The sequence below is a fragment of the Nicotiana tabacum genome, chromosome 9, assembly GCF_000715075.1.
Source record: "Nicotiana tabacum cultivar K326 chromosome 9, ASM71507v2, whole genome shotgun sequence".
Classification (NCBI taxonomy): Eukaryota; Viridiplantae; Streptophyta; class Magnoliopsida; order Solanales; family Solanaceae; genus Nicotiana; species Nicotiana tabacum.
The window spans coordinates 74513514-74585602 of NC_134088.1; the positions used below are offsets into that span (position 1 = coordinate 74513514).

The window sequence follows — 72089 nt, forward strand, 5'->3', positions numbered from 1 at the left end:
GATATGGAAAAATTGGGGTTGTTAATGAAATCCCCTTAGTGTTTAATTAATGAGATGTATTTTCTCTTTATTCATAGATGAGTTTGGGTAGAAGGAAATCTAACAGGCTTTCTCGGTCGGGTTCACTCAGTTGAGCGCCGGTTGCGCTCCCTGAGTTTGGGGCATGATTAACTTGGAATCAGAGCCTAAGGTTTTAAAGTGTCCTAGGATGTCTCGGAGCCGTGTCTAGTAGAGTCCTTCTTATCGGTGTGTTGTCGACTACATCTATAATAAGGAGGCTACTTGGACATTTAGGAATTTCTCACTTCTTTGATACTCCTGATTGTGCGATAGAGCTCAAGATAGAAAGCTAATTTGCTCGTCATGTCTCATTTTCCATATGAGTAACCCACGGGTTTGAGTCAGCAAGGAAGGAATGAAAGAACCAGTTGTTAAGGGAAGTGTCCTTGTCCCTATTAATGTTATCGTTCCGCCGGATCATGTGGTAAGAGCACCTAAGAAACGAAAGAGGGTCATTTGTACCAATAAGCTGGAATGTTTGATTTGTAAGAAACGCCACTTGTGGACGTGTTGAATGACTCTTGAAATACATTGTGGTTGTGGAGTCGAGGGGGATCAAGTAAGGTACTGCTCTATCAATCTAAAGTGACCAAGTAAGTCATTCCTTACTGTATCGTTATGAACACCACATGATTTTCCTTGTTGTATATGTGCACTCATATTGAAGAGATCTCATAAATATGGTCTTAACAAGATGTTGGATCACAAAACAATGCATGTAACTACTCTTTAAACGAGAAGCATTATTCATGAAGCCACTCTATCACAAATTCTCTTATTTACAACCTCTTGTGGAATTGAGCTCTATAATTATTTTATTGAATTGAGTTATAACCCAAGGCTAATACTTCCCACCTGCTTCCCTAAATTCTCAACAAGGTACTATAACTAATAAATTTTTCATAGAACCTTTTGATTCGAATGGATATCATCTACTCACTTGTGCTTATGCATGCACCATCATAAAGTTTGCCTATGTGGTATCAAATCCAATATAAATAAGCCAATTGTTGAGATCCTTCTTGAGCCACTCTTTCTCTCTCTGGTGTATGTGGCTCCTTTGGTTGGAACAGTCACTTTACTCCTTTGTGAATATTATCATGAATCTATTTCATTGTCTAGTAACATGAGAGCATATCTCAGAACCTACCATATATTTACCTATCAGTTGAAAGGGGTCATTTGTCCGCATAAATATTTTGGGAAATTTGAGATTTTCATAAATTCATCACAGGAAGATCTTTTTATTCGCCCATATCAATATGACTCTCATGTCCACCTAGATCATGCCTCAGTGAGTAACTCCCTTTGTTCCTAGTATTGTAGTTGCCCATAAAGTGGCCTGGTATTGCAGCTTGAGAGTTGTATTGGTAGAAACATGTCTAGCTCATAGCAAAGTGTTCATTCTCTCTAACCAATACATGATTTCACCCCAATATTAAGATTTCCTAGCTATGTGGTTTCACTCATGAAAGGTTGAAATTAGATGCATTCATATTTTGGCACATATCATGAGCATATTGATTTGAAAGACAAGTTCATTGTATCTCTAGTCCTCTCATATAGGATCACCTATTGGCAAGGGTTAAGCTGTCAGAACGATAATAATCTCACAAGAGTTCAACTTCTTTTTTCAACCTCATGGGCTTGTGGCATATCTATTATTTGTGTCAGTTAATGTTAAGAGCGTAATGCAATTTCATGCATTTCGAAACACATATCACATTCGGGGTGCCAAAACATTCTCATTTCGAGTTAAACTAATTTTTCCTACACTCCAGAAGGCGACTAGTGTCATGTACTTGGCCATTTCTCTTTAAGGCTTACTATTGCCGAACAAGGCACATATGGAATAAAACAATTGTTGTTGTCCTTTTCATGACTCATAGTCTTCCAAGAATAATTGACACTAATATCTTTATCCTTCCGATTGTTCCTCCCATATGTCACATGTCAAAGAAGAAGCGTCATCCCGTGATCAAATATATTGGATAGGAAAATTTATGTTCATATTCAAGCTAGCACATCTTAGACTAATTGTTGGAGGTCGCCAAAGGTCTAGTTTGAGTGTTCGGCGTAGAGATTAAGAATTGAAGAAAGTGAACGGGTTATTCTCAATATTTTCTCCATGAGGATGCTAGGTGAATTGTTAATAAAGGTAAAGTATGTGTAGTCACATTAGGCCGTATGATATCTTGAAGGAAATAGGCCAAACTATGAATATGATGTTTCCCTATTATTGTACTTTGTGTACCCAGTGTTTCATGTGTCTATATCTAACAAGGTAGTTGGAAATCCTTTGTCTATCATTCCGGTGGAAGCTAGCTGTTATTTCCCATATTTTCATACGTGAAAGTACGCCATAAGTAAACTGATTGAACTTCGGGAATGAGATTATTTTGAGATTATAAGCATTATGCTATTTCAAACAAGTGATGAATAAATTCGTGAAGGTGAGAGGGTGAGCAAATCGAAGAACATAAATTCCGTCGAAGTTTGGAAATTTGGGGATAAAATACGGTCCAAGCTATAATACCCCGTATTCAAGGACTAATGCCATACAAGATACCACATGGCCATGATATTGAGGTGTATAAGGTATACTAAATGTGAGTAGTATTTTAAGTAATTTGAGATAATTCTTAATTATGTGAATAATTGGGTAATTAATAAATTTTTAGTGGAAGATTAACTAATTAATACAAATAATTGGATAACGTTTACTGACCCTAAACGTGACATCAAGATTGATCAAGTAAATGACTCTTAAATTCCCATAAAATGTGGCAAGATTTGGAGAAGGTTTTGGCCAACTAAGCCACTAAGTGGGGGCACTCCCAAGGGTTAAAGAGAACCTCTCTAATGCATTTTTGAATCTTTACACATCAAAGAAGGTTTCAGCAAATATTAAAGACTTTGGTCCCTACTTTCTTTGGTTTCTTAAAAGCTTCAAACATGAGAGACTCTTAAAAATTCACAAAAGGAATTGCTCACATTTACTAAGTTAAGAAATAAAGTTTCGGCAAAGATGATTTTGCAGTAGTAACGTGATGTTCTTGAAACAAAAATTCAAAACAGGATCTCCTAATCATCTTAGCAACGTGAGGTGTTGAAACTTTAAGGGAGTACGGTGCAATCTTTTTTCAAGAATATTATACGGATATTTTTCTACTTCGATCTGCCGTTATGCGTTGTCGCAATCAACGGTGTTAAAGAGATTGTCAAGAGAATCGGTTCAGGTATGTTAAGACTAAGCCCTTCCTTCATTTTGGCATGATCTCATTATTACATGAGTTTGAATACGAGGCATAAAGAGAAGTTCATACTCCCGAATTTATATATATTATCCTAGTCTCATAAGTTACAGTATTCTCCCTTATCGGGACTTTATATTCAATTGAGTATTGTCTTTTTCCAGTCAAGAGAGTAGAGGGTCTATATATATACACAGTATTACAGTATTTTTACCACCATGGAGCTATAATCGATGGGCAGGCCCTTATTGGGCAACCTCTGATCAGATGGTAAGTTATATACCGAGCCTATTATGGCCGAGCACTTATGAACTAGCCCAGTTGGCCGAGATACAGAGCCTAGTATGGCCGAGCGCCTATGAGCGAGCCTACTACGGCAGAGCAGTTATATATATACCGAGTCTTATAGGGCCGGACAACTATTTTACTTATTATATTGAGAGAGTTGAGTCAATATCAGCAGGTAAGCATATCTTTAGGTTATCTTTGACTCCTAGTTACTTTCAGTTATTGTATTATCAGTTCAGTTTTAGCTTTCAGTTAATTTGTTTCCTTATATACTCAGTACATTATTTGTACTGACGTCCCTTTTGCCTGGGGACGCTGTGTTTCATGCCCGCAGGTCCCGATAGACAGGTTGAGAGTCCTTCAAGTAGGCTATCAGCTTAGCGGAAGGTATTGGTGCACTTTAGTTACTCCGGAGTTACTTATTTGGTCAGTATGATTTAGATGTGTATTGTTTGGTATGGCGGGGCTCTGTCCCGACCTTTATGACAATTATGTATTCTTAGAGGCTTGTAGACAGACGTCATGTACGTAAAAGGTATGGCCTTGTCGGCCTATGTTTAGTGTACGAGAGGTTATCTTGGTCTTATAGGCCGTATGTCTTATGTATAAGTTGATATTTCATGTTGTATTCTACTTATCTCACGTCTACCTCTACGGTTCTGTTATCTATGATAGTATGATACAAAAAGATATGTTATGTTGGTACTCAGTTGAGTAAGGTACCGGGTGCCTATTGCGGTCCATCGGTTTGGGTCGTGACAAAAGTGGTATCAGAGCAGTTCTGTCCTAGGGAGTCTATAAGCCGTGTCTAGTAGAGTCTTGTTTATGGGTGTGTCGTGCACCACACTTATAAGCAGGAGGCTATAGGGCATTTAGGACTGTCACTCTTTCTTCTTACTTTAGATCGTATGGTAGAGCTCACTAGTAAGAATTCAGACTCCTAAATTCTATTTTATTCATAATAAGATGATACCTACATCCGGAAAGACGGTTGGTAAGGGATTGAATGCGACCGTGGAAGAGTTGAGTCAGAGGAACTCGATTTTGCATCATGTTTATGATCAGTAAATGTAAGGTCTCCAGTAGATCGTGTGTGTACTAAGACGTGTAAGCTTTTGGTAAAAGGAGCCCTAAGGCATGAATATCTATCCACCCATATGGTAAAACAAAAAGCAATGAGAGAATCATAAGGTAGATACAAGTTTTAACAAGCAAAAGAAGCAGATGGTACAGAAGGGTACGAGGTACCCAGCTAGTGAAGATTATCATTATTTACCATTCAGGAAGGGAGATATAAGCATTTTGAGTTACCTTCAACAGTAGTAGAGGTATGTACAATCAGCCACACCCATCTCATTTATACCCTATGGGGGCTAACATGTGTAGTTAAGAAAAGGACGGGAAGTCAGTATCCGGCTGGGTTTAAAGTAACCCAAAATGGTGGATGGATTGTTTGCGTTAGTTGACATTTTAGAAGGATATTGCAAACGTGCTAATAGATCTCTCTGTGAGACACCCAGATGGTGCACTCTAGAATATTACAATTAGATGTGAATACTAGAATGATCAAGAATTCAGAAGATAGGCACTGAAAGCCTGGAATGGATAAATATTACCTTAGTGCGGCTCCCGTCCCTAGTAGAGCAAGAACGTTGAGCAACCTGAAGAGTCACTGGACGGAGCAAAGGGGAGCTAAAAGCAAAAGAATGTCTTGTTGAAGTTTTCAGAATAAAGTGATAGACATAAATGTTAGCGGGAAATAAGAAGAGAGTCAATAAAGCATTATGAGTAATATATGATACATGGATGATAATGGTAGATCAAAAAGATGACAGTATTATAGAGTCTATGGTCAAGTGAAGGAAAAAATGAGAGGTGGCAGGCCTTAAGACAACAAAAGAGTATAAGCCATAAAGTCATATCTTCATTTCGAGAAATAAGTTTGTGACTCCAACGCAACTACCAGAAGGAAAAGTTAGACCCCAGATTAATAGAAATCGGTATGGACTGATGAACAAGATAAACTAAACATGAATTAGGGACTGAGAGATTTGATAATGGTCGACATCAGGAGAATTTTAGATTTTGATTCGGCGATAATAGAATGGACAACAGAAGAAGATTCATGAGATATTCAGAGAATGGTCATTCAGGATGACTCTTCCCTAAAGTAAGACAGTTAAGCAAAGTTAAGCTTAAGGGACTATATGTGCTAGTTATACTAAGTGTCACCCTTGCGAGTAAGGAATTTGTTTATCCTTGGTAGATAAGGATTACCGCAAGGCGAGTAAGGGTCATCGATGATGTGAAAAGACGCCAAAGATGAAGAGGTAAAACATCTATAGCTAGATCGTCGTAGCTCTAACTCTTAGTACTTCCCTAAAGGGGAATACACAGTGATGTGGTATTAAATCAGAATTAAGTGGCTCTAGTAGCTACGGAATGGTAAAGGAAGAATGCAATAAAAATAATAAAGGGATGAGGTTGCACTTATTCAAATCCTACAGATATGCTACGATTCCAGAACATTATGCAAGCACAACATCAAGGAGAGGAAGTGAGGATTCATGCCCGAGATGTTATTGATAAATAAGGAGCCAGAATGAGACGTAAGTTAAGACAAAGGAAATAACCCAAGAAAGATTACGCGGAATATTGATATGAGAGTGGGCCAGCGATTAGTCAGTAGTTGATTCAGGAAAAACCTAGTTATGGCTAGATAAGAGGATACAGACAAATCAACAGATCGTGAAAGATAAACATAGTGAACCCCAACATGAGGCATTCAGTCTCGCAGATATGACATCGTAACCTTGAGAAATATAGGAGTTGGGTAGTAAAGGTACCGTATGAGTGTTACGGAGATAAAGAGAGTGCCATTGGGAAGACAATCAAAATATCAGCTCAGAAGCAATCCTATGAGCACATGGGCATGAAGGTAAGTAAGTAAGGTTAATTACAAGTAAGAAAGAACATAAAAATTTTCGCCGGATAAACGATGTAATAAGCTCGCAGCTTTGCAAAAATCAGAGGGTCCTCCCTAAGTACTACAATGAAAGACTAGCTGAGAAAATAAGTAAGAAGGCTTCAACCTAAGCACAGTAACCTAAAGAGGAAATGGTCATGTAACAACAAACTCATAACAACATTGTATGCACTCCATAAGAAGGTGAAACCTACCATGGCTAATGAACGGGGAGAAAAATCAGAAAGTGATATTCAAGATCGTATGAGTTGTATGGAATTTCAATATGTGTGGGCACTAAGATAAGCTAAGTATGTACGCAACAAGGGGACAGAAAGACCAGGAAAAGTAATAGCTTACGTTTAAAGAAAGTTGAGAAGGAACAAAAGGAATTATTCGATCAATGATCCAAAGTTGGTTATGTTATAAACGCACTTAAGATTTCGGAATATTATCCATGCAGCATATATGTTGACAATCATACAGCCGTAGAAGGTTCCAGTATAAATTAAAAGGAAGAATTGAGCCTGGTTCATGGACAAAGGATTGAATTATTAAAGGATTGTATCATGGATATTCCATAGCGCCTATGAAAGGCTAAAAGTAATAACTAATAACATGAGCCGCAGATCGGAATATAGCTTAAGCCTACATGAAGGTTGATCAGAAGGAAGAGGAAACTAAAGAGTTATATCAACTCAGTAAATCAGGAGTCTGATTATTGGACCAAGAAAATTTTAAATCTTGTGATTGAGAGCATTGTAGGATCACTCTTAAATACAAGAGAGATAGTACAATAGGCATATTCTATAATGGCTCTACGATAACGCTAGTTAGAAGAGTACCAGCCTCATAAGAAGTCAGTATGAAGCTCTCACCGGATTATGTATACACCAGAGCTGCAAGTATTACAATAGAGCTTCAAGTTGTCGATATGAATTATAACTTTATGGAAGAGAAGTCATGAAATAGATAAAAGATGTGATGCGAGATTTTAAGGTAAGTAAGTTAAAGAGGAACAACGTACGATATACTCAAATGCAGAAGGTGGTGAATAGTCCATACCTCAGATAGAAGGCTAGAAGCGTTGGGATTCAGTATCCAGGAAGGATAGCGGTATCATTAGCGTCCTATCTTCCAGCCTATGGTCTCTAGGTATCGAGAGGTCTAGTTAAAAGAGTAAAGAAGAGTTTGAGACGATGTTATATCTCGCTTGATATTCCAGAATAACATATGGAAATCTATGGTGCAAGCAAGTTGAAGGAAGGTTGCGAGAAATATAAATAAATATGTGTAGGTCGCAAGCTAAAGTATGGTAAAGCGACAAGGTTTTAGGAAGACATGAGTAAGGATAAGAAAAGGCGAGTGAGGAGGTGACAAAAATGGATAAGTCCTCAGGATTAAGCCCATGGAAACAAGAAGAGCTAATGGTTTCTCTAAGTTATAGAAAGCTCAGTATAGCCTGAATGAACTCAAAGAAGTCTGAGACTAATAGCATATAGAAGAGATGGAATGTTGTCCTAGTAGTACAATAAGGGTATAATTGTAATAGATAAAGGATGACGTTTGGACCTTCGATTGAGAAACGATTTGAAGAGAAACAAAAAGGGGGATTTCATGAGTTGTATAGGATTAAAATACCCCCATAAGATGAACCATGTAAGGATACCATGAAATACGGCTATTGAAGTACAGTATTGCCCCTAAATGGTTCAGAAAATTCACTTCAAATATTCCTCGATGCAACGTAAGCCTTAATGCCAATGTATTACGTAAGACGTTTCAAGTTATCAGTGGTAGATTGTAGATCAACATTGAGGTGAATTAAAAACAGATGGATAACTGGGTCTATGAAGTAAGATATAGCAATATTCGTAAGTTGAACAAAGTATCGAGCAAAGAACTTCAGTATACCTATAGATGCCTAGAGGGATATCTTGTCAAGCTCTGTATATATTTACAAAGTAAGGCCTAGAGATTGGCTAAAAGCTAGAGAGAAAAGGAAAGAAGAGTCGCATAAGCGCATTTACAAGGTCAAAGTCATATAAGCTGCATGATGGAAGGTAGCAACAGTTACGAGATTGGAAGGATTCCGACCATAAGTCGGGGTGTGGGAAAGAGGCCTAAAGGGGGAACGCCCTGGCCTTTAAAATTATTCACAGAACAGTTGCCGAGATGGTAAGGAGAGTATTACAGTATTCGGAAGATATAAGTTATGAAAATGATAAGTGCATCAGTCAACATTCGAGGACGAATGTTCCAAAGGGGGGAATGATGTTACTCCCTATGTTTTCGTACGTGAAAGTACGCCATAAGTAAACTTATGGAAGTTCGGAAATGAAATTATTTTTAGATTATAAGCATTATGCTATTTCAAACAAGAGATGAATAAATTCATGAAGGTGAGAGGGTGAGCAAATCGAAGAACATGAATTCCGTTGAAGTTTGGCAATTTGGGGATAAAATACGGTCCAAGCTATAATACCATGTATTCAAGGTCTAATGTCATACAAGGTACCACATGACCATGATAGCGAGGTGTATAAGGTATGTTAAAAATGAGTAGTATTTTAAGTAATTTGAGATAATTCTTAATTATGTGGATAATTGGATAATTAATAATATTTTTTAGTAGGAGATTAACTAATTAATACAAATAATTGGATAACGTTTAATGACCCTTAACGTGGTATCGATATTGATCAAGTAAATGACTCTTAAATTCCCATAAAATGTGGCACGATTTGGAGAAGTCTTTGGCCAACTAAGCCATTAAGTGGGGCCCACTCCCAAGGGTTAAAGAGAACCTCTCTAACTCATTTTTGAATCTTTACACATCAAAGAAGGTTTCAGCAAATATTAAAGACTTTGGTCCCTACTTTCTTTAGTTTCTTAATAGCTTCAAACGTGAGACACTCTTAAAAATTCACAAAAGGAATTGCTCACATTTACTAAGTTAAGAAATAAAGTTTCGGCAAAGATGATTTTACAGTAGTAACGTGATGCTCTTGAAACAAAAATTCGAAACAACATCTCTTAATCATCTTAGCAACGTGAGGTGTTGAAACTTTAAGGGAGTACGATGCAATCTTTTTCAAGAATATCATACGGATTTTTTCCTACTTCGATATGCCGTTACGCGTTGTCGCAATCAACGGTGTTAAAGGGATTGTCAAGAGAATCGATTCAAGTATGTTAAGGCTAAACCCTTCCTTCATTTTGGCATGATCTTGTAATTACATATGTTTGATAACGAGGCATAAAGAGAAGTTCATACTCCCGAATTTTTATATATTATCCTAATCTCGTAAATTACAGTATTCTCCTTATCGGGACTTCATATTTAATTGAGTATTATCTTCTTCCAGACAAGAGAGTAGAGAGCTTATATATACAGTATTATAGTATTTTTATTACCATCGAGCTATAATCGATGGGCTAGCCCCTATTGGGAAACCTCTGATCAGATGGTAAGTTATATACCAAGCCTATTCTGGCCGAGCGCCTATGAGCGAGCCCAGTTGGCCGAGATACAGAGCCTAGTATGGTCGAGTACCTATGAGCGAGCTTATTACGGCAGAGCAGTTATATATATACAATTATGTATATATATAATAATTATGTATATATATATATATATATATATATATATATATATATATATATATATATATATATATATATATGACAATTATATGTTTAGTATGGCAGGACTCTGTCCCGACCTTTATGATAATTATGTATTCTTAGAGGCTTGTAGACAGACGTCATGTACGTAAAAGATTGTATGGTCTTGTTGGCCTATGTTCAGTGTACGAGAGGTTATCTTGGTCTTATAGGCCGTATGTCTTATGTATAAGTTGGTATTTCATGTTGTATTCTACTTATCTCACGTCTTCCTGTACGGCTCAGTTATCTATGATAGTATCATACGAAAAGATATGTTATGTTGGTACTCGATTGAGTAAGGTACCGGGTGCCCGTCGCGGCCCATCGGTTTGGGTCGTGACACTAGCAAATGTAAAGCTAATGGATAATTGGCTTATAAGGGGTATCCTTTTTGTCATCCTTGTTAGATAAGATTGAGAGTTGAGATTGCCTCCGTTAATGTGTTATGGAAAATTCTGTGAATCGAGAAGGTCGCCTTGAAGGCCGAAAGTGTTGTGGAAAGAAAATGTTTTTGCTTGGTTGTATAGAAAGTGGTTGTGATTTGAAAGGTACTTTCTATGTTTATGATTTAAATATTTGCAGCTCATGTCCAAATATCACTCTTGATAATATAATATTTGTAATGTTGAGATTAGTAATGTTGATATACATTGTGATGCTTTGTAAAATTATGGATGTGTTGATAGGGTGATTTTGGTAATTCTCTGATAGGTGGATAGGCCCAGTTACAGGGAAAACTCTGCCAAATTTTTTATGAATTTGTAAAGATAGCCAAATTTTAAAGGCCATAAGTAAGTTAAAATTTTGGAAAGGAAGTACGAGATCGATGTAGTCATAAGTGCATATTTATAATGGTTGGAGGTAGAAGGATAACTCTATTATTAGAAGTGACTTGTGAAACATTCGAGGACGAATGTTCTTAAGTGGAGGAGAATGTAACACCCTGGAAAATTTCGAAGTACTTAAGCGCTATTAAGAAAGTCGATGTGCGCTAATTATATTTGTTTTTGTGCACACGGGGACTATTAATATGATGGGAATCAATTGGATATGATAATAAGTGTATGCGGCATATTATAAGTGATGTGGGATCTAAGGAGAGCCCTAAGTCCTAGTCAAGTTAGAAATTTCATGATAGACTAAAGTTCCAAATGAGTACGCACAAGACTATAATTTGGACGAGCATATCTAAATATATATAAGGTTTTATATGATGGATTACCTATCAGATTAAAGGTCTTTGATTCTAGTTTCTAACGCTTTAAACCATTCGTCATTTGTACATTCTTACAAGATGTTATGACCAAATTACCAAAGGCTGGCGGAGAAGTCATCGGATGCAAAGCATCCGAGGCCGCGTCCAAAAGAAAGACTGGCAGTGAAGTGCTACCATAGCATCCAGGTCCGCATCTGAGCTTCAAAGTAGAGTGAAGTGGGGATGCGAAGCATCCAGGGCAGCATCCGAAACCCAGAAATTTGGGCCTATTAATACAATATAATTTCGGGGTTTATTTTTCCCATTTTATTTGGACGCATTTTGGAGCTCTTTTCCACTCTCTCAAGACCACAAACTCCCCTCTTCTTTAATGTAAGCAATACTTATTATTTTTGTGTGAAATTCTATCATTTCTACACTAGTATTGATGAAATCTACACATAAAATATATGGATCTTCAAGAACTCAAAGGAGGGTTTTGCAAGATTTCTTCCAAAAGGTAATACTACACCCTTAGACTTACATGTATGGATATATTATGGGAATATGAGTATGAATTAAGTATAGAAACTCATGGTATGGTGATTGGAAGCCATAAGTTTCCAATTTAAATACATAACCATTGTAGAGATTGAAAGGTGACTATTTGCTAAACTTTTGTTGGTTGGGTATGGATGGATGGTCATGTATGTGATGTTGGAAGTTATGAATTGTTTAAGAATGATGGTGGGATAAATTGTTGGTAAATGATAGTAGTTGGATAAACTAATTCTATGGTTAAGAGATGTAGAGATTCATGCTTACTAGGTGTTTGATAAAATACCTAAATTGCCTAAATTATGGAATTTGTTACTAATATTGGTCCCACTGGATGTTGTTATTATAGATTGAAGTTGATAAGAATTCCGGAACATTTTAGAGTTTAAGGAAGCTCAATTGAGGTATGTTGGCTAAACTACTCTCTTAGAATTGAATTCCATGATGTTCCCGTAAGTTTCAAATATGGTTGTCTCAAGTTCCTTATTCTATGTTCCGAGATGTTCGCAATAAATTCGATTGTCCCGAATAAGAAAAGTATCGAGAATTATGTATTCAAAACATGCTACGAATGTTCCTATCACATTATGTTATCCTTTGGGAATGTGTTCAAGAATGATATGTGTATTAAAATGCTATATTTTTTAGTCATGTTTGAAATGAAGGTTATGATGCCAAATTGTGTGAGAAAATATCAATATGCTTAAGACTCTTAATTGCTCATATGTGTACCTAAGGTCTTGATTGGAAATGTCTTATTGTTGATAATCTATAAAGATAGTTGGAAGTAAAATAAGTGAACTGGGGATATAAAGTGTGGCCAACGTGCCAAGAGTGAAAGTTATACTTGTGGCCAATGGTGCCAATGAAATGAAATGATGTGAGAAAGGTTATGAAATGAGCGTTGATTCAACTATTCCGAATTGACTTCAAAAATAGAATTGCCAAAAAGCTTATGAACTCAAGTCATTCCCATATGTAGTTGTTTTAACAAATGCTATGCTCTGTGAGTATTTTCAATGTGTTTTACGTTTTTACATATTCGCGAATGAGAATTATGTATTGCCCTTTTTGGGGAAAGGTATTTCAAGAATAAATGGTGTGTTACTTGTTAATGATTTTAACTTGCGCATCAATTGCCAATTGTTTTACTCTATTTCCCGTAAAGAAATCTATTGTGCTTAAATTGTTCATTTCTAATGAACTTAAAGTTGTGATTTCCATAATATTATATATGTTGATATTTATGACGATGATACATGAGAGGGAAGAAATGAAAGTGTGAAATATCAAATACGGCCATCGCGCCTTGATTAAAGAATCTTGTGAATGGCCAAAAGAGCCAAGGGAATATTGTTGTTGTTATTGGTTAAAATTACTAGTGGAGATTCATACAATGTGAAAAATAATGAGGTAAATACATTTGTACCTATGTTATTTTTGTGAATTATTCCCCTTATTTGGGATGAGATTGATGTGATAAAATTATTCTCCCTATTTGGGATAAGATTGATGTGATAACATTACTCTCCTTAATTGGGATAAGATTGATTGATAGAAATGGGTGATGTCGATCTACACGGCATTATGGTGAGATGGCCTAGCCGATCGGGTCGTGATCGGACACCATGCCGCACACATGGTGGTGATTGTGCTAGAAATTATAATTGAAATAGTGATTGTGGTTGATGTCTCTAATGAGATGGCCTAGCCGATCGGGTCGTGATCGGACTCCGTGCTAAGAGTATGGTGGTATTGGTATTGAGAGTGATTGTGGTTGATGTCTCTAATGAGATGGCCTAGCCGATCGGATCGTGATCGGACTCCATGCTAAGAGTACTATGGTATTGGTATTGAGAGTGATTATGGTTGATGTCTCTAATGAGATGGCCTAGCCGATTGGGTTGTGATCGGACTCCGTGCTAAGAGTACGGTGGTATTGGTATTGAGAGTGATTGTGGTTGATGTCTCTAACGAGATGGCCTAGCCGATCGGGTCGTGATCGGACTCCGTACTAAAAGTACGATGGTATTGATATTGTGAATATTGGTATTATAAAAGGTGATATTGTGTACAGTGATAAATCGGTGCTAAAGATCTCCCAACTAAAAATAATATTATTATCACATTTTAATTGTCACTTCACAGTGTTATCTTCATATTTTGGCAATTATTATGTTTTAACTTAGAACTTGAATATCATTGATTGTTGATTGTTGTTTTCATGGTTTTCCCTTTCTTACATTTGCATTCTATTTTGAAAGAGGACAGTTAGCTTTACATACTAGTACTATTCCATATATAGTAACGTCCTTTTTGCCGGGGGAGCTACATCTTTAATAAATGCAGGTGGTTCATCAGCGGGCAGCGTTGGTCCTCGTTAGCAGTCCCTCTCTATTCAGCAGGTTTTGGTGAGCCCTACTCTATTCCGGGCCTGATGGTATTCGAGCTGTACATTGTGTTTTGAGGTATAGCTGGGGCCTTATTACCGGCACTTCCATACTACTCTTGTGTTGTACTTAGAGGCTCCGTAGACAGGTTGTGGATTGTGTTTGATGTAGAAAATTGAACTAGAAATGTTGGTATTTAGAAAACATATTTTTCATTATAATTATGAACTTGTAATATTTTGAAAATCGTAAATGAATCTCTTTTGAATAATGAAAATGAAAAAATTGGGGTTGTTAATGAAATCCCCTTAGTGTTTAATTAATGAGATATATTTTCTCTTTATTCATGGATGAGTTTGGGTAAAAGAAAATCTAAGAGGCTTGCTCGACCGGGTTCACTCGGTTGAGCGCCGATCGTGCTCCGCGAGTTTGGGGCGTGACAAACACAGACATACTCGAGGCCACAAATCACACATAACGATATAGAAACGACTAATCGCATCACAATTCAAACTTAAATGAACTTTGAACTATCAACTTCCAAAACTCGTGCCAGAACATATCAATTCAATCCGGAATGAGCTCAAATTTTGCATACAAGTTTCGGATGACATAACCAAGCCAGTCCAATTCCCAGAACAACAATCTGAATCCAATATTATCAAAGTCAACTCCCGGTCAAACTTATGAACATTCCAAATCTTCAAATTTTCATCTTTCGCCAAATAGTGCCGATACGTTCTAGAAATATCCAAATGCAAATCTGGGCATACGCCCAAGTCTAAAATCACCATCCAGACCTAACGAAACTATCAAAACTCCAATACAAGGTCAAGTAGTAAAACATCAAACTTGCTGTACTCTTCTAACTTAAAGCTTCCTACTTGAGAATCATTTTTCCAAATCAATTTCGAATAACTTTAAAACCAAAGCCGACGATTCACACAAGTGATAATACATCATATGATGCTGCCCAAGACTTCAAATAGCTGAACGGAATGCAAATACTCAAAACGAATGGCTGGGTTGTTATAGTTATAAGTCGATGAATCAATTTAATAAGTATTCAAATAAATATATTTGATGATGATCAATTATATATACTAATTAGATTATTGCTTCTTCACAAGCCTATCGCCCCAAAAATAAATGACCCTGTAGTCCTAGCGCTTCGCGTTCTTAGATATTATCATAGTATGTGTTAGTGCATTCATTATTTGTATTACAAAATAAAGTGGTACATGGATTATATTTATATTATTTATACAGTAAATTGTAATGTGATTTAAAAGTTTGACCATGTTTGACCTATGAACTGCTTCCAGAAATTACAGTTTGGTCGGTAAAATATTATCCTGTAATAACCGACCGACTTTGGTCGGTAACTAGAACATAAATTTTATATAACATTTTAAATAATAATATAATTATTATAATTTAAATATGTGGGTCCATATAACCGACCGATGTTGGTCGGTAACTAAAAGAATACTTTGACTAAGCAAGTCTGACCATTGCAGTCAAATGTTTGACCAATATACCGACCGATGTTGATCGATAATGTTTTTCCTAGTAATTGCGCCAATTTTTACAAATCATCCTTGGTCAATATGGCGTTTAAAAAAAATGTAAAATAATTTTTAATAGTTTTCATCCGTGCTGGACGGTTTTTTGGTTGCTATTTTGGACCGACTAATGTTGGTCGGTAGACGTCGGTCGGAATTTACCAGATTTCTAGTAGTGATTACAAATCTTTTTCTTAACGTTTTCTATCAGATTTCTTATAAAGAGTAAGATAATGTTTTGATGGTTTTTTCTCCACTAAACGAAACATTATGAACTTGTCAAATTAATGAGTATATAAGGTCTTAATTTGTTACGTTTTGTAACTTTAATTTGAAATTGTCGATGATCAATAATGGAATGCAATATCCAACCAATGACAAATTTAGTACATTAGGAACTGGTGTATCCGTCTCCACTGCTTAGTTTAAGACAGAAGAAAAACAATTGAAATTGTCCTCTTGGCTTTACATCATAAATGGATTTATGATTTCTAGTACCTGAGTTGCACTATTAATAAAAGGAAGAAAAAATATATTAAGTGGGAGTTGATCCCTATTTCTCTTGGTAATTAATTCAACATTCAACCAAGTACATCATTCTACCTTCTTGGAGTATGTGTGTCAACAGCTAATATTATACCAATTGTAGAAAATATGTACATAAAATATCTAATTTTACGGAAAGATCATGAATTCACGTGCCCCATATTTTTGCCTATAAATCCCCCCTGCTTTACATTCCCTAAGAGGCTCAGACCACAAAGTAAATATCTGACCGGAATCAAGAAACGGCCGGGGTCTAAAATCAGTCTCATGATTGCTTGAACGATAAAACAAACTACCTATTGCTAGAGTGCACAATGTCTTAACAATCAAAGTGATAATACCGGAGAAAAAGTTGTAATTTGTTTCTTTCTTGGGTAAGGTATCACGAGGGTAATCAAATTCGAAAGCTCTTCACCAAGATTTCAAAATCTTGAAATCTCCATTGGAGAAATAAGAGCCTGGAAAAGTTCCAAGTCACCAGCAAAGGTGTCCAAGTGTGGCAATGAAAAGAACATTTGCATAAGAAAAAGCTAAGCCAATGTAAAGAGAAATCAAGATTCATTCGGTTCCCTTCTTAAGAAAAGTTCAAAATAGGACTTTTTGGAAGAGTGGGGATTGGATTCATTAATTAGGCCTGCTAACTAACACAAAGGAGCTATGAACATCAATCATTGTCTAAGTATTAAAAGTTAAAAGTGAAGATAAAAATGAGTGGTTTGGTAATGCCTAACTAGGGGTTTGGGGATAAAATGTACAAATCAGTGTGCCCTAAAAATATTGGCCTGACGGTTCATGACCAAATGGTCGGCGATTGGCCTCGACCCTATTTTGTCCATAACATATTGCTCTTCTGGAGATTTTGGACATCCTACATTTAATGGTGAAATTGCAACTTGTTATTGGACATTTTCAATCGGTTTTCTTCGGATGGTAGATATTATCTCACGATTTTTCACTTCACCGAATAATCTTTTTCAAACTATGACATTCCTAATGAACTTAAATGACGATCCGATAGGTCGTTTTGAGTACTAGTCTTTATTTCCGTGTTTCGAGACTTTTATTAGCTCCATTTGATATCTCTCGATGTGTGTGCACAGTCTGTGTCTTTTTCCGAAAAGGCTTTACGTAAAAATTGAATAAAACATAATATTTAGCTTTAAAAACAACTCGAGTTGACTACGGTCAATATTTTATGTAAACGACCCCGGATCGGTATTTTAAAGATTCCGATAGGTCCGTATTGTGATTTTAGACTTGGGCGTACGCCCGGAATTAAAATCGGAGGTCTTTAGGTTGATTTGATTTGTTTTGCCAAAAGCTAGTAATTTGAAGGTTTCGATATTTCCTAGGTTTGACCGTAGGTTGACTTTATGGTTATCGGTTTCGGATGGTCTGTTTTGCTATTTGAAACTTGTCTGAAAATTTTGGTGCAAATCGGAGTTGGTTTGATAGGATTCGGACTCTTGGTTCTCATTTTAGAAGTTCTTGAGTATTCTTTGAAATTTCATACATTTTGATGTCTGATTCGTAGTTCTAAGTGTTATTTTGGTATTTTGATCGCGCGAGCGATTCATATGATGTTTTATACTTGTGTGCATGCTTGGTTTGGAGCCCGAGGGTCTCGGGTGACTTTTGGGTAGGCTACAGACCATTTTTGGAGTTAGGAGATAGCTGGTTTCGGCTGTTTCTTGTGTCTGATGCACTGCGCTTCGCGGTCGTAAATGGAAAATTGGGGCTGGGGCGGATTTGTTCTTCGCGAAAGCGGGGGCTTGGTCGCGAACGCGCCCCAATTTTTCCTTGGCGATCGCGAAGCACACTGCATCAGACACCAGAAACAGCTAAAAGCAGCAATCTCCTAATAAGTCCAAAAATGGTCAGTAGCCTACCATAACTCACCCGAGCCCCGAGGGATCCAAACCAAACATGCACACGAATATAAAACATCATATGAACTCGCTCGCGCGATCAAAATGCCAAAATAATACTTAGAACTACGAATCGGACGTCAAAATGCATGAAATTTCAAATAAAACTCAAGAACTTCTAAAATCACAACCAAGCTTCAGAATCCTATCAAACCAATTCTGATTTGCACCAAATTTTTCAGACAAGTTTCATATAGCAAAACGGACCTATACCAAAATTCGAACCCGATAGCCATAAAGTCAATCTACGGTCAAACCTAGGAAATTTCGAAACCATCAAATTACTAGCTTTCGGCAAAATAAGTCAAATCAACCTAGGTACCTCTTATTTCAAATTTGGGCATACGCCCAAATCCAAAATCACAATACGGACCTACCGGAATCGTCAAAATACCGATCTAGGATCGTTTACAAAAAATATTGACCGTAGTGAACTCGAGTTATTTTTAAAGCCAAAAATCATGTTTTATTCAAATTTTTACGTAAAATATTTTCGGAAAAAGACACAGACTGTGCACACACATCGAGAAACATCAAATGGAGCTAATAGTAGTGTCTGAACACGGAAAAACTATTACTCAAAACGACCTATCGGATCGTCACAACTTAGTTGATTTTCGCCGGAAGAAATGATTTTTAATGACTAATTACAAATTAATAAATAGAAGAAAATGATACTATAAAGATCTCTTGCATGGTATTTACTGATATCTTGTGATGTTTTTTAAGGATCTCCCGTAAAAGAAATGTTTAACTAAAAAAATATTTATAATAAATCATAAAATCGATCTCGACCCGTTTTTGTTATACTGTATATTGACGTATATATATAGTTTCTAACAAAACTTTCGATGACTGATAGTCGAAGTCAATATGCTACCAGTGGTGGACCGTGAACTGGTGGTTATATTGTATTGGCAACTGGCACGTTTGCACTCATTGAATCAATTTTATCTATGCAAGTGCATGCACCTTATTTTATAGCACAAAACTATTTTAACAACAATAAAATGGATTAGTCAATAAGGTAACAGAAAAATCTATTATCTTAGCAATTAAATAAAAGATCAAAGTCTAAAAAATGAATGGATCCTTGCAGTCCCCCGTTAATTCTTGTTAGAAAAAAAAAAGGAAATACAAAGTAAATCATATTTCAAAGAAAGTTAAACATTACATTTTTGGGATAATTTATAGTGTAATGGAAGCAAATATTTCAGCTGGAATGCCAAGAACCTTACGCCGCCACTTTAATACGCATATATCTGCTGGACGCAGAAGTAAATTGTTTCCATGTCATGACGATTGGTAAATGATAGAAAGAAAGGGTTGACACCGCCAAAATGGTCCAGGCCACGAGATTCTTGTGTGGGATAAAACACACACCACCCTACCCCACCCCAGACTATACCTCACCCTCGTCAAATAATTTGTGGCCCCCTATTTAGGTATGGCCCGATTTCCGCAGGCCTAAATGGAGCAGCTACACTCATGTAAGTTTCTTCTAGCACAGAATTTTATTTCTGAATTTAGGATACTTTTACTGGGAGGACAACCTTATTGATATTTTTAGCAGAAGACGAGGTCGCTAAACCAAATGCCCCAATTTTCCGTCTGGTAAGGGATACACCAATTATTTTTGTCTTTTCTTTTTAACATAGTTGATGAGAAAGTATATGAAATTTAACAGCAAAAAATCTTTTTTTTTTGATAAAAAGAAAAAAATTATTAATCACCACAAAACAAAGCAGAAGTAAATGACATTAATCCAGTACTTGCTTACTCCAGGGACACGAGCAAGCCTCTACACTCCCCTCTATACAATAATTGCTTATCTATATAGTTTACCATCCATTTACTATCTCTGCTACTTTGCCTACACCTCTACTACTTTGCCTAATTAGTGGGTGCAAATCTTGAATATTAGAATTCATCTCTCAACTGGGACAAAAAATGCTTAGTGTTTTTTTTTTCATAATCTAAATACATGTGTTGGTAAAGGGAGATGCCCGATAAAACAGTAGAGGTGCACGCTAGTTGACACAGATACTACCCTTATTAAATTTAAAAAATTAAGTTATATGAACTGGCAATATATAATTTTTTTACACTATCAGTGAATTATATTAATAAAGAATTTATCTATAAATCTAATAAATGATCTGATTGCATAAATATTAACTAGACAATAAGTGCATATAACTTACACTAAATTTTGAAGCTCGAAGTGTCATTGTACGAGATCGCGTCTATTTAGATATTGCAGCTCTTTAAAACATAAAAACATCATGGATCGCTTTACGTGAAGATTGAGAGACAATGATCACCAAAAATATAATTATGAAGTATTGATTATACATTTGTCATCCGAGTATGACGCCATTAAACTAACCAAATGTTGATATTTCTTCACTCAAAATTGAATTTAATTAATAGATTAATCGTGTATGCGACAAAAGGAAATGATACTTTACCTATCCATAAATAATAGATCAATCAAGAATGCAAAATAAGGAAATTAAATGATACTTTCCTTATGGATACTTCTTCTATTAGATAAGTACATCATGTTCCAACGTATAATCAACTAGTTCAATAAAGTGGAACTCATAAATTTAGTATTATAAGATACTGTTGAAATAGATCATAGCAGTAATTGTTGAACATAGGCAGGTGTAGTTGTACGGAGTTAGTTGTAAAGATAGTTAATTGGTTAGTTAATTAATTATATAAGTTGAGGTGTAGTAGTAGTATTATAAATAGTTGAAGGGGTACAAATGTAATAACTGATTACTTCATTTTTATACTTTCAGTCAATGTAATACAAAGATAGTTTTCTCTCTCTATCTTCGATTGTTCTTCTTTCCTCTCAAATTCAGAGTCAACATCCCTTTCAACATGGTATCAGAGCTATGGATCCATGGCATTTTTTGAGCTGAGAATTTGAGAAATGGAGGATAGTTGGTAGTGTCAGAGAATCAATTTCGAGCAAATTAAACCCTAATTTTCACAATTCCTATAATTGAGGTTGTTCTGCCATAAATCTCACCAGTGACGGCGACCTGAAAAGGCTCTTCTTTCTAATCGTGTCCATTTCTAAGAGATTCAATTCGAAGATGACGCAAGGAATCACAGAAGTGGAGAGAAGCACTTCAAGGAAATTCACTGACATTCATCCTCGTTATCCTCTCTATCTACGCATGCTAGATACACTAGGTAGCATTTTAATTCTATAACAATTAACTGGAACTGATAATTTTCACCGCATGGAGTAATTCAATGAGAGTCGCACTATTGGAGAAAAATAAATTAGGATTTATAGATGGCAAATGTCTCAAAGAACATTACAAAAGTGACTTAGAACATGAGTGGGAAAGCTGCAATGCATTCGTGTTGTTCTGGATTACTGATTCTATATCGAAAGAACTAGCCAATGGATTAATGTACTCAATCAACGCACATAATGTTTGGGTGGAGTTGAAAGAGCATTTTGATAAGAAGAATCTGACTAGGGTGTATCAATTACTACGTGAGATTTGCAACATGAGCCAAGGGGCTGCTTCAGTTTCACAGTACTATTCAAAACTAAAAAATGCTTGGGATGAGTATTGGTCAATGGTACCTCTACCTTGTGATTGTGAAAAATGTAAGAATTATGCAGAGCATATGGAGCAACATAAGTTAGTACAATTCTTGATGGGATTAAATGAAACATATGAACAAGCAAAGAGCCAAGTGTTATTGACTGTACCAGTACCTATACTTAATCAAGCTGACAACATGATCATGCAAGATGAGAGCCAAAGATCATAATCTAGCATGATTTCACAGCTTAGCCCAGCATTGCGGCAGATGAATATGACTAATCCAACAACTTTTGCTTTTACTCAGGATACTAGGTTCAAGAAGAATAATAAAATGTACTGTGACTATTATCATTTGAGGGGGCATATGAAGGAAAACTGCTACAAGCTAGTGAAGCATCAACAAATAATGTCAACTATGTGGAGAAACCAGAAGCAAGTAGTACATAAGCACATGATACATTTCCAATATTTATTGCAGATCAATATCAAAAACGTTTGAAGTTAATCAACCAAGAGCCTACTGTTACAGAGGCATGAGCTAATATGGAAGGTATAAAAAGAATTCTTGATAATTGTTTGCTTGCAGGTTCTGAACCTAATTCTTGGGTGATTGACACTGGAGCCCAAACCATATGGTTTCTAGCCTGAATCTTTTAACTGAATCTACTCATATTAAATCTAATTTTAATAAAGTGCATCGGCCGAATGGGCACACTGCCTCAGTAACACACACAAGAACCGTAACATTACCAAATGACCTTTTATTATATAATTTGTTGCATGTTCCAAACTTTAAATACAATCTAATATCAGTCTCTAAACTCACCAAGGAATTGAAATGTTGTGCCTTATTCTTCCATGAGTTTTGCATCTTTCAGGACCTTTGCACTGGCAAGCTGAAGGGGATTTGTAAGGAGAAAGATGGTCTCTACATACTTCAACCTACCAAGAAACCATTACCAATCAAAGGACCTTAACAGTCTTTTCTTTCAGTACTCCATACACCTTCTCTAGCTAACAGTTCTACTCCAGTTCTTCACACACCAATTTCAGATTCACCTTACTCTTCATCACAGCAATCCAGTCATTGTAGTAATTGGCATCAAAGACTTGGACATGGCCCAATAATAATTCATACAAAAAATACCTTCCTTGAAGAACCAATTGTTGAATAAAGACATTATGTCTTGTATTGTTTGTCCTTTAGCTAGTCAAACTAGATTTTCCTTTCCTACTAGTGTTAAAAAAATGGTATCCCTTTTTGAGATTGTACATATGGATGTGTGGGGTCCATATAGATAATGTACTTATAATGGATATAAATACTTTCTTACTATTGTGGATGATTACTCTAGAATGACATGGCTTTATCTGATGAGAATGAAAAAGTGATGCCTTTTTTTATCAAGTCTTTTCTTACCTTAGTTAAAACATAATTTTTTGCCACCATTAAAGTCACTAGAACTGATAATGGTCTTGAATTATTTAATTCACTAAGTTCAACACTCTTTACCTCTCCTAGAATTTTTTATCAGATTTCTTGTGTACACACTCCCCAATAAAATAGAGTGGCTAAAGAAAACATAGACATTTACTTGAAATGGCTAGAGCTCATAGATTCCAAGCTCATACACCTTTAAAGTTTTGTGGGGAATGTGTTCTCACAACAACTTTTCTTATCAATAGGCTGTCATCTTCGGTGCTTTCGGGGAAATCATATTTTGAGTTGTTTCATGGTTATTCATCCTCTCTTACTTACATCAAAGTGTTTGGTTATCTATGTTATGCCATTACTCCTCATCTCCTTGACAAATTTGTTTCTAGAGCCATTCCTGCCATTTTCATGAGATACTCATAGACACAGAAAGGTTACAACTTTTATAACATTTCCAAGGGCACTTTCTTTGTCGGTAGGGATGTATCTTTCAAAGAGAATGTGTTTCCCTTCAAACATCCTAAATCAACTTTTCTGTGTTATCTTCCTACTGATTCCACTCATATTCTTTCTCCTAAATCTGTTCTTCCTCCCACTGATGATAGATTTTCTGCAGTTCAAATGCCAGGCTCAGATACTCCTACATCTTCCACTCCTCAAGCATTCCCTTTCTCATCCTCTCATTTTGTCATTCCTTCTAGTCTTATCTCTCACTCTTCCCCTTTACCTCCTACTCATGTTGCCTCTCCTTCTCAATCCTGTCCATCCATTTTGCCTCACTTTTCTCCTTCATCAACTGCTAGTATTAGGAGATCTCTCAGAACTTCTAAACCTCCTATTTGGATTATAGATTATGTCCCTACCACTAAGCCTTCCATTGCTCCTTTTCCACATTTTTCTTCTCTCTGTTATTTTGCCTTATCTTTTTTCTTACAGGGCATGTCTTACTGTTTTTTCTTCTATTGATGAGCCCTAATCCTTTGAACAAGATGTTAGTGATAGTAATTGGGTTCATGCTATGGACCTTGAACTTCAGGGTCTAATTGACAATCACATCTGTGAGTTAGTGGATTTTCATGTAGGCAAAACTCCAATTGGTTATAAGTAGGTTTTTAAAGTGAAGTATAAAGCAGATGGAACTGTGAAAAGGTATAAGGCAAGACTTGTTTCCAAGGGATTTTCCCAGCAAGAGGGTCTTGATTACCATGAGACCTTCTCCCATGTAGTTAAGATGGTTATTGCAGCTCAGTATAATTGAACTTTGTTCCAGATGGATGTCTACAATGCTTTCCTCCAAGGGGATCTTTCCGAAGAGGTCTATATGTCTTTGCCTAGGGGATTTGGTTGTCAGGGGGAGACTAAAGTATGCAGACTTCTCAAATCTCTTTATGGTCTCAAACAGTCTAGCAGATAGTGGAATTTGAAGCTTACCTCACCTCTTATACAGTCTGGCTTCATAAAAAAAAAACTAGATTACTCTATATTTACGAAAAAGCAGGACAATGACATAGTCATCATCTTGGTCTATATTGATGATTTATTAATTATAGGGAGTGGCCTGAAGCTGATTCAAGAGGCAAAAACTATATTGAATGACAACTTCAAAATGAATGACTTGGGAGAGTTGAGATTTTTTCTAGGAATTGAATTTGCAAGGACAAGCAGGGAATCTTATGAACCAAAGAAAGTATACATTGGATCTTATCTTAGAGGGTGAATTGGGTGGGGGGGGGGAGGGCAAAGCCAACTACTTCACCACTAGATCAGAATTTGAAGCTAACCAGTGTAGAATATGATAAGCATTTTGGAGGGCAATCGACTAATTGAGAGCTGGAGGACAGAAGAGTATATCAAAGTTTAATTGGGAGACTCTTATATCTGGCAACCACAAGACCAGATATATCTTTTGTAGTTCAGGTTTTGAGTGAGTTCATGAATGCTCAAAAACAGTCTAATTATGAAGAAACTTAAGAGTAGTAAAATATTTGAAAAGATCACCAAGATTGGGACTGTTAATGAGCAGTAAAACAAGTGGAAAAGTGGTTGTATTTTGTGATGTAGACTGAGCATCATGTTTAATAACCAGGAAGTCAGTCACATGATATTGTATAATACTAGGAGATTCTATTATCTCGTGGAAATCCAAGAAACAGAGTACTGTGTCAAGGAGCTCAGCAGAGGCTGAGTATAGAATTATGGCCACTACTGTAGCAGAGTTAGTGTGGGTACATGGGCTCTTAGAAGAGTTGGAAATAAAGGTTGACTTACCTATGGAGCTTTATTTTGACAACAAAGCAGCCTTAAAAATTGCATCTAACCCAATGTATCATGAGTGCACGAAACATATAGAAATTGATTGCTGCTTTATTAGAGAAAATTTGCAACAAGGGTTGATTAAAACAGCATATGTCCCAAGCAGGAACCAAATCGCAGACATATTGACTAAGGCACTTGGAAAGTAGTTGCACAGTGAAATGGTTTGCAAGTTGGGGATGATAAATATTTTCTTACCACCCAACTTGAGGGGGAGTGTTGTAATAGATCATAATAATAGTTGTTGTACATAGGCAAGTATATTTGTACAGAGTTGGTTGTAAAGTTAGTTGATTGGTTAATTAATTGATTGTATAAGTTGAGGTGTAGTAGTAGTATTATATATAGATGAAGGGGTACAAGTGTAATAACTTATTACTTTATTTTTATACTTTCAGTCAAATTAATACAAAGATAGTTTTCTCTCTCTATCTTCGACTGCTCTTCTTTCCTCTCAAACTCAGAGTCAGCATCCCTTTCAACAGATACATTCGTTTAATAAACCGACTCTATCTTAATTACTCTCGTCGTCTCGAATTAGTTGTCATGTTTCGCTTTTCGAGAGTCAATTTATGTAAACTTTGACCAATACTTTAAAAAATATATTTTCACTGTATTGACATGAGTAGAATTGCAACTTGTAATACTTTTTGTATAGTTTTTAATATTTAAATTTTAAGTTTAAAATACTGAGTAGATCTTATCTAATTTAGCTTTGAAAATTAGTCAAATTGATTCTCAAGAATCGAAACATGACAACTAATTCGGGATAGAGACATTAATTGGTAAGCAATGACATGAGTTGGTTGTCTAAATGATGTCCTTCATTAGTACCTATAGACCACCCGATGAACCCAATAGAGTTGCTTACATAATTAAGGAGAAGTAGAGAAAGGATTTAAGATATTCATTTTTATATATATATATCATCATCATCATCATATTGTTTATACATAAAATACACTTTAGATGCTTATGTTCCAAAAGGAGAAAAAAAGTCTTTGGGGCTTTTTCATCTACATATTAACTAGGAAAACTAATACGTTGATCTATAAAATAAAAAGTAGGCTTACTTAAAATCATCAATATATAGCATGGGGCATATATAAAAGGGCACGAATAAAAAGGCAAAAAAAAAAAAAGGAGTACATACAGAACCAAAAATTAAAATGAATAATAAGAAACCAAAGACAAGCAACAAATGAAACAAAAGAAAATTTGAAGTCAACCATCTCAAGTTTTTGGAAGCTACTCTCACGAGAGAGAAACACAACTTTCCACTAAAGGAAAACTGGCGTTGGTCATTGATGAATATTTGATCTGAATGATTCTAGATGGGAGGCAACTGGTTAGTCCAACAAAATGGGGTCCAATGAAAATGATTGAGGTGAGGAGGCAATATTATTTCAGTCTCCAATTCAGGATGCTTAATTTCTCAAAACCAAGAGCAAGTATTACTCTAAGTCAATTTTTATTAGCTGGTCTACATTTATTTTTATATGAAGTTGGTGGAAATAATTAGCCTAACTTTTTCATCGTTCTAGCTAAAGGTCGTTACCTAGTTGCAATCGAACCAAATAAAATCTCCATTTGCTTTCATGTGCGATTTTATTAGCTTGGCCAGCGCTATCTTTCTCCCCATACAAGATATAAAAAAAATGTTACTGTAATATCTTGTTTATGGATAAATATCTATTATACAATCTTGAACTCGCATGCTCTCATAGGGTTCCGATAGAATTCATAGAAAGTAGCTTTGCCTTTATCTTGATTCATACTACAGTACTAATTTATAGTATTTTATTTATAGGTTAGCTGCATCAAGTATAAATTTCTGGAACTTCTGTTTCTTATCTTTTCCTCCATATATGTTCGTCTAGATCAAGAAAGAGAGATAAAAAGGGTGACCTCATTTTCTTTAACTAAAGAACAGTTTCTTATAAGGGGATTCAAAAAGAAAAAGAGAGGAATAATAGGCTTGTGGTCCACAATCACAAATTGAGCAAACATTTCAAATAAGACGATTCAGAAATATATATGAGAATATAAAATATAAAGGTTAAAGCAATCTTTTAAGCCATCTTTGGCACTACATTAAATGTTTCCAGGAAATTCAACAATTCTATATATACACATAAAAGTTTATGTTTATCCTATTTAAACAATATAGTTTTCCAATTAAGGAATTCAATACAACCTCTTCGAACCATATAGCACTGCTCAGCTTGTGGAAGAACGGTATATTATCATATATGAGTATATGACTTTAGGATTCCAACTAGAGATCCCTTGTCAGTGTTTTGATTTCTCTAGAAAAAGACACGGTATGGCTTTTCCCTTCCAAAGCATTACATCATGACCGAATCATGCGTATTGGTTTTGAGAAGGAGCTAAGCCTAGGGTAGGGGTTTGGGGAATGATGGGCAATATGATATACATTGCGTGATATAATATACTTTATCCGTCTCAAATTATTTGATGCAATTCGAATTTTGAGAGTCAGACTTTATAATTTTAATTGTAACATAAAATCTTTATATTTTTAAAGTTATAATTATATTTTTGAAAACTATATAAAATAGGACGGAGTGAGCACTACTTTTCTTTGGATAATAATGCAAGAAAGTTGTCTCCAGAAGATTGATTGTACGTATGCACCGTAAAGGATACAGAACACAATCATTAATATTAACAAAGAGTAATCTGTGTCTTGATATATGAAATATGGAGAGAATTAAAGGGGAAATAAAAACAAAGTTACTGTTATTTTCATAGTCATGCTGAAGGGAGAGAGTGGTCACGGGGATCACTTGACTATGGCAGCAGTGTCTCCCCCACGCATACACTCCCAAAGTAGACTCCAACGCGTCCCAAGCTATAGCCTACCTCTCTATAATTGCATGCTCTTATTTTCTCTCCGTCAATTTGCTTCTAAAATCATCCCCCACTCTACTTTTTTATATCCCTATTCATCTATCATAATCCTTGCGCTCATGTTTTACTTGACATCAAATTTTAAAACCAAAATGACAATTTTTCGACACAAATTAAATATTAATTAGTACGTATAAAAAACGATCCTTAATCAAACGAGAGGCGGTGAATGATGAGACTTTTACAAGTCCGTTCGTATTCTCTTTTCATAAGAAGTGAGTTTTTATAAGAATCCTAACAAGTCATGTCATTAATAGTAACCTAGAGATGATAAGATTAACTAATTTTTAAATAGATAATATATAGAATCATTTGACAATGTTTTGGAGATAGATTAAAAAGGAAAGTCTATCACATAAAATGGAATAAAGAAAGTATTATTTATACAAATGCCTATGACTTCTATTTCAGAAAAGGTGATTAAACTCAATAAGTAAATGATAATCTTTTCCCAGAGTTTTTTTTAAGGGTTTGCTATTGATCGTACCGGTAAATTTATCTTTGTTATTTTAGATCAATTTTACTGGAAATAATCCAGAACCTAACCTTTCTGAATTTGTACGTAAAAGCAGGTATACGTGCGGTTTTGATCTTCTTTCAGATAAAGTACTATGTTATTGCAAGAATTTGCAAGAATCCATCTATTTTGTCATTGATCAGTTCTATTATAAGTAAACTTCAAGATATTTAGGTGCTATCCAGTCCCCGATCAATCCATCACTTTAAGAGATATATCAATGGCTAATTAATTAGTGTCAATTTTCCTAGATAAAGGAGGTTAATTAGGATGAGTATTTATCCTACCAATTCAGTAGATTGCAACAATTTTGTAGTCGATTTTGTCTTTCCGTATGTTAATAGGAAAGGGACAGTGCTAGTTGTGTACCTTAAAATGAATAACAATTGAATTTATACGCGATTTTAAAGGTACGTGGATTGATTTAATACAAATGATCATGAATGTTAGATAAATGAATTAAAGGTACTGTGGATATCCAAACCGGTTGTGATGTTGAATCCGGGCTCGGATTTAAGCTTAGCAATAGTTCTGCCCTCGGCCGGACCCTCGATTTGGAGCCAAATGTATATGAAGAGCTATGGTTAAAATTAGAACTTTTCAATAACTAAGAAGCAGAAATGAAACTTCCCCTTTATATAGTAGGGGAGTTTTATCCCTAGTACAATTCTAAAAAGGGTAAAAATCTCCCTTTTTAGTCAATGACTGATTTGCTGCCGATGTCGGGGAGATTTGTGCCGTGATATCCGGTGGGGTGCGGATATCGCGCCCTCTGTTAGTCGTGTGTAATCGCTACTGTGCTTTCCGAGGTCTCGAAGCTCGTTCTGGGATCGGGGAAGTATTGTCTTATCGAGTTCGGTTACAAACACTCCGTGCGGACCTTAGTACGAGACATTCATGTTACCTCGGTTTTACCCGTATATACTAGTAATTTGATTTTAGGTTCCCGGTGGAGTGAAGATTTAATCTTTCCAGTAACTTTGTCAATTGACGTTCCATGCTGATTTGATTTTTATTGCCCAAAATTTACTCTAAATTTTTAGAATCGCGATTATAGGATTTAGTGTTAACTACACTCACAAAGTTCTTTGCTGCAACGTTACACATCTAAATACACAGTACGTCCATATAAACTGATCTCTAAAAAATACCCAAACTCTGCAAATGAATATTTTCGATACTCATGAAATGTACGTACTTTAATTTTACTAAACTATTAAATAATGATTGATAGGTTCTCTTACTCAGTGCAGTTCTTTTGGTTAAGGAAGATAACTATGTTAATAATAACTAAATAGCGTCATTACACGTATTAGTGTTCCGAATAATATAGTAGTTCCCGGTTGGGATAATTCATTATAAGTATTAGTCGAAATAGATAATGTAATCCTTAATCCATTCGCTAAGAAGAATGACAAAATAAAACCCGGTGGTGATGACCCATGAACAAAAACATTGAAATTTCCATGTTTGATTCCTTTCTTTACTAGCTCTTTCATTATGAGTCTGGAAAGAGTTATGTTATAATTGAATGGCTTAATACATAGTTTACCTTCGAGCTTCTAGCGAAATCCCTTTACACACCCCTTTTTCCCCTTTATACACCCTTTTTTTTTACGGGAAACTTTACTTTACATATTAGACTTTTTTCAACTCTATCTAATACGCTCCTCTTTTGTGCTTGACCATTTCCTTTTGAAGATTGCACTCATGCGCCATGTGTCATAAGTAAGAAAATATTCTACCTTATTAATAGCTATTATATTGCTCTTTCATAATACTCCCTATGTCCTAATTTTATGTACCATACTTGCAGTTTTAGTTTGTCCCAAAAAATATATAGCATACTTTCTTATTTAGAAATAATTTAACTTTAATTTTTTTTTAATGAGATAATTGTTATAGTCATATAAATTTTTATGTTTTATTTTAGACCACAAGTTTTTAGAAGAAAGGAGTATTTGATATTGGGTTGGTAAGGTGAAAAAATTTACTTAAAATAATATGTGAACCGGGAAAGAAATATTACTAAGCAAAACAAAAAAGCTTTTATGGTAGAAATTAAGAAAGTTCCAAACCCACCGCTAGTCACCCTGTCCCCCTTTTGGGATGTCCCTTTCTCTTTTTAAACATCTTCAATGTAGAGGCTGAAAGCTATGTTGATCTTTCTATTTACTCCTATCCCCACCCCACCATTCCTCCAAATGAAAAATATTAAAAGAAAAAAATATTCCTTTATTTTGTTCTAACCCGTTAAAATGAGAGAAGACTAAGACTTCTTAAACTTGTGGGGGGTGGAGTAGGACAATTTTAAAGAGCCATATTTATCTATCCCTGTGCAATTATCGTACAATTTCTCTATGTAATATAAAGGGAGGAAGAAAGGAACTTTAGCCAAAAGATAGGGAGTTGGATTCCCTTGATAAAAAGTTACTGGTATTAAAGAATAAAGCTTAGAGGTAGTAGTAGTAGTGGTAGAAAGGGAAGCTAGCTATTACTACTACTACTAGTATATTATTTATTTTATGGCAATTGCCCCATTTACAAGCATGAGCCAAAGCCAACAACAGCAAGATGACAACAGCAGCAACAAGAGAGATCATGATCATGATGCTGATGATGAGCATGAACATGACATGGTCATGCCTGGTTTTCGATTCCACCCTACTGAAGAGGAACTTGTAGAGTTTTACCTTCGCCGTAAGGTTGAGGGCAAACGTTTCAATGTTGAACTCATCACTTTTCTTGATCTTTATCGCTATGACCCTTGGGAACTTCCTGGTATAAATAATGTTTTTTTCTCCTTTTTTGCTCCAATCTCTTATTTTCCTCTAAGTACTTGGTTTATTATTTCTTGTGATTAATTCCCCTACTTGGTTTTAATTTCTTGTTTTAGCCATGGCAGCGATCGGAGAGAAGGAATGGTTTTTCTATGTGCCAAGAGATAGGAAGTATAGAAATGGGGATAGGCCTAACAGAGTGACAACTTCAGGCTATTGGAAGGCTACTGGAGCTGACAGAATGATTCGAAGTGAAAGTTCTCGGCCGATTGGCTTGAAAAAGACTTTAGTTTTTTACTCTGGGAAAGCTCCCAAAGGCATCCGATCCAGTTGGATCATGAATGAATATCGCCTCCCTCACCATGAGACTGAACGCTTACAAAAGGTAAATGATGTAAAAGAAAAAGGAAGAAATTTGACTAATCTGATCCAAATTTGAGGAACTTCACAAAATCCTTTTGTTTTTCTTCATGATTTTCGGTTGTACTCTAGACTACAAATAGGTCGATATCGAGCTTGAATCTTGTGTTTCTCGTTTGTTCCAAAATGGGATGCACAAAAAAATCAGTACTTGATATAATTGGTTGATTAAAAACCTAGTTTTTTCCCCACTAAAGAAATTAGATATGTTGCTTAATGATCTTTATCTCCTCTCTTCTTGATTATAAGGTTGTAAAAGGTGTATAGATCCAAAAAGTCTATACAGAAAGAAACTTATATTACATCTTAATGATGAAAGGGTGCAAATTTATGAAGAAGAATTTTTTTTCTTTAATTTGTATGAGGAAAAAAATAATTGAGAAAGAAATCCATGATGTCCGCAGCTAACATACCACGTTAATCACCGCTTATTCACTTTTGAAGTGTAGATGACACAAGTAATTAATATAGATAAATATCCAAGAAACTGATAAACAATTCATGATACTATGCTTATAGTAATTTGTTTTTTCAGGCTGAAATTTCACTTTGCCGTGTCTACAAAAGACCTGGAGTAGAAGACCATCCATCTCTCCCTCGTTCACTTCCCACAACAAGGGCATCATCTTCTTCTTCATCAAGAGCTCACAATTCAATTATCAAGAAACATCACCATCCACAAGTAGTGCAAGATCCATTATTACTCTCTCCCAATTATGTAGGACAATCTAATTCCCAGCAAATCGACGAAAAATTGAACGAAAATAGTACTGCAAGTAGTACTAGCACCGATCATCATCATCATCATCGTCATGTTGGTACATCTCTCGGGCTCAGTTCTCATCAAATAACAGCTCTCACAACATCCACCATAACACCATTCTCTTCTTTAATTTCACCTAATAACACCGCAGCTGTTGATGATCTCCAAAGATTAGTCAACTTCCAGAACCTTCACAATCATCAGCAGCATTTTCAAAACCTCAGTAACCATAATATTCCTGCAGCATCTATAGCAACCCATCAGTTTTCTACATTGTTGCAGCCACAATTAGCACCACAACAGCCACAACCTAATTTACTGCTTCAAGGATCTCTTCAGCCGTCGGCTTTCTCGGAAAGATTATGGGATTGGAACTCAGTTCAAACAGATGGTAGTTGCAAAGACTATCATCCCAATAACCCCTTCAAGTAATTAATCTCATCAATATTGAGCTGCACCTATATGCACATAGGGAGATAAGTCTATATAATATCTGCTGTTGTTGCTGCCACTACTTTGTTCTAAGTCTTCTTTTTCTCATCTACTAATATTTTTAATTATCCATCATAAGTTAGTTAGTGCAGCTGGTCCAGATTATTATGTGATATATTTTATTAGGGTTTTGGGTTTAACTCAACTAGTATTAATTTTAAATCACTACTGTATTAGCTCTTAACTTAGAGCTTCTTATTATGATTGTAATAATTAGCTGTACTGGTCTTGAAGTAAATAAAGTAGCAGCTAATTTTATGTTCTTAGGCTTATGGCATCAAACTTGTGTTTCTTTCTATATAGTAAAAGAGATTTCTTTGCTGATGCTAGTTATATACTTTCTACATCAGGGAGAAATTGGACCAAAGTATGAAATAAGTGTGAAGTTTAAACTTTGTATTTATAGCAAGATGAAAAACCAATAAACTGAATCTAGAGTTTCATGAAATCAAGTCGTCGTAAGGACTGCTTTCATTAGTATCTGCTAGTCAGAGGCAGATTTCAAGATTTAAACTTGGTGAAACTTTCATCCTGTACTTAGTATTGAATTCATTGTACTTCTAATATTATGAGTTTAGAATTTACATACTTATTTAAAACTTAACGATATTTGTTCTGTGTCATAAATGCGGGGTTCAGTTGAGTCCATTGAATAAAGACTCTCTCTACCTCTTCTGCTAGTCTATTGACCTTACAGAGTTAGATGATCAGCAAGAATGATTTATGTAACTTGAAAATTTTCCGAAGGTGGAGTTTTTATTAATAATTCAAAAGGGATAAACGTAGAAAGCTGTGTATCTCTTCATTACTCAAAGTGATCCATGGAATAATATGATTGGTTCACAAACGTCTACAAAAGAGTCAAAATTACCATGGAGAATGTAGGAAAGTGGTTGGACCCATTGTCACAAGCCAGGATCTAAAATTGAAGACAGAAATAAGTGGCCCTAGAAAGATTTCACGCATGGATTAAAAGAAAAAAATATGTAGAACTCATTGCTTAATTTAGTGTTGCTAAAGTTTTCCCTCATATTTGCTGATAGTAATATACTATATATACTATCTTTCAGAAGAAGTAGATAGTCCTATATCCTCTTTATTAATTTGAGCTACTATATATCAGTTAGCCTGTTTGGGAAGTTCATTAGGCGTAGCTGTAATTTTGGAATTGTGTAGCTTAATAGCTAGGCTGTTATATTTAATATTATTGAAGGAGCCAGAAAGATGGTTTTGTAACTTGATGGCATGCGTTTAGAGAGGTCCATGCCATGCCTGGTATGTCACTTTTTGTGCAACTTTCGTTCCATTCTGGATTTAGCCCGACATTGCTTTGCCTAGCTTGCCTATGTATCAATTTCGAAGAAGTATATATATGCCGTATACTCATTGTTTACCCATAAAACGATATAGTTAAATTTGTAACGTGATTTATAGACATGTGAATTATTTTGATCCAAGAATATAAAATAGCTAAAAACATAAATAAATGAACAAAATAAATTTGAAGAAAGTACAAGCCTGATTGTGGGCTTAGCTCTTCCGGTGGCAATAAAAAGAATAATATGAAGAACAAAAAAGAGAGAAAGAAGTTTTATATAGTGAGAGCAAATTTTGGCTTGGGTATACAGAATGTTTTTGTGTGAATTCTTCTATTTATAACTCAATTCAGGGAGACAAGATCCCCAAATCAAGCTCTCCTTTAATATGAATAAAACCCTTCATGATGGTTGAGAAACGGTTGAGAATTAATGAAAAGATTTTTTGTAACGGTTCCTCATTGAATGCATTATTTCCCAACTGATGTCTTCCTTTCAAATCTTCGTCCTTGATTTCGCTGTCCTCGGAACTTACCCAGCATCGGTCACATATTCGTAACTGGTGTCAGCTATTTGCTGACTCTTATCCTACTTGTCTTTACTTCCACGTTTCAACTCGTCAAGCATCCACCTGTCGTTTACCAATTTTACGAATGCTAGATGCAGAGGTGCACAATAGATCGATATGAACATCATGAGTTGCCCCGTAATAAAACCAGTTGTTGCTGATACCTTCTTCTCGGTACCTTCTTTCATAACCAGAGTTCGGAGAAGGAAGAGATAAGAGGGCCCTATGGAGAATGTGGTCAAAAATCCATAATAGAGTCCGACCACAACGACCAAATTGATTATCTTCATGCATAAGGATCCTAGATTACCTAGTAAAAAAGATTGAAAAATCATCACAAACCTCCCTTATTTCTTTTCTATTGCGATTTATGTGGATTATTATATGATGATTTTTGAACTTTCCATACATAGAAAATAAATAGAAAGAGATAGACTAGAAACGACATTTGTTATGTCAATGATACCAAAGGGATATTAAATGAATGGAATTGGGATATGGATGGAATATAATGAAATAGAGCCACTTTGAGGTTCCCTCTGAAATAAAGGATATAAGGGAGCCACTAGGAAGAAGTTCCGGGAGTTACGAAGGAAGCTTTGAGCTTATATTGGTCATAGGTTGAGAACGGTAATTGAACTCTATGAGATCAAATCTCCTGTTGTTTCTCAGTAGCTCAGTGGTAGAGCGGTCGGCTGTTAACCGATTGGTCGTGGGTTCGAATCCTACTTGGGGAGATTTGATTGATTCTAAATTAAAGAATTCAGAATAAAGGGGCTCGCTTTGCCCGTTAAGAGTAGGTAACCCATTCCCTGTCTTTGTTTTTATTGCATTCTATCTCATCGTATCACATTCTGTTCTGTGAGATTAGAAAATCACCATCAATACCTCGGTCTAGGTCAAATATAATCCTTTTTTCCATAGCCCTGAGGCTATTTATAACTAGCAAATTAAAAAGTCTTAAATGTACTAGCACTACATCTTTGATGCAGTCATTCACACTCTTTGGCTCTACCCATGAATTATCCAGTAATAGGTCTTACACAATCAGATCTACCTATACACCAACTCAAGATTTGGCTGTCAAATTACAGTAATAGTTGAGAATGAGGTAATTAATTAACTTTGTAATTAATGTGGTACTTGGTATGTGGAAAATGACCATCCTTAGGGTGTTTGCATATGCTTATAAGCAACTCAAACCAGCTTATAAGTACCTTTCGGCTTATCTTGCCATGACCTCATACCGTTATCCAGTTGAGTACTTCATAAGTTCATGTAACACTAGTCATAAAACATTCCAAAGACTTTGCCAAGTGCATACTCATCCTCGTGACAGTCGTACAAACATCCTCTAGTGATCCAAACTCTGATTGTAGCACAACTCTTCATAGAATCCCTTACAAGAAACACACAACCTCAAAATTTCTCGTAGGAGATAACCCATATGCTTAGCCTCCAACCGATATCTCTCTATGACCCTACCATGGTCATAACTACTATGCAATCAATTAATCTTTCCGAGTCTACACTCGTCAACAATATATAAGAACTATCTTCATCCAACAAATAAACAACAGAAAGATCCACCAACACCACCACATCTCAAAATGGCACAACACATCAAGACGATGATCAAGCATCCATAGCCCTTCTCATCACATCCACAAAATCACAAGTCGTCGTTGCGCACTAATACTGAGTGCTCCACATCTCATACAAATGAATGGGAAGAAATCGAAAATACAGGTTTCAAGCTGAAACAAGGTCGCACGATAAGGAGAGAAAGAAGGGAAGTTTTCTACATCCCCTGTAGCCTCTCGAAGATAGGTATGGACGTTATTATACCGATCCGCAAGACTCTACTAGATACTTGCTCATGACTTGTAGAACCTATGAACCTAGTGCTCTGATACTAACTTGTCACGACCCAAAATTCACCCAGTCGTGATGGCACCTAACCCCAGTGTTAGTTAAGTCAAACATAGAATAAGGTAATTCAAGTGAAAGATCATTAACAAGAAGTAAAATGACTGAATTCTGTATTACATCCCAAGGACTGGTAGTACAAGTCATGAGCCACTAAGATTCAGATTTACAAAACTAGTACAAAAATAAACACTTCATCTGTTTGAAGATATATAAACACAAGTACAGTCCTAAACTACCAAAAATCAAGTGTTAGCTTATATCCGGAACGCAAGTACATCTTCAATGCAAGACTTTATTTTTCACAGTTGCTTAGCTCCAGCACGCAAGGTGCAGAAGTATAGTATGACTACAACCAATCTCAAGTACTCGGTAAAAATCTTGACTAACCTCGGTAAAGTAGTGATGATATTTTAAAGTCAAAAGACACTCACTTACTATCTACATGTGCAGATGGTAAGCAGGAACACAAGGCAAGAGATATATCGAATAATAGTAAGAGCATCAACTGGAGAGCTACTTAGCAAGTTAACATACATGGAAAACAAGACATAACCTTATAAACCATTTCTACTAAGGAAACAATAATCATGAAGTACACGCATAGATCATAACCAAATAACAATAACAATACCATTGCGGCGTGCAACCCGATCCCAATATTAATTAATATTGTTGCGGCGTGCAACCCTATCCCAATATTAATTAATACTGTTACAGCGTGCAACCCAATATCATTATATTTATAACATTACAGCGTGCAACCCGATCTATATATATATATATATATATATATATATATATATATATATATATGACGGGGCAACCCGATCCATATATCAATATATATACCATTACTACGTGCAACCCGATCCAAATATATACCAATTCATATGAAATTATTCAACAACAACCAAGGACAAGAAAGTTCACAACCTAATGCCAAGAAAATGAACACGTTGAATTCAACTAAGAAATACAAACTCAAACAAAGTAAGATGGGCAACCTAGTACCCGAGAGATAGTCTCCCATATAATGACAATGCTTCCATAAAGCATAAACACACAACTAATCTAATAGTCACCCAATCCGACTAAGCATAGAAGAGTAGGACATGAAACCAGTAAAGGTGTATGGAAAGTAAAAACAAGTATCAAGTGGAGGCATTTAATAAGTGAGATCATGTAACAAGTGGGGAGCATGTAGCAAGTAATGATATATAGTAAGTGAAGGCATGTGGCAAGTAAAGTCTGGTAACAGGTAAAGGCAAGTAAAAACACGTAACAAGTAAATGCATGAAATAGGTAATTACATGTAACTGTAATAAATCAAGTAGAAAGCGTAGATGTAACGATAACAACATGGTAGGGACATAGATCTATAGTAACAGACTAAACATGAAACATAGAGGTATATTAACTAAGGAAACATAGACATGAAAGTAACACACAACATAGAAAACATAAATATAAACCAAGGTGAGTACATGCATGTGTCTAAGGAACGAGTTACCATAACATAAGGTCCAACTCCCATCCTCTCCACACGGAAACAACACACGTGCCAATCTCATTTCAGTAGCAGGGAAATACCCATGTCAACATCATATCAATCGCATGGAAATACCCATTGTGCCAAACATTGCCCTAAGGCCCAAATCGTAGTCTCTTATTACGGATAAAGAAGCTCAAGTAACATGAAAATAACAGGTACAGATGTGTGTTCATGGTATAAGAATTTCTACGACCAAGTTAAGTACCTCCACAACCTCAGAAAGGGCTCATTAAATTCGTTTAATATGTCATATGTTTTAACAGGATCTCCATCGTGGATAAATTAACTTATTTAGTCATAGAAGTAAATAAAGCATAATAGGTCAAAATACCACAAAGTTCAACAAGGCACAAAAAAGCATATAATTTACTCCGAGCATGGATAACCCTGGCACATACATATATGATCGTCACCTCGCATATGCATTACCCCTGCATGTAGAAAACAATATCATTTATTAGAAAAATTCCCTCAACAAAGTTAGGCAAGATACTTACTCAAACAAGCCAAATCAATACTTTAAAAATGCCTTCCCACGCGAATCGACCTCAAAACGACTCGAATCTAGCCAAAAACAACAATAACATAAAACAAAGCCATAACAAATAACCCCAAACAATAAAATTTTGATCTTGATACAAATACACAAAGTCGACCAAAAAGGCACCCCAAAACTCGACAAAACTGATATATTCTGAACACCCATTCCAATACGAGTTTAAATATACAAGTTTCGTCCAAAACCAACTTTAAATCGGGATTCAAATCTCCATTTTCCACTTTAGAAATGTTTTGCCATAATCCCTAAAATACACTTTCTTATATTTCAAGACAAATCCCTATTTTCTTTTTTTAAGATTCCTTGATTTAGAGCCAAAATCAATGATAGATTCATGTTATAATCATAAATTCGAGTTAGGTTTACTTACCCCAATGGAGTAGACGAAATCTGTCTCAAAAATCGCCTCTCTCTAAACTCCAAAACTTTGTGAGAAAAAGTAGCTAAATTCCGAAATAATTAAGTAAAAATAATACAGTAGTTGTCCTAGCCCAAATCAGATCCTAGATGGCCCCGAAACTCACATTTTATAATTCCAACATAATCCTTGCGAGATTACACCCAATAAATCCTTTTGAGTCACCCATTGTGGCCTTAAAATGAGGGAGATATGATATTTTGAAGGTTTAAAGGAAGTCTGAAAATTTTAGGGACATAACCAGTATTTTCGAAATTGTTGCACCAGAAAATCAGCAATCGCAAAATCTTCATTTAGCACCCAAAACTCATTCGGAACCTCCCAGACATAAACTAATGTACATTTCAATCATAATACATGCTACGAACTTGCTCGCGCACTCAAAACACCGAAAAGAGATCGTCTTGACCCGATAGTAATCATGTTCAAACTCCAAATCCTTAACTTAACTAGTCTCTCAACCAATGATCAAAAACAGACCCGAGCCCCTTGGGACCCCATCCAATTATACCACGATGTGCAAATATATTATTCAAACTTATCCAAAGTCTCAAAACACCCACATGAATATCACAACAAAGAATCAAGGCTCAAACCGAATAGAATTTCTCTTAAGTTGTTAAATCTTTATTCTTTCAAAAGAGTGTAAAAATCACACTTAGACACTTCAGATTACTTCCACACTTTGTACACAAGTTAAATTCAGTATATAGACCTATCCAAAGCTCGGAATATCAATTGGAGTCCAATAATATCAAAGTCAACTCTTGGTCAAACTTATGAACTCTTAAGTTATTCAGATTGCCAATTTTCGACATATATTATCGAATTCTTCTAGAAACCTTCAAACCGAATACAAATATATGTACAAGTTCAAAATCATCATACAAACTTGTCGGAACTATCAAAACCCGATTCCTAGTCCGTTTACCCAAGAATCAAACCCTGGTCAACTCTTCCAACTTAAAGTTTTCAAATCGAGAGTCATTCTTCCAAATCAATCCCGAACCACTCAAAAACTAAAACCGACCATACATGCAAGTCATAACACATCATATCATGCTAGTCAAAGTCTCAAACCACTGAACTGAATGCTAAAGCTCAAAACGACCGGTCCGGTCGTTACATTCTCCCGCACTTAAACATACGTCCATCCTTGAACGTACCAAAAGTCATTCCAAATTCATCAAATCACTGTTTAAGCTCACCATACACATATCTGTGGGAGATCCCACATCACCACAAATATACGTCCATTAGCCGATCCCAAATGAAGCTTCTTTCTTCAACCTTAGACAATAAACCTTAGACTATAAACCTTAGAACAAATTTCTAACATCCAGAATTCCTTGTAAGATCTGATTCTTGCATATATACACTGTGCAAGTCTCGGAAATCTGCATCAAGCCATAACTATATTCCCAAGATGTAACCACATGAGGTACCACATTACTCACGCACTAACTGCTCATAACCAAATCTAGTACCGACAATATACCTCATATCATATAAAACCTTGTTCCAAACCTTCACAATATGGGTAATGATGAAATAAACATCTAGAAACTCCTAACCACTCTCCAGATTAACAAGTCGTGAAGCTCTCTTGCCCGACAAGAACCATTTCCAAATTCTGACCTAACTAATGACATTATTCTTCCAAACATACCTTATCCCAATCCGATTACACGATTTCCAGGTCCAATAACTTCACTTACCTAGTATAAGATGCTCAATTGACAAGCCACATCTAATGCCGCCTAGATCCACACACGACGCGATCCGTACCTAACAAGAGACAACTCAGATATAACCAAAGATGGAAGGAAGACAAAATAAGAGAACTATACAACAAATGAAATTGGTATAACAACAAGAGCATAATTCCATGAACTCATCCCACAAAAGGAAAATAAAATACACAAAACAAACACAAGGAAAGGTATCCCACATAACTTTGTTGCTGCGCGCAATCCGATCCCAAGTATATCAATCCACACAGGGATATGTATCAAGCTATAATGCTCGTTCTCACTAATCACATGTTCATAAAAACAGGAACGATAGAGTGCATAAATATAACTGTAGGAAGATGAATAAGCATAATGCACTATGGGAAAGGTAAGCATGACTAAGGTGCAATAAGCAAACCAACATCACAAGAGCCATCTCGCTCATATACTGCCACAAGGGCCTAAATAGGTTCACAACATGCGTGTGAATAATCAAGTAGCCTCACAAGCCATCACAGTGTAAGAGAGGAGCACATAACACAAATTAAGGTATGAATAACATCCATTATAGCCAATGATACACTCATGGTAAACGATGCGTAATAGTAAGCAAACCCGATCTCATATAGAATACATATCCTCATTAGGCCAATTAATGGGCTCCAAATCAATTCTGATCATCCCAAAATAGGCAAATAATCTTCCAATAATCCATAACACCGTATCCATGACACATACCATTAGCCGTCTAACTCTTAACATATCTTCACATTCCACAAAGGAATAGCATACCTCTGAGAACATCCAATCTCTAAACCTCAAGAATACAAGAATCCTCATATCTGATCCTGACTCCACCTACTCAAATGACTGACATATCACTCACCATCATCTCACGGAAAATACTCACATAAAGTTTCCGTCGAGTAGCCGCCTGAACATTAATGATTATCAACCATGCGATTACTAAAATATTAGTCGAGCATTTGCGAATCAATACACAATGTGCCTTCCACAATACACACTCTTCTCAAGCGATACAAGACAATGCTAACGTCCTCTAAACATCTGAAATTTCCCATGCAATCTAAAACTCGTAACCTTCCTTTTAAGGATGAACAACAACCTTGCCCATACAATATCAATCTCATACGGCGCATCACATCTATCATGCTAACATAAGAAGGTGCGCGAATCTCATAACCAATTCCAAATCACAAGTAAGATATACACTCCATCAACCAAGAACCTTTCATTTAACTCAATTCAGGAGGACATCACAACACACAACTACCCTTCTATACCCGTAAAAGACATCAACCTCAAGCAGTGGTCAAACTTTCATGAACTCTAAGAAAACTTCTAGAACCATTCTCGAGTGTTACTCATTCTGACCAAGTCTCAAATGCATAGCCCAAACATACTAAGCGACTAGGTCTTCGCTAGCACACGAATACCCCAAAAGAAGCACGTACTACACCCACAACGAATATCAAACCCGAACCACTCCACAACCCCTATATATCCATAAGGTATAATACATCATGCATCCAGTAAGTCCCTGGAACAAATCATCCTCGATGAAACACTTCTTAAATTACATCCAATCCACAGTACACCCAAGTCCATGACTACAACAACACATGCCCAAATGACCCGATCATCGATGGTAGACTCCTCCACTTGGCTTGGAGCCACAAACACATCATCTAATAACCCACAATACTTATCTTTTCTTATCATTCCATGACCCTGTGCCATTATCCAGTTGAGTATTTTATAAGTTCATGTAACACTAGTCATAAAATACTATAAAGACTCTGCCAAGGGCATACTCATCCACGCGATAGTCGTGCAAACTTCCTCAAGCGATCCAAACTCTGATCGTAGCATATACATCCCACCAGGTAGGAGGAAAACTTTTCATAGAATCCCTTACAAGAATCACACAACCTCTAACCTTCTTGGAGGAGATAACCCACATGCTTAGCCTCCAACTGACATCTCTCCATGACCCTACCATGGTCACAACTACTATGAAATTAATTAATCTATTCGAGTCTATACTCGTCAACAAGATATAAGAAACCTCTTCATCCCACAAATAAACAACTGAAAGATCCACCAACCCCACCATATCTCAAAACTATAAAACACATAGAGATGATGATCAAGCATCTATATCCCATCGCATCCCATCCACAAAATCACAAGTCATTGGTGCACACTAATACTGAGTGCTCAACATTTCATATGAACGAATGGAAAGAAATCGAATATACAATCTTCAAGCTGAAACAAGGTCGCACGATAAGGAGTGAAAGAAAGGAAGTTTCCTAGATGCCCTGTAGCCTCTTGAAGACAGGTATGAACGTCATCATACCGATCCACAAGGCTTTACTAGACACTTGCTCATGACTCGTAGAACCTATGAACCTAGTGCTCTGATACCAACTTGTCACGATCCAAAATCCACTTAGTCGTGATGGCACCTAACCCCAGTGCCAGGTAAGCCAAACATAGACTAAGGTAACTCAAGTGAAAGATCATTAATAACAAGAAGTATGTCACAACCCCAAATCCACCTTAAGGATCGTGATGGAACCTAGCTTCTAAGACTATATAAGCCTAACACATGATGAAATTAGCAGAATAAAGTAACTTATCTATTAAATATAAAACTGGTAAATGACATAACATAGTCAAAAATTGATCGATAATCATACATCCCAAAAACCAGCAGTACGAAGTCATAAGCTCCACCGAGAGTAAACTAGAAAAAAACAACACTGTTTTAATATAATAAACAGTAGTAAGGAAAACCAATAGAATGTGACTCCAAGGCATGTGAGTGGAGCAACAGGTATACCTTGAAGTCTCCACAACTCAGCTCAAAACTCTAGCGGCCAGCATGATCTGAGGTACCTGGATCTGCAAAACAATGAGCAGAAGCGTAGTATGAGTACACCACAATCGGCACCCAATAACTATCAAGACTAACCTCGGTGGAGTAGTGGCGAGGTTCTAGTCGAGACACTCACTAGAAAAATAACCTGTGCAGAATATCAATATTAAAACAAACAATGGAAAGCATAACTAAATATATAGCATAATCCCCCTTATCTCGCCGCATGAGCACCAATAACTCCACCATTATGCTGCCGCATGCGCATCTCATTCACAACACTAAAATCAACCCACACCATACTTGCACATGTCCCACAACATCACCCAAACGACAATACCAAAGCAACAACAATGCATAGCCCACAACTCAACAACAATATGTACAAGAATCTCAACAATAACACAAGGGTACATGGAGTGAATAAACAATAAAATGTGCTTCATACAACAAACAACTCCAATTCAAGGCATATTAATAGCCTAATGTCTAATCCGGTCAATCACCACATATATGCCCGTGTACACACTCATTACCTTATGTACACGTCGTTTTACATAGTACAAATAATGCAATTAGACCAAATCCTAAGGGGTAATTTCTCCACAAAATGTTAGGCAAGATATTATCTCAATTAGGCTAATTCAATATTCTAAATACGTTTTCCCTTTAAAGTTTACTTCCGGTCAACTCAAATCTAGCCAAAATTGACTTAATAGTGTCAAGCAATGCAAGAGAAACCAATTTCTATTAATAAAGTTAGGATCTTTACACAATTCTTCAAAGGCCAACAAAAGTCAACCACATGCTCGTTTGGTCAAAACCCGAATCGAAGGGCATATCTCGACTACTCATAACCCCATGAGTCCATATATGTATTTAGTTTTAAAATCCGAGCCCGATTTGACTCTCAAAACTCAAAATTTTCTTTTTCAAAACATAGTCAAAATTTCGCAAAATTCCTCTTCAAATCACATGGATTAGATGTTACAATTTATAAACAATCATGTTATATAATCAAAATTGAGTTAAAATCACTTACCCAATAGCTTTGTATGAAAATCTCCTCCTAAAATCGCCTCTCACCGAGTTTAGGGCTCCAAAATGCAATAAAATGAGACTAAGTTCGAAATCCCACTATTTTGTTCAGCTGAAGAAGTTGCAATGCGAGGCAAGGGTTCGAAAATGCGAACCCTCACAAATGCAACCAAAGGATCGCAATTGCGCTGCCTAACAACCCAAGGGGATGTCGCAAATGCGACTTATACATCGCATTTGCAAAGTCTGCCCAGGTCGCAAAAGCGACCAAAATATCACAAAAGTGATAGCCCAGACAAAGACGCACCTTCGCAAGTGTGGTCAAGGTGTCGCAATTGCAATACCCGAGACCCCTCTTAACCTCGAAATTGCAAACTGGTGCTCGCAATTGCAGTAGCTGCAACACTAGAACACCAGCAGTTCTGAACCAAGTCCAAACTATTCCGAAACAAGTCTGAAACTCACCCGAGCTCCCACATCAAACCTCCACACAAGTCAAAAAATATCATATGAACTCGCTCGCAAGCTCAAAACACCAAAATAACTTCTAGAATCACAGATCCGACACCAAAACACATGGAAATTACAATAAAACTGAAGAAATCGCTAAAATCACAACCAATCGTCCGATTCCTATCAAACCAACTCGGAATGTGCCATATTTTGCAGACAAGTTCAAATGACAAAACGGACCTATTTCAAATCCCGAAACAAAATTTCAAACCCGATAGCCATAAAGTCATACCATGGACAAACTTTAAAATTTCTAAATATTCAAATTGCCATCTTTCTGCAAAAAGAGCCGATTCACCCTAAGAACTTCCAAATTAAATTTCGGGCATACAGCTAAGTCCAAAATCACCATATGAACCTATTGGAACCATCAAAATACCTTTTTGTGGGTTGTTTTCACAAAATTCAAACTTCGGTCGACATTCCCAATTTAAGCTTCCAAACTAAGAACCAATTATCCAATTCAAACTAAAAATCCTCGAAATGAAACCAACCATCCCGACAAATCATAAAACCCCGAATGCACATATGAGAAGCTTCAAAAGGGGAAACGGGGATCAATACACAAAATGACTAGTCGGGTCATCACATTCTCCCCCTCTTAAATAAACGTTCGTCCTCGAACGAGTATAGAGACATAGCTGAAATGCCAAAAAGTTGAGGATAATGACTCCGCATATCATGTTCGGTCTCCCAAGTCACTTCCTCGATTGGTTGACCTTTCCATTAAACCTTCACCGATGCAATGTTCTTCGACCTCAACTTCCATACCCGTCTATCCAAAATAGCCATTTGCTCCTCAACATAGGCGAAATCCTTGTCCAATTGCACTAGTTGAAATCTAACATATGTGACAGATAACAATAATACTTCCGGAGCATGGAAACATGGAACACTAGGTGAACTCCTGATAAGCTGGGTAGCAAAGCAAGTCCGTAGGCCACCTCACCCACTCTACTAAGAATCTTAAAAGGACCAATATACCAAGGGCTCAACTTGACCTTCTTCCCGAACCTCATCACTCCTTCATGTGTGAAACTCTGAGTTGAACCCTCTCACCTACCATGAATGCCACATCACGAGCCCTCATATTAGCATAACTCTTCTACCTGGACTTTACTGTACGAAGCCAATCTTGAATCAACTTCACATTCTCCAAGGGATCTCGAACCAAAATCAGTGCCCAATAACCTATCCCCCCAGCTCAAACTAAACAACCAAAAAATGACATCTCCTCCCATATAAGGCCTCATAATGTCACGACCCAACTGCCACCGGAGCCACAACGATGCCTAATGTTTCTTGCTAGGCAAGCCAACAGTTTCACAATACTAGTAAATCAATAAAACCAAATTTTAATAAACGCAACAACGGAGATATTATGAAATAACTGCGAAACAACAGTAATACCTTTACAACCATCCCAGTAATCTGGTGTAACCGACTATATTGAGCACTCATGAGATTCACAATACAAGGCCAAATCCTTAGTACAACAGTCTGAACAATAGAACAGAGATGCCAGAAATATTGAAAGAGAACTTCAAGGTCTACGGATAACATTGAGCTACCTCGTGGTCTGCCAATGGCTGGTACCAAGGTAACTCTGGCAATCAGCAAGTCTATAAGTACCTGGTTCTACACATAAAGTGCAGAGTGTAGTATGATTACAACGGACCCCGTGTACTCAATAAGTAACAAACCTAACCTTGGGCTAAAAGAAGTGACGAGCTCAGAAGAAACAGTCATAGACCAATATCAATAAAAAATAACAGCTCAGGATCTAAAGGAAACCATATAAGTAAATAACTCAATGATATCATGTTTAGCTCGTTCATATTTCAGAAATTTAGACATGCTTTCAAAGCAAAACAGTTAAAGTGCAACATAGATATAAACATTTCATTTACAAGCTAGCACGAGGAAAATACTTCACTATGCTTACATGTCAAATATACATGTCAACTCAACATCATCATGGTCAAGCCAACAAGAATAACAACATTTTGCACTGTACGGGTGCCTGGCGTAAATTCCCCTCACCAAAGCACGTATTTATAACACTGTACCTGCGCCAATACTGGCATGCCAGACTTTAGAGGGGTGGATCCTGCCCAAGTGCTAATCATATTCACATAGCCCAATAGTAGGGCCTGGTGTACACTTTGTCCCAAATAAGTAACACTTAGCCTAATATGAGCCTGGCGCATGCGTCACTGCAAAATAAATACCAAATCATCTCTATGGCCCAAGCTCAGTCATCAACTACTCAAGTCTCGATTAACTACATCTCACAATACTCAATTCAACATTGTTACACATATGAGGCATCAACAACATGTGGGGAATCAAATAAGAAAGTACTGAGATAGAGATATCACTGAGACAGATATAGCATCATGACTGAGAGCATGTGTACAATTAAGGCAAATAGCTCAGAAACAACAAGAATAGCCCTATCGAGTCTTAAGCAAATAGCACATAGCCTAGACATGATTTCTAACATGAATCAAAACTCAAATAATCATACAGGTTTAGAAAACACGGATATAACGAGGCATGGTAGCAAAAAAACATATCCCATAGTTGTCTAAAAGCCATCTTCAATCATGAATACTCCGGTGCACGCACACACACCCGTCACCTAGCGTGTGCGTCACCCCAATACATCTCATATAACATGGTTCCCCGATATATTTACACTCAAATCCAAGTTTAGATATGTTACTTACCTCAAAACGCGGAGATCAATACTCCAAATAGCCCTTTCCATGCGAATCAGTCTCCGAGCGACTCGAATCTAGCCAAAGCAACTTAATATCATCAATAAAAGCCCCTAGAAACAATTCTAATGATAAAGCTAAGGTATTGAATCAAATATGCAAAGTCAACCCTGGGCCCACTCCCCGAAACACGACGAAATTCACAAATTCTGAACACCCATTCAAATAAGAGTCCAACCAAACCAATTTCATCCAATTCCATCCACAAATCGACCCTCAAATCATCAAATCTCACTTTCCAATAACATAGCCTAAAATCCCCAAATTTCCCTTAATTTCACATAAAGTAGGTGTAATAACAATTGGGTAATCAATATCTAATATCAAAAGTGATTAAACTTCCCTTACCTCTTCCGGAGTCGTCTACACAAAAGTCAAATTCCGGTCAACTCTTACAACTTAAGCTCCCAACCCTGGGACTATGTGTCCAATTTACTCCAAAACCTCTCCGAAACCAAATCAACCGCCACGGCAAGTCACGTAAATATAATTACACATAAGTAAAGCATCAAATAGGGAAAACGTGACTAATGCACTCAAAATGACCGAACGGGTTGTTACATTCTCCCCCTCTTAAATAAATGTTTGTCCTCGAACGGGTCTAGAATCATACCCGGAGTCTCGAAAAGGTTAGGAAATCTGCTCATCTCCTGCTCGGTCTCCCAAAATCCAAATCTGGACATAATCCTAAGTCCAAAATCACCATACGAAGCTATTGAAACCATCAAAACTTTACTCCGGAGTAGTCTACACAAAAGTCAAATTCCGGTCAACTTTTATAACTTAAGCTCCAAACCCTGGGACTAAGTATCCCAATTTACACTGAAACCACTCCGAAACCAAATCAACCGCCGTGGCAAGTCACGTAACCATAATTACACATAAGAATCAAATAGGGGAAACCGTTCTAATGTACTCAAAATGACCGACCATGTCGTTGCATTCTCCCCCTCTTGAACAAATGTTCGTCCTCAAACGGGTCTAGAATTATACCTGGAGTCTCGAAAAGATGAGGATATCTGCTCATCATATCCTTCCCGGTCTCCCAAGTAGCCTCCTTGACTGGCTGACCTCTCCAATGAACCTTCATAGATGCAATATTCTTTGACCTCAACTTGCAAACCTGCCGATCCAAAATGGCCATCGGCTCCACATCATATGTCAAATCTTCATCTAACTATACCATGATGAAGTCCAAAACATATGACTGATCACTATAATACTTTCGGAGCATCGAAATATGAAATACTTTGTGAACACCCGATAGACTAGGTGGCAAGGCAAGTCTGTAGGCCACCTCTCCAACCCTCCCAAGCACCAAAAAAGGACCAATATAACTAGGGCTCAACTTCCCCTTTTTGCCGAATCTCATCACACCCTTCATGGGTGAAACTTTGAGTAGAACCTTCTCACCTATCATGTAAGACACATCACGAACCTTCCTGACAGCATAACTCTTTTGTCTCGACTGTGTTGTACAAAGCCGCTCCTGAATCACCTTCACTATGTTTAAAGAATCCTGCACCAAGTTCGTGCCTAACAACCTAGCCTTCCCAGGTTCAAACCATCCAATCGGAGAACGCCATTTCCTCCCATATAAGGCCTCATAAGGAGCCATCTAGGTGCTCGACTGATAACTATTGTTGCAGGCGAACTCTACGAGCGGTACAAACTGATCCTATGAACCTGAAATCAATAACACAGGCACATAACATGTCCTCCAAGATATGAATAGTGTGGTCGGACTGCCCGTCCGTCTGGGGGATGAAATGCTATACTCAGCTCTACCTGCGTGCCCATCTCTCGCTGCACCACTCTCCAAAATTGCAATGTGAACTGAGTACCTTGAACTGAGAGAATAGACACGGGCACGCCATGAAGGCGAACAATATCACGAATGTAAATCTAGGCCAGCTGCTCTAAAGATCGGGTAGTCACAACTGGAATGAAGTGCACAGACTTTTTCAGTCTGTGCACAATAACCTATACTATATCAAATTTCCTCAAGGTCCGTGGAAGTCCAGCTACAAAATCCATCGTGATACGCTCCCACTTACACTCCGCACTGTCAAGCCTTTGAAGCAAACCAATGAGTCTCTGATGCTCGTACTTGACCTACTGACAATTCAAACACCGAGCAACATACTCAACAATATCCTTCTTCATCCTCTACCACCAATAGTTCTGCTTCAAATTTTGATGCATCTTTGTGACACCTGGATGAAGGGAACATCGCAAACTATGGGCCTCCTCAAGTATCAACTCTTGCAACCCATCCACATTTGGAACAAAGATCTGATCTTGCATCCTCAATACCTATCATCTCAAATAGTAACCACTTTAGCATCACCATGCTGCACCATGTCCTTCAGGACAACAAATACTGACACGCCTTGATGCGCTCGAACAAAAAATACCATGAAACCACGCAAGAAAAGACCCAGCTAGGCTCCGAAATATCCAACCTCACAAACTAATTAGCGAAAGCCTGAACATCCAATGTTAACAGTCGCTCCCCAACTGGAATATGCAAGACTCCCCATGCTCTCAGCCTTCCTACTAAAAGCATCAGCAACTATGTTGGCCTTCCCCGGATGATAAAAAATGGTGATATCATTGTCCTTTAGGAGCTCTAACCACCTATGTTGCCTCAAGTTCAGATCCTTTTGTTGGAACAAGTGCTGAAGACTTATGATCTTTGAACACCTCGCAAGACACGCCGTAGAGGTAGTGCCTCAAAATCTTCAATGCGTGAACAATGGTTTCCAATTCCAAATCATGTACATGGTAGTTCTTCTCATGGGGCTCCATTTGCCGTGAAGCATAAACAATCACTCTACCCTCCTACATCAACACACATCCAATGCCAATCCGCGAAGCATCAAAATAAACTGTTTAAGAACCCGATCCCGAAGGCAAAACTAGAACTAGGGCTGTAGCCAAGGCAGTCTTGAGATTCTGAAAGCTTTTCTCACACTCATCAGACCACCTGTAAGGGGAACCCTTCTGGGTCAATCTAGTCAATGGTACATTAATGGATGAGAAACCCTCCACAAAGTGGCGATAATACCCGGCCAAACTAAGAAGCTACGAATCTTAGTAGCAGAAGACGATCAGGGCCAACTCTGAACTACCTCAATATTCTTCGGATCTACCTTAATCCCCTAATTAGACACCACGTGATGCAAAAAACGCCACCGAATATAGCCAAAACTTACACTTGGATAATTTAGCATACAACTTCTTCTCCCTCATAGTTTGGAGCACGATCCTCAGATTCTGTTCATGATCCTCCCGACTGCGTGAATACACCAATATGTCATCAATGAATACTTTGATGAAAGAGTCGAAGTATGGTTGGAATGCGCTGTTCATCAAATACATAAAGGCTGCTGGGATGTTGGTCCTCCCAAAAGATATCACCAGAAACTCACAGTGACCATAGCGTGTCCTGAAAGCCGTCTTGGGAAAATCTAAATCTCGGATATTCAACTGATGATACCCCGACCTCAAATCAATCTTCGAGAACACTCTAGCACCCTGGAGTTGATAAAATAAGTCATTAATACGCGGTAGTGGGTACTTGTTCTTATTAGTAACCTTGTTCAACTGCCTGTAGTCAATACATATCCTTATAGTACTATCCTTCTTCATCACAAATAGAACCAACGCACCCTAATGTGACACACTAGGCCTGATGAAGCCCTTATCAAGTAGGTCCTGCAACTGTTCCTTCAACACCATCAACTCTATAGGTGCCATACGATATGGTGAAGTAGATATGGGCTAAGTCCCCAACACTGAATCAATACCAAAATCAATGTCCCTATAGGGTGGTATGCCCGACAGGTTTGCTGAATATACATCTGGGAAATCTCTCACTACAAGAAAAGACTTAATGGTAGGAGCATCAGCACTAACATCCGTCATAAAGGCCAAGTACGACAAATATCCCTTCTTAACATTCCATTGAGGCTTCAAATGCGAAATCACTCTACAAGGAACATGATCTAGGGAGCCTCTCCACTCCAATCTCGGCAACCCCAACATCGCCAACGTCACAGTCTTAGAGTGATAATCAAGGATAGCGTGATATGGAGACAACCAATCCATGCCCAAAATTACATCAAAATCAACCATGCTAAGCAGTAAAAGATAAACTCTGGTCTTATAACCCCTAATAGTCACCATACACGACGGATATACACAGTCCACAAAAATAGAATCGCCCACCAGTGTAGATACATGAACATGAATAACTAAGGAATCACGAGGCATATCCAAATAATGAGAAAAGTATGATGACACGTATGAATAAATGGAACCAGGATCAAAAAACACAATCGCATCCCTATGGCACGCTGAAACAATACATGTGATCACAACGTCAGAAGCAACTGCCTCTGATCTAGCGGGAAATGCATAGAAATAGGCCTACCCATCATCTGACTGACCTCCCCCTCTAGGACGACCTCCACCCCGAGCTGGCTGCGCAGGTGGTGTAGCAACTGATGCAAGAGTCATAGTCTGGCATCCCTACTATACTGGACCTTTGTAATGATGGGGGCAATACTTCCTCACATACCCTAACTCTCCACAAACGTAACAATCCTGAACTGGGAATGACGGTGGGGACTGAACCGGACCCCGAGGACTAGAATAACCATTGGAAGAACACGGTATTGATGAACCCTGAACTGATGGAGCACCGTACGAGCTTGAAGCTCGGAGTGCACTAAAAGATGACTTAACCGGATGAGTGTTGTACGAACCATGGCTAGCTGATGAACCACGACGGACCTGATGAGCCATTTGAGCCGACCTAAAAGGACGACCTCTGTTGTGATATGAATGGCCTCCATATGAGGCCCTGCTAAAACCAGCTAACTCACTGGGCCTCTTGCCCTCTTGCTCCCCATGCTCAAGACTGCAAACTTGCTCTAAATATCTAGTAATCTCGACCACCTAGTCAAACCAAGCATCCGTCTCGGCCTCTAAAGCCAAACTGTAACATAGACCATTGTTGAGGCCATCGATGAACCTCATGGTCCTCTCTCTCAGTGGGAACCAACCATACGACATGGCGGGCCAAATCTGCAAACTTCATATCGTATTGAGTCACAGTCATATCTCCTTAGCGTAGCTGCTTAAACACCCTACACAACTCTTTTCTACGATCTATGGAACAAACTTCTTTAAGAAGAGAACTCAGAACTCATGCCACATAAGTGATGGTGCGGCAGCTGGCCTGCTCAACTCATAAGCCTGCCACCATCTGTAGGCTACCTCTATCAGCTGAAAAGTAGTAAATGCAACTCCACTGGTATCCAAATTACCCGTGGTGCAAAGAATCCACTAACACTAGTCCAGAAAATCCTGAGAATCCTCTGACTCTCCTCTAGTGAACTCGGGCGGCTCAAGCCTCCTAAACCGCTTCAACCTCCACTGCTCCGCATCAGTCATAGGTGGATCAACCTGGGCATGAGCGGCAATAACTGGCTGTACTGGTAACACCCCTAGTGTATGATGACCCTGAGCTAGCTACTCTGGAGTACGCGCGGTGGGAGTCTAGGCTCCTCCCCCAGCCTGTGAGGTAGGTGGTGCATCTAGCATCACAATCTCCTAAGCCAAGCCCCTGCACACACTCAAAATCTGAGCCAAAGCCTCCTAAAGACTAGGTATCATGATGGGTAGAATCGGTGCCTGAGTTGGTCCTACCGGCTCAATATTATCAGGTACCTGCTCCTCCACTATAGCAACCTATTGCTCCACAGGTGTTGCCCTCACTACAGCGCGAGCCCCAACTCGGCCTCTACCCCGCCCTCCCGTCTCTCGCGGCCCTGACTGGTGCTACTGTGACTGATCTATTGAACGTGTCCTCACCATCTATGAGAGAATAGAAGGAATAGATATTCAGATTTTGAAATTAACAAATCCATATGACAGGACTGTAAGAAAGTGAAGTGTACTAATATTTCGGTAGCCTATCGAAGATAAGTACAAATGTCTCCATTCTGATCCGCAAGACTCTACTAAACTTGCTCATGAGTCATGAGAGCTAAGTGACCTTGTGCTCTGATACCAACTTGTCACAACCCAACTCCCAACTAAGCCGCGACGACGCCTAGTAATTCTTTCTAAGCAAGCCAACAGTTCATCAATAACAATAAATTCAATAAAACAGAATTTTAGTAAACTTAACAGCGGAGATATCATGAAATAACTGCGAAACAACAATAATACTTTTACAACCATCCCAATGATCTGGTATTAACGAGTATATGAGCACTACTGAGAATCAGAATACAAGGCCAAATCCTCTATGCAGTTTTCTGAACAATAGAACAGAAATGACAGAAATACTGAAAGAGAACTTCAAGATCTACGGACGACATAGAAGCTACCTCGTAGTCTACCAACAACTGGTACCAAGACAACTATAGCAATCAACGCATTTAGAACTACCTGGATCTACACACGAAGTGCAGAGTGTAGTGTGAGTACAACCGACCTATGTACTCAATTAGTAACAGACCTAACCTTGGACTGAAAGCAGTGACGAGCTCAGAAGAAACAGTCAAAGACCAATATCAATAAACAATAACAACTCAAGATATAAAGGAAACCGTATAAGTAAATAACTCAATGATATCATGTTCAAATCGTTCACATTTCATAAATTTAGACATGATTTCAAATTATAATAGTTATAGTCCAACACGGATAAAAATATTTCATTTACCAGCTAGCACGAGGAAAATACAAGTATATGCCTCAAATATATATGTCAACTCAATATCATCACCATTAAGCCAACACGAATAACAACACTTAGCACTGTACGGGTGCCTAGCATAAATGCCTCTCACCAAAGCACGTATTTATAACACTATGCCTGCGCCCACTGCTGGCATGTAACACTTCAGAGGGACGGATCCTGCCAAAGTGCTAATCATAATCAAATAGACCAATAGTAGGGCCTAGTTCACATGTTGTCCCAAATTAGTAGCACTTAGCCCACTATGAGCCTTGCACATGCGTCACCTCAAAATCAATACCAAATCGGTTATATGGCCCAAGATCAGTCATCAACTGCTAAAGTCTCAATTAACCACATCTCACAGTACTCAATTCAACATTGTTACATATATGAGGCATCAACAACATGTGAGGAATCAAATAAGAAAGTACTGAGACATATTCACGGATATAACATCATGACTGAGCGTATGTGTACAATTAAGGAAAATAGCTCAGAAAAGCAAGTATAGCCCTATCATGTCTCAAACAGCTAGCACATAGCCTAGATATGATTTCTAACGTCAATCAGAACTCAAATAATCATACAAGTTTAGAAAACATGGATATAACAAGGCATGATAGCAAAAAACATATCCCATAGTTGTCTAAAAGCAAACTCAAATCATGCATACTCCGGTGCACGCACACACGCCCATTACCTAGCGCGTGCGTTACCCCAATACATCTCATATAAAATGGCTCTCAAGATATTTACCCTAAAATCCAAGTTTAGATATCTTCCTTACCTTAAAACGCGGAGATCAATACTCCAAAAATCCATTGCCATGCCAATCAGTCTCCGAGGGACTCGAATCTAGCCAAATCAACTTAATATCATCAATAAAAGCCGTCAGAAACAATTCCAAATGATAAAGCTAAGGTCTTGAATCAAATATGCAAAGTCAACCCGGGGCTCGCACGCCAAAACCCTGACAAAATTCACAAATTCCAAACACCTATTCAAATAAGAGTCCAACCATATCAATTTCATCCAGTTCCAACCACAAATCAACCCTCAAATCATCAAATCTCACTCTCCAATAACATAGCCTAAAATCCCCAAATTTTGCTTAATTTCACATAAACTAGGTGTAATAATCAATGGGTAATCAATATCTAACATTGAAAGTGATTAAACTTCACTTACCTCTTCAATTGAAGCAAAAGGTCTCCCAAATATTGCCCTTAGCCGAGCTCCAAAACTCCCAAAATGAGAAAAACACCCAAACCCTCGATGATAAGATCATTCCATCAAATCACATATGCGGTCACTTGACCGCCCGACCGTCCGCATCTGCGGATCATCCTTAACATCTATGAGTCTCTTTTTGCGGACTCCTTCCTCACTTGCGAAAGCGCTTATGCGCACACCCGTCTGTATCCGTGGAATTACTCTTCCAACCTCACCCTTCGCTCCTGCTATCAAATGTCTGCACCTGCAGCTCCGCATCTGCGGTCGGGCCCTTTGCACGTGCGAATGAACTAGTTTTAGCAGCCCTTCAGCCATGTAACACAATATCCAAACAAGCCGAAACCAATCTCACACCCGAGCTCCCAGGTACCCCAACTAAACATATTAACAAGTCCTAAACACAATACGATTTACTCGAAGCCTCAAATCACATAAAATAACACCAAAGCCATGAATCACACCCTATTTCAAGCCTAATGAACTTCCAACTTTTCAAACTCATGCCGAATCATATCAAACCAACCAGGAATGACCTCAAATTTTGCACACAAGTACAAAATGACACAACGATCCTATAACAACTTCTGGAACCAAAATTCAATCCCGATGTCAACAAGGTTAACTCTCGGTCAAATCTATCCACCTTCCAAATCTTCAACTTCCCAACTTTTGCCAAAAAGCACCAAACCAATATACGGACCTCCAAATCCAAATCAGATACGCCTAAGTCAAAAATAACCATATGAGTCTATTGAAACTATCAAAATTCCATTCCAGAGTCGTCTCTATAAAAGTCAAATTCCGGTCAACTCCTACAACTTAAGCTCCCAACCCTGGGAATAAGTGTCCTAATTTACTCCGAAACCTCCCTGAAACCAAACCAATTGCCGCGGAAAGTCACGTAACCATAATTACACATAAGTAAAGCATCAAATAGGGGGAAAAGGGCTAAAGTACTCAAAATAATCGACCAGGTCGTTACACTCTCCCCCTCTTAAACAAATGTTCATCCTCGAACAGGTCTAGAATCATACCTGGAGTCTCGAAAAGGTGAGGATATCTGCTTCACATCTCATGCTCGGTATCCCAAGTAACATCCTCGACCGACTGACCTCTCCAATGAACCTTCACAGATGCAATATTCTTTGACCTCAACTTTGAAACCTGCCAATCCAAAATGCCCACCGGCTCCACATCATAAGTCAGATCTCCATCTAACTGTAGCATGATGAAGTCCAAGACATGTGACAGATCACTATAATAATTCCGGAGCATCGAAACATAAAATACTGGGTGAACAACCGATAGACTAGGTGGCAAGGCAAGTCTGTAGGCCATATCTCCATCTCTCCCAAGCACAAAAAAAGGACCAATATACTTGGGGCTCAACTTTCCCTTCTTCCCGAATCTCATCACACCTTTCATGGGTGTAACTTTGAGTAGAACCTTATCACCTACCATGTATTCAACATCACGAGCCTTCCTGTCAGCATAACATTTCTTCCTGGACTGTGCTGTACGAAGCTGCTCCTGAATCACCTTCACCTTATCATAGGCATCATGGACCAAATCAGTGCCCACCAACCTAGACCAACCAAACAGAGAACTACATCTACTATCATATAAGGCCTCATAAGGAGCCATCTAGATACTCGATTGAAAGTTGTTGTTGTAGGCAAACTATGATAATAGAAGAAACTAATCCCATGAACCTCCGTAATCAGTAACCCAGGCACGTAACATGTCTTCCAACATATGAATAGTGTGTTCGGACTGCCCGTCCGTCTGGGAATGAAATGTTGTACCTCACTCTACCTGTGTGCTCAATTCTCGCCGAACCACTCTCCAAAATTGCGATGTGAGCTGAGCACCTTGATCTGAGATAATAGACACAGGCACACCATGAAGGTGGACAATCTCACGAATGTTAATCTGTGCCAGCTGATCTGAAGAGTAGGTAGCCACAACTGGATTGAAGTGTGCAGACCTGGTAAGTTTGTCCACAATAACCCATACTAAATCAAATTTCCTCAAGGTACGTGGAAGTTCAACTACAAAATGTATCGTGATACGCTCTCACTTCCACTACAAAATGTCAAGCCTCTAAAGCAAACTACCGGGACTCTGATGCTCGTACTTCACCTGATGACAATGCAAACACCAAAAAATATACTCAATAATATCCTTCTTCATCCTCCACCACCAATAGAGCTGCCTCAAATCCCGATACATCTTCACGGTACCAAGATGAATGAAACACCGCAAACTATGGGCCACCTCAAGTATCAACTCTCACAACCAATCCATATTTGGAACATAGATCCGGCCTTGCATATTCAATACCCTATCATCTCCAAAGGTAACCTCTTTAGGATCACCGTGCTGCACCGTTTTCTTCAGGACAAGAAAATGGGGATCATTATACTGACGAACCTTGATGCACGCGAACAAAGAAGACCGTGAAACCACGCAAGCAAGAACCCAGCTAGGCTTCGAAATATCCAACCTCACAAACCAATGGGCCAAAGCCTGAACATCCAATGCTAATGGTAGCTCCCCAACTAGAATATAATCAAGACTCCCCATGCTATCAGTCTTCCTACTCAAAGCATCGGCCACCACGTTCGCCCACTAAAAAGGGATTGTATGTGGAGAGAGGCGGTAGAAAAAATGGAAAAACAAGAGGAGAGAAAAAAAAGAAAAGGGTGTAATTAAATCCCCTAATTTAAGGCAATAATAATAGATCGAATAATATACAAATTTAGGACAATTTTGGTAAGTACAATTTTGGCAATATATGATTTCTAGGACAAATTAAGGACAATTTTGGCAATATATAAATGTTAAGGAAAATACAGTTAGATCGAATAATATACAAATTTAGGACAATTTTAGTAAATAAGTTTCAAATATTGTATAGGAACGAAAAACATCCCTAATTTAATACTTTTATAAACCTCTTAATAAGCTCTTGCACAACCATTGGGATAATTATATAACTCAATATCCTCTTGCACATTCCATTTTGGAGTTCACACGTGAACTTCAACAAGTTTAACAATCACAATAATGGGCTGCCCAAAGTTGGCTCGGTACCCTATAAAATAAGAGGAAACTACACAAATTGCCTATCAGGCTCAAATTTATTATTCGTTTTTTGTCAACTTCATACTTATTACAATTTTGGAGAAAAGACAAAATTACCTATAAAATTTAAAATATTTAGCTTGCTCTACCCATTAAATAATTACAATTGCTACCCATTTAAGCTAAAAGATGCAGAAACCCATAATAACGACCAAACACCTAATGCCCTAACTATAAAACGGAAGACCAGCTCAATTTTTGACAAAATTTCACAAACATTAGCACTTAAAAATTGAGATTCCACCTACAAAAATTGTAGATCACAGAATCATTGTTGAAGATTTGAAGATCGCGATGCAAAGGCTAAAAAACCAGAACGATAGCTGCTAAAAATCTGACTTTTTTCTACTCAAATTTTGTTGAACCAAAACTATTTTCAATCTACGAATACGAATCATAGAAGATTATTTGAGTTTGAAGATGCTAAAACTTTTGTTGCTCAAATTCACATTGCGTTATTCAGATTTTGATTTGGAGATTAAAGAAGTTTGGTGCTCAAAATGTGTAAAAGCATCGAAAATAGCAAATTTTAACTGAAATTATGTTCTCAGTATGAAGATCTGAAGGTTTGAATAATATCAGTTGATTTACATTAGAAATATTTGCTGGTGAAATTCACTACTTGACATTAATAGTGTTGAAATTTGCAATGTTGTGATTCGATTTAGAAGATAAAGGCAGTTTAGCGCTTAAGCTGTGTAAAAGCGTCGAATAAAAACTAATTTTTAACTGAAATTCCGTTGTCAATTTGGAGATATGAACATCTTGAGGTCTGAATTATAAAAGCTGATCTAAGTTGGAAAAGTTTCCTGCTCAAATTCATTATTTGACATTAAAAGTGCTGAATTTTGCATTATTGAGATTCACTTTTCGAGATAAAGCAGTTTAGTTTGATAATCTTAGTTGAGACTGTCTAAAACCATGAAAAATATACCAAGTTTGCTGCAGCATAGCAGAAAATGGGATGATAACAATAATTTCATAACTATTCATGTTGATACAATTCTAATAATGCTGGAGAAGGACAATAGAACAATAGTTATTCAATTTGTTATTGCTCAAAGATATCAACCAATTATAATTTTTAGTGATATGAACATTAGTGTTTACATGGAATTGAAGCATGGATGACAACATTCCTTCTATGTGTGGCATTTGCTGAAAATACTATAAGTGCAAGTACCTCCAATGTCGATGTTGCTACAACTTCATAGGAAATTGCACAATCTGAAACAAGTGATATGATCATCACTTTTAATGTGCAAGAAGGAGATGACACTAGTATACAACTTGATGATGCAAACATCATAACTTATCCATTTCATCAAAAAGTTGAAAAAGGACAAATTTACAAAGACAAGAGCGTGATGGTTCTCGTTATAAAAAAGTATGCAGTAAACGAAAAATGTCAATATCGGGTTAATTAAACTTGCCCAAAAAGGTTCGTCTGTATCTTTAGAAGTAAAGACTATATGCCTATTTTCATTGCTTGCTTATTTTTTCATATTAAAATTTGTATAACCTTGTTTCTAATAGTGTTTTAATGTCATGACCCAACTCTAACATGTTGTGATGGCACCCATCACAGTACTAGGCAAGCCGACAATTATAAAAGTGCTACGCATTTTAATTTAAAAGCATGATATATTGAGTTAAATAGTGAAAATATCATAAATAACCGAAAGGAATAACGGCTACTCAAATACAAATTTCCAAAATCCGGGTGCCACCGAGTACATGAGCTACTAAATATCAACATAGTCAAGCTTCTAATACAATTGTCTATAAAGATAGAACAATGCTAAATAAACTGAAAAGAAGGAGAGTTGAGGTCTGCGGACGCTAAAGCAGCTACCTCAAAAGTATAGAAGTGGTAATGCTCCAAGTCTAGTAACTACCGGGTCCAGATGTACTTGGATCTGCACACGAAGTGCAGAGTGTAGTATGAGTACAACCGACCCAATGTACTCAATAAGTAACAGGACTAACATTTGGCTAAAAGTAGTGACGAGGTCAGATAGGTACAGTCTAAATCCAGATAATAACATTACAGATATGATAGGAAAATAACAGTAATAACTCAGAGAAATCTCATAATCAGTCATACACAATACAGAAAGGTAGACATGCTTTCAAGTTCAACAGTTTATGCTCAATACTAGTAAATTATGCAAAGTATAACTAACACGAGGAATATTTCTACATGGAAAATATGCATGTCACCTGTTACGCAACACAGTGATAAACTCATATACTCATGCTCTTAGAGTATTTAACCTCACTCAGCAGTGCCAATCACTCAGCACTCGCACTCATTACTCAACGGTACCTGGACTTACTGCTGGTATGTCAGACTCCGGAGGGGCGGATCTTGTCCAACCACTAATATAAGCCAACATGGCATGCTGCAACAGGCAACCCAATCCCATCATAAATCAATAAAGCATGCTATGATGTGCAACCCTATCCCATAAATATTACTCACAATCAAGCCCTCGGACTCTCTCAATCATCACTATCTCTAGTCTCTCGGGCTTACAAATCTTATGCCAATCAACCCAAACAATGATACATGATGTAACAATAAATGATAACAGAGATTGAGATATGATATGTCAATGATGAATGCGACTGAGTACATAAATGCAATTTAGGAAAATAACTGAATAGCAAAAATGACCTCGGTGGGTTCCAACAGTACCATCATATAGCCAAAATATGATTTCTAACATGGATCATAGCTAAATATCTCTAACACATATTGTATTACATGGATAACAATAAGATTTGATAACTACACAGTACTACGGAAAAATCCGAGTCACCTAGCATGCATGTGATGACCAGGCCGGTCGTTTGAGAGTTATAGCCCTGATCCCCTATTAACTGCTTCCCCCATACCTATTTCTTCTATTGTGACTTGCCGAGATCGTTTTGATTTTTCGAGTATTTTGGGATACTTAGTCCCTAAAGGGAGGTTTAAGCCTTAAGTTTTGGATCGTAGTCGGAATTGTATGAGAAAGACTCTGGAATGAAGTTTTGTCGGTTCTGTTAACTTCTTTAGGATATTTTGGACTTAGGGGCATGCCCGAATTATGTTTTGGAGATCTGTAGCTCATTTAGGCTTGAAATGGTGAAAGTCAAATTTTTGGAGATGTTGACGGGTAGTGGACTTTTTGATATCGGGTTAGAATTTCGATTCCGGAAGTTCAATTAGGTCCGCAATGTTGAATATGATTTGTGTGCAAAATTTGGGGTCAATCGGATGTGGTCTGGTTGGTTTCGGCATCGATTGTTGAATTTGGAAGTTTCAAGTTCTTTAAGTTTGAATCGGAGGATGATTTGCGATTTTAGCGTTGTTTAATGTGGTTTGAGGGATCGACTAAGTTCGTATAGTATTTAAGATTGGTTGGTATATTTGGTTGGGATCTCGAGGGCCTCGGGTGTGTTTCAGATGCTTAACGGAAGAAATATTGGACTTAGGAAATTGCTGAAACCTTCGGGCATCTGGTTTTTACGCACCTGCGGTAAGGAGACCGCATGTGCGGGGCCGCACGTGCGGATGATTAAGCACAAAAGCAGTTTTGGAAGGAATGGTCAGGGGTCGCAGGTGCGAGGTGAGTTCCGCATCTGCGATGCCCGCAGATGCGCTGGTGAGATCACAGGAGCGGTGAGGGACCGCAGAAGCGGAGCTAGGTCCGCAGGTGCGACCTTTTTGACCACAGAAGCGGGCGATGAGTTTCAAGTGATATCCGCACCTACGATGGAAATTCTGCAGGTGCGGGACCGCAGATGCAGTTGAAGGCTCGCAGAAGCGAGATCTCTGGCAGAAAAAGGGCTTGATTTCATTCTTAATTTTTGGACTTGAGAGCTCGAAATTTGGCGATTGTTCGAGGGATTTTCATAGAAGATTTGGGGTAATGATTCCTAACTCGTTTTTGGTTGTATTCCATTAATCTATAGTTGTTTTCTCCATTTAATTTCGGATTTGGGGATGAAAATTTGGTGAAACGTTCTTAGGCCGAATTTTGGGATTTTGATCGAGATTTTGGTATCGGATTTGAGTAATTTTGGTATGAGTGAACTCGTGAGTGAATGGGTGTTCATATTTTGTGACTTTTATCCGATTCCGAGACGTGGGCCCGAGGAGGAGTTTTAGGGCGATTTTTCAATTCTTGCTTTAACTTTGATTTCATTAGCTAGATTAGTTCCTTGTAGTTATATTTATGTTATGTAATTGAGTTTTGGCTAGATTAGGGCCATTTAGAGTCGAATATTCGTGGAAAAGGCATTGTTACCGATTGATTGAACTTGGTTCGAGGTAAGTGGCTTGCCTAACCTTGTGTGAGGGAAATCCCTTTAGGATTTGGTACTGTTGTGATATAAGAGCACCGTTTACATGAGCTGATGAGTACGTACACGGGTTATTTGTTGTAAAACCCGATTCATTTTACTGTGTAGAAACCTGGTTTTCCTTAAATTGGAAGTTATACTATTTAAATGAGTATTAGTCTATTTTTCAGTCTTAATTGAGCTATTCCAATATGTGTAGTTATCCTATTTAGTCTAATATCCCATGTCTACGTGCTTTAACTGCTTATTTGAACTCTGTGCAACATGCCTAATTGATTTCCTATTTTTCCGTTGATATTTATCAGTCTTAACTGTAAACTTCTTGTTGTTAATTGTTGTATCTATCGGTTTGAGCTGTGTGTTTACTTTTGAGACTACGACGCGGTTCCTCGGGAGTTCTCCCTGCACATTTACTTTTGAGACTACGAGGGAGTTCCTCAGGAGTTCTCCCTGCACATTTACTTTTGAGACTACGAGGCGGTTCCTCAAGATTTCTCCCTGCATATTTACTTTTGAGACTATGAGACAGTACCTCCAGAGTTCTCCCTATATATTTATTTTTGGACTACGAGACGGTATCTCGGGAGCGCCCCTGTTTCTATATCATTGTGCGGTGTTGTTATTGCTTTGTGAATACTTGATGTTGTCTTCTCCGTTTTACTTCATTTTTATTATAGCATTTATTTTATTATTATATCCTAGTAGGGGCCGGACCTGACCTCGTCACTACTCTACCAAGGTGAAGCTTGGCACTTATTAGGTACCGTTGTGGTGTACTCACGCTACTCTTCTGCACATGTTTTGTGTGCAGATCCAGGTACTACTTATCAGCCCCGCTGTTAGCTGAGAGTGCTTGCTGCTGTACAGAGACTTCAAGGTCTATCTGTTACGTCCGCAGACCTCAGAGTCCCCCTACTTCCGTACTTCTTTGTTTGACTCTGGTATATAGAGATACTAGTTTCCTTCTGTAGCTTGTGACTTACGATGTTCAGGGTTTTGGGAAGACAATGTATTTATAGATTATTGGTTATTGTACATGCCGTACGGCATTGTTACTAGTTATTCAGTTATCCACTACTGTCAGTTGCCAAGTTTCACTTTCGTTTTTGTTATTTTCTGTAATTTGTTAGGCTTACCTAGTCGTAGAGACTAGGTGCTGTCACGACATTATACGAAGGGAGTTTGGGTCGTGACAATGTGCGTCACCTCAACACCAACTACATAACACGTAGTTCAAGGATTCATACCCTCACTAATAAGTTTAGAAGTGTTACTTACATCAAATAGCGCAAATCCGTACTCCAACAAGCCCTTGCCTTGCGAATCGACCTCCGAACGACTCGAATCTAGCCAGAAAAAATTTAATACAAGCTATAGGAATCGATTCCATACGATAAAGCTAAGCTCTTTAATCAAAGTCAAAAAGAAAACACAAAATGTCAATCTCGGGCCTACATCTCGAGATCCGACAAAATTTAAAAAATTCAAACACCCATTCAATAATGAGTCCAACCATACCAAATTACCCAATTCCTACCAAAAATCGACACTCAAATCCCCAAATCTTACTCTCAGTCCCTAGTCCAAAATTCCCTAAATTCCACCTTTAAAACACATAATCTTGGCGGGAAATTCAATGGGTATTCAATATTATAGAATACAAAATGTTAAAAAGTTTCTTACCTCTTCAATCTACTGAAACCCCTCTCATAAATCTCCATTAGCCAAGCATGAAAAGTCCAAAATGAGAAAATCCTCAAAACCCTCGATTTTATCTTCTGTCCAGGTATCTGGCACATGCGGTTCACTTAACCACTTTTGCGGTCCCGTAGGTGCGGCCAAAATTCCTCTTTTGGGGTCTCCCATAAGATCCCTGGATCGCTTATGCAGACCAGACTCTGCTCCTGCTGAGTCGCACCCGCGCACAAGACTCTATATTTGCGAAAGCTCCGGTCTCTCGCCACATCCGCATCTGCGCTTCACTTCTCGCATCTGCGACCTCGCATGTGCGGAACTCTTGCTCGAACCTGCAGTCCCAGGCCTTCTCCCCAAAACTAGTACCTACAAAAACTCACCCGCACCTATGTGACCGCACCTGCGGCCACTCCCACCGTAGGTGCGATTACACCAGACTTCAACTGCTTCAGCAATCCTCTAAGTCCAGTTTCGATCCTGATTTCAATCCGATTCACACGCGGGAACCCGGGACCCCATCTAAACATACCAATAAGTCCTAATATATGATACGAACTTAGTGAAGGCCTCAAATCACATCAAACAACATCAAAAACTCGAATTGCACCGCAATTCAAGCCTAATGAAACTAATGGATGTCCAACTTCTATAATCGATGCCGAAACCTATCGAACCAACTCCGATTGACCTCAAATTATGCACACTAGTCATAAATGATACAACGGAACTATTCCAACTTATGAAAACAAAATTCGAGCCCTGTAACAATAAAGTCAATTCTCCGTCAAATCACTCAACTCTCCAAACTTCAACTTTTCCAACTTTCGCCAATTTAAGCCAAAATCATCCACGGACCTCCAAATCAATATCTGTACACGCTTCTAAGTTAAAGATTATAATACGGAGCTATCAGAATCATGAAAAATCTATTCCGGAATTATTTATACATATGTCAACATTCGGTCAACTCTTCTAACTTAGGCTTCCATAACTTGGGACTAAGTTCCCCAATTCATTCTGAAACATCCCCTGAAACCAAACCAACTACCCCGACAAGTCATATAATAACAAACGAACTGAGAATCAATAATAAATGGGGTAATGGGGCTATAATACTCAAAATGACCGGTCGGATCGTTATATTTAATTTTCTATCAAAAAATATGTTATAAGTAAAACGTGATATCGATAAGCTTGTTGACCCCAATACTATATATTAATAAATAGATATCCAGAGAGACATCTAAAAAATATATGATATGGACTTAACCTACATGCAAGCACAGAGATCAAAGAAAAAAGCAATGCAATTGTTGAGAGGAACACCAAGAGAGTCATACAAGAAAATATCAGCATATCTTTACATGTTAGAGAAGGCTAACCCATGATCAATGACATGACTAAACACTGAAGTAGATGGAAGCTTCTTATATGCATCGATTAGAGGCTCGATCTATTGTAGGCCAATAATTGTAGTTGATGAAAGTGTTTTGAAGTCAACATACAGAGGGACCATGCTCACGGCTTCTATGCAAGACGCGGATGGTATGAAAATAAGTTTAAGAATCTGTATTGAATAATTCATGTACTTTAGTATTTTAAAAATACAATCTAATTACATTCAGTTAAGTAGCCAAAAAGATCTTCAGTGACATATGTACCAATATGGTATATAAGTATATCAACAGAGAATATAATTATTTTGCGATATACTTGCACCTACCTACAACTATACTACTATATGAAATGGTATATTAATATTGTATCTTGTAACTAATCTTTTTTCATTTGGTTTTTACAGGATAAATTTTACCCTCGCATATGTAATTGTTGATTCAGAGAACGATGCATTGTGGGAGTGGTTCTTCGAGCACTTCAGATAAACCTATGGAGAAAGAGGGGGTATGTGCATTGTATCAGACATGCATGATGGTATATGGAGAGAAACTTCAATTGTTTATCCAGAAGTTCTTCATTGTGCATGTATGTTCCATATGTGGAACAACATAAAGACGAACTTTACGAAGAGCCAAAAATAAATTTAAAAGCTATACTTTGCGTTAGCGAGAGCATACACTATTGAAGAAATCAACAGTCATATGGTAGAGTTAGAAACTATTGATAGTAGAGTGAAAACATACCTGATGGATGTTGGATATGATAGATGGTTCCGCGCATATTTCAAGAAAAATAGAACCATGACCATGACATCAAATATTGCAGAATCCCTAAATGCAGCAAAGAAGCATGCAAGAGACCTCCCAGTTGTGAATTTGCTTGACTTTATGATGAGCTTGATACCGAAATAGAATTACACCAATCACAAGAATGCAGTGAAATCATTTATGAAGATCGGCGAAAAGTATAAAAAAATGTTGGCATATAATATTATCTCATCACAGGCGATGACTGTATATATTTTCAGAATCATAAAAATATCGCGTGTATTGTAGTTTACTTTTGCACCTTAGAAATTTCACTAAATAACTGCATATTATTCTTAGAAAATACTATTACTTCACATAGCTAATGATTTTTTTAATTAAAATAATTTTAGGTGTTGGCATTAGATGAGTTCTTATATTTAGTAATTGATGGCTAAATAAGAAATGTGGTGCGCCTACATGAAAAAACAACACTTGTGAAAGGTTTCAACTAGACGATATTCCCTGTCCACATGCAATGACAGTTATACAAAAATTTCATATGGATGCATACAAGTATTTCTTGGCTTACTACATCAAAGACTACTTGCTGAAAACATATGAGATACTAGTAAACCCTTTGCCGGATTAAACTACGTGGCAAATTTCAGAACATGTCTCTTCGTTTGTGGTACTACCACGAAAAGAAAAAATCAAACTAGGAAGACCTAAAAAGAAGAGAGGCATAAGAGGTTGGGAAGGACATATAGTTACATGTGCACTATGCGGGGAAAAAGGACACAACCGGAGAACGTGTAGAAATCTTTCAAAGAAAGATTGATATAATGCTCAATTGTTTTTATAGATATGATATATAGAAGAATCGTATCATTTTAATTGCAAAGAAATAAAATTCATGTATTGCAGTTGACATATAGTTGGTATAGTGATTATTTGCCAAATTAGTTTGTAAGGAAAGTACTTGTGTTTTTAATAAGAATCTACTTATTTGGTATTTTAGTATACAAAAGTGGAAGCCATTTACATGTAGTTGTTGCAGGAGAAATGACACTCAAATAAAATGTGATACCTAAATGGTATATTTGTATACCTTATGGGTATATAGTTGTAATGTGCTAATATGGCTAAACTCAAATCTGTGCAAAAATACAAGTGGTGCACCAATTATGCAACACATGTACAAAATTTCATAACAAAATGGGCACATTTTGCAGCTCATGCCAATATTTTCGTAAATAAAAGTGGAATGCATTTACATCTAGTTATTGCAGGAAAAAAAGCACTCAACTACAATGTGATAACCGAATAGTATATCTATATAGTTGTATTGCACTAATATGGCTAAACTAAAATTTGTACAGAAATACAAGTGGTGTACCAAAATATAATATCTGTACAGAATTCCATAACAAAATGGGCACACTTTGCAGCTCATGTCAGTATTTTAGTATATAAAAGTGGAATGCATTTACATCTAGTGGTTGTAGGGAAATAAATACTCAAACACAAAGTGATACCCAAATAGTATATCTGTATACCTAGTTGGTATATAGTTCTACTGCACTAATATACCTGAACCAAAATCTTTGCAGAATACAACTAGTGCAACAATGCAAAATCTGCACAGAATTTCTTAGCATAACAGGTATACTTTGCAGATCAGGTGCAGATAGGTAAATATGTAATCGAACTTCTAAAAAAAGAGGATTTAACTACAACTACAAACTGTTCTCAACACAAATCCAAACCCAATTCACTTTCATAAATATTTCATCTCATTCAAACAAATATGTTGCCAAAAATAAAACTGCTACAGTTTTCAAAATAAAATAAATTGAAGATAGATTCAAACTCTAAAACACATATTCCAAACTAAAAACTGTTATAACAATATATTGTAATATTACAATTGTATTCCTAGAACATAAACTTTTAAAAGCTAGCATTTTACAATCTACTACGGCAAACTATCATACTTCACCAAAAATTATTAAAATCCTGCAAAGTTTTGTCACGACCCAAAATCCCACCTTAAGGATCGTGATATCACCTAGTCTCTAAAATTAGATAAGCCGATCAATTACAATAGTAAAACCAATAAAACATGATATTATGGAGCATATTTTAATATAAATGCGGAAATAAAGGTGATACAAGCCAACACGACGATAATTACAATGAATCTCCAATACTAGGTAGTACAGAGTCACAAACTCTAACTGAATTCATAGATAATATCTCAAAATACAATATTGTTCGGATAGAGAATTTGAAAGTATAATTGTAAGGAAAGGACTCCAAGGGACTGCAACGATCAAAGCAGCTCAACCTTGAATCCTCACGAACAAAGAAGCTCTCCCTACGTGTAACCGCTACCTCCAATACATGGATCTGCACAAAAATATATATAAGTGTAGTACGAGTACACCACAATCGGTACCCAGTAAGTATCAAGACTAACCTCGGTAGAGTGGTGACAAGATTAAAGTAAAGACTCCCACCAGTCGAATAACCTGTACAAAATATCAAAGACTAGCAACATGAAGTATAACAGAAGGCAATAACTGTAATCTCATCAGAATAAACGATAACCATTCAGAACAAATAAAGGTCCAGTTTTGACAATAAATCATCAAATGGAATTACACACATGATACCTCGTGCCCACGTTATCAATCACCCTCGAACGACAAAGATCTTGTGCCACAACATGAGTCACACCCCGCACGGCAACAACCTCGTGCCATTTAATATACCACAACCGCATGAAAAATACCTTGTTCCATAATATTTACTACAATCGCACGACAAATACCTCGTGCCACAATTTGTACCACAACCACAAGACAAAAACATTGTGCCATAACAGGTATCATACCCGTGTGAGTTACCAATAACTTGTTCAAGAGGAATTTATCAAGAATCAAATACAGTAAAACATGATAACAACTTCTTTGTTTCAAACTGTTATATTACCAACAACTCAACAGAACATACGATAATACCTCCACGTAGGTAAATCTATCTTGGCAGCCAAATCATCAAGTAATAATGGAGACACATATTAGCACATTGAAAGCAACGCAACAAATCACGTATAATGCATGACATACACAAGAAGTCACAAACCGTTCCAACACAAATGTCACAACAAGAGTCTCTTCGACATGCCACATATCAAAGTCACAAATTATCCTTATGATGCCGCGTGAGCTTCACCTTTGTAAAATATTTTTTCGAAATAGCTTCCCACGCATAAGCCCCCTTATCTTTCCACGTGCGCATCACAATGAAATATTCCCCCTTACTTGCACCATGCTCATAAGTACCCCCTTATCTCGCCGCATGCGCATCAATATACACATCACCCTTATGTCACCACATGTGCATCTCAATCACAACACAACAATCACTCACACACCACGTGCTCATATGCCACAACATTAATCCAACAACAATATCAATGCCACAACAATACATAGCCCGCGACTCAACAATAATATATACAAGAATTACAACAATAACACAAGAGTACGAGGAGTAAATAAACAATGAAATGTAATTCATATAACAACAAATTCAATTTAAAGCATATTAATAGCCTAAGAGGGTCTAATCCGGTCAATTATCACACATAAGATCGTGTACACACTCGTCACCTCATGTACACGTCTTTGTACATAGCACAAATAATACACTAGACCAAATCCGAAGGGGTAATTCCGCCATACAAAGCTAAGCAAGATATTTACCTCAATTACCC

At 37.4% G+C, this 72089-nt stretch overlaps 2 protein-coding genes and 1 non-coding gene across 3 annotated transcripts; all 3 read left to right on the forward strand.

Annotated features, from left to right (window-relative positions):
* Positions 1-21694: 21694 nt before the first annotated feature.
* On the forward strand, positions 21695-22228 carry LOC142163965 (uncharacterized). Its single transcript, XM_075221121.1, has one exon. The coding sequence runs from the start codon at positions 21695-21697 to the stop codon at positions 22226-22228; it is 534 nt and encodes a 177-aa protein (XP_075077222.1).
* Positions 22229-31403: 9175 nt separating this feature from the next.
* LOC107826673 (uncharacterized) lies at positions 31404-33938 on the forward strand. Its single transcript, XM_016653685.2, has 3 exons — positions 31404-31982; positions 32098-32366; positions 32937-33938. Exons 1-3 carry the CDS (start codon positions 31727-31729, stop codon positions 33594-33596), a joined length of 1185 nt encoding a protein of 394 aa, XP_016509171.2. The 5' UTR covers positions 31404-31726; the 3' UTR covers positions 33597-33938.
* A 2267-nt stretch (positions 33939-36205) lies between these two features.
* Positions 36206-36277, forward strand: TRNAN-GUU (transfer RNA asparagine (anticodon GUU)). The gene has a single exon. It is a non-coding gene; the product is annotated as a tRNA-Asn (tRNA).
* Positions 36278-72089: the final 35812 nt, after the last annotated feature.

What these genes read in the sequence shown, in the direction of transcription:
- LOC142163965 (XM_075221121.1), top strand. Translation starts at nt 21,695, where the DNA reads ATGAGAGTCGCACTATTGGAGAAAAATAAATTAGGATTTATAGATGGC.
- LOC107826673 (XM_016653685.2), top strand. Translation starts at nt 31,727, where the DNA reads ATGGCAATTGCCCCATTTACAAGCATGAGCCAAAGCCAACAACAGCAA. An exon ending in TGACCCTTGGGAACTTCCTG is followed by an intron (nt 31,983 to 32,097) that starts GTATAAATAATG and finishes TTCTTGTTTTAG; the next exon opens with CCATGGCAGCGATCGGAGAG. An exon ending in AGACTGAACGCTTACAAAAG is followed by an intron (nt 32,367 to 32,936) that starts GTAAATGATGTA and finishes TTGTTTTTTCAG; the next exon opens with GCTGAAATTTCACTTTGCCG.